Source organism: Centruroides vittatus, unplaced genomic scaffold (genome assembly GCF_030686945.1).
Source record: "Centruroides vittatus isolate TY-2023 unplaced genomic scaffold, ASM3068694v2 contig_152, whole genome shotgun sequence".
Classification (NCBI taxonomy): domain Eukaryota; kingdom Metazoa; phylum Arthropoda; class Arachnida; order Scorpiones; family Buthidae; genus Centruroides; species Centruroides vittatus.
Genome location: NW_027120940.1, coordinates 90,226 through 161,230, shown reverse-complemented (window position 1 = coordinate 161,230; position 71,005 = coordinate 90,226). Strand labels below are relative to the sequence as shown.

General features: G+C 41.6%; 7 protein-coding genes across 7 annotated transcripts; all 7 read right to left on the bottom strand.

Moving 5' to 3' along the window:
* Nucleotides 1-4,195: 4,195 nt before the first annotated feature.
* Nucleotides 4,196-5,143, bottom strand: LOC136968747 (uncharacterized). Its single transcript, XM_067262778.1, has one exon. The coding sequence runs from the start codon at nt 5,141-5,143 to the stop codon at nt 4,196-4,198; it is 948 nt and encodes a 315-aa protein (XP_067118879.1).
* A 22,863-nt stretch (nt 5,144-28,006) lies between these two features.
* Nucleotides 28,007-28,948, bottom strand: LOC136968746 (ribonuclease H1-like). Its single transcript, XM_067262776.1, has one exon. It carries the CDS (start codon nt 28,946-28,948, stop codon nt 28,007-28,009), a length of 942 nt encoding a protein of 313 aa, XP_067118877.1.
* A 15,450-nt stretch (nt 28,949-44,398) lies between these two features.
* LOC136968744 (uncharacterized) lies at nt 44,399-45,628 on the bottom strand. The gene has a single exon (XM_067262774.1). It carries the CDS (start codon nt 45,626-45,628, stop codon nt 44,399-44,401), a length of 1,230 nt encoding a protein of 409 aa, XP_067118875.1.
* A 3,895-nt stretch (nt 45,629-49,523) lies between these two features.
* LOC136968743 (uncharacterized) lies at nt 49,524-50,441 on the bottom strand. The gene has a single exon (XM_067262773.1). It carries the CDS (start codon nt 50,439-50,441, stop codon nt 49,524-49,526), a length of 918 nt encoding a protein of 305 aa, XP_067118874.1.
* Nucleotides 50,442-53,224: 2,783 nt separating this feature from the next.
* LOC136968742 (uncharacterized) lies at nt 53,225-54,772 on the bottom strand. The gene has a single exon (XM_067262772.1). It carries the CDS (start codon nt 54,770-54,772, stop codon nt 53,225-53,227), a length of 1,548 nt encoding a protein of 515 aa, XP_067118873.1.
* Nucleotides 54,773-55,454: 682 nt separating this feature from the next.
* Nucleotides 55,455-57,392, bottom strand: LOC136968741 (uncharacterized). The gene has a single exon (XM_067262771.1). The coding sequence runs from the start codon at nt 57,390-57,392 to the stop codon at nt 55,455-55,457; it is 1,938 nt and encodes a 645-aa protein (XP_067118872.1).
* A 4,618-nt stretch (nt 57,393-62,010) lies between these two features.
* Nucleotides 62,011-63,099, bottom strand: LOC136968740 (uncharacterized). Its single transcript, XM_067262769.1, has one exon. It carries the CDS (start codon nt 63,097-63,099, stop codon nt 62,011-62,013), a length of 1,089 nt encoding a protein of 362 aa, XP_067118870.1.
* Nucleotides 63,100-71,005: the final 7,906 nt, after the last annotated feature.

The following is a 71,005-nucleotide window of genomic DNA, read 5'->3' as shown; positions in this document are numbered from 1 at the left end:
CAGTGCTGGTTAAAGCTTTCCCGGAAGATATCCCAATTCATATACGTACCGTAGTAATTAGTTTGCTGATTAGTGATTGTGACGTCTGATATTTGGGTTAAAATATACCTGTGGTCGCTGGCAGATGGTATGAGCATTGTTTCACAGTCAGCAATGCGGTGGCCCAAGTCTGTCGAGACCAAGCAGACGTCCGTCCAACCCTCCGCATGGGGGGTGTGGAAGGTGGGATGGGTAGTCATATTTGCTGACATAAGGTCATTCGCATCCATGAAGTCAGCCACCAGCCTTCCCCTTTTGTCTTCTTTGTTATGGAACCAGATCGCCGATTTGACGTTCAGGTCCCCAGCGATAATTACACTGCTGGTGTCAATTTCACGAGTAATATTTGGAAGCTCGTTGATGCAGTTATCGGCGTCTTCATCTGGCGTGAAATACACGCTTATTAAATAAATAGGTCGTTCCTGGTGTATAACTGCAGTGCATATTTTAGTGGAGCAGAGATTCGGAATGAGTGCGATGTTTAGATTATCGTTACAAACAATAATTCCACACTTCGGTCTTGAGTCACAGTGGCCAGGAAGCTTTCCTATAGACATTTGACTAAAGATGTTAGAGGGCTGACTGTTTTGGTACAGTCTTATGCCCTGTTAGAAAAGGAAAGAAGAGAAAGCTTGAGTTGAGAAGTGTGAATAAAAAGGGAGATAGGATAGGGTGAATTTAGGCATGAGATCAGAGAGCATCCGCATCGCATTTATTGATAAAATACAAAGAGATAAGATACAAAGATTAAATTTACAAAATTGGTGAAAATACAGTAAGATACAAAAATAGGAAAGTAAAAATATTTACAATACGGTCAGTTCTGATCGCTGTTACATAGTATATGCGTTACATGTTGATTGAATATAAAACAATTAATACAGTATTAACAAGAAATTCAGTGCACAGAATAAGTGCAAGTTTATAATGATGACAAAATATATAAGTAAAGAAATAAATTGACATAAAATAGATAAAGTAAGTAATGTGGATACATTAATATGGAAGCATGGCTATAAAAATTGGTGTTTACATCTATATATTATATACAGCTGTGAGTACTGTAGTACCCACTAGGGGATTACATAGTGATAAGCAGTAGTAGCCACAGGCTGCAGTAATAAGACTTTTACAGCAAATAGTAAACATGAGACAAGACAATTTCTCGTGGTACAGAGATAAATAAGGTGTTAATTTAGCCGTCATCATCTTCCGTGGAGTCTTCTCTGATGGAGTCTTCTTCTTCAGTGATGTCTTTATCAGTGGTGTCTTCATCGGTTTGATCTTGGTGTGGATCGGCTACTTGAAGATGATTATAGTCGGAGTCACTATGCTGTGGTTCATCTGCGATGTGCTCTTTGAGAGCATTGGTTTTTGTGAGAAAGTTCGTAAAAATGTCCCACAGTTCTTTGTTTTGGAAGATGGTTGTCGGGTTGGGTGGCCAGCTGGTGTTATCTATCAAGTATTTTTGCTGGAGCTTAGCTCGTTGATTGTCGTAGGTTGGGCAGGTGAATGCAAAGTGTATTGCATCGCCCGTTGTATTAGGAGCACAGGCACAATTGTCAGTCTTTTATTTTAAACCTGTAAAGGTATGCAGGAAAGTTGCCATGGCCGGTGGGAATCTAGCTGGTATATTTATTAGGCACATAGTGTTTGGCAGTATTTCTGATGTCTGTGGTGGGGATAAAGAGGAAGCAATTTCTTCCTGTATCGGCATTTTCCCAATCCTTCTGCCAGGCAGTGTTAATGATTTTAGCAATTTGCTTTTTCAGCGTGTTCTGGGGGAGACTGGTGAAAGATGGTTGAGTATTCGAATTGGCTCCCAATTTGGCTAACTTATCAGCTGTCTCGTTCCCATCGATGCCAGTATGGGCCGGTACCCATGCGAAGTGAAGGTTTTCTCTTTTTCCCAGTGCCTTGGCCATGTTCTGCACATTGTTCGTCAGTACCGTAGGGTGACTATTATTATTTAAGCAGTGTAATGCCATCCTGCTGTCCGTGAAGATATATATACTACCCTTAAAGATATCAAGATTGTTGTTAATGTGGTGGAGAGCCTTAAGAATTGCCCACATCTCCGCTTGGGCGTTTGAGCAGTGTGATGCAAGCTTAAGGTAGCATTGATAGGTGGTTCTGTTGTTCCTGTTTCGGATGGTGAAACCTGCTCCCGTGCCATTATCGTTATTGGAGCCGTCAGTAAAAATTTTCCATTTTGCATTTTGATTCTTGTTTTTTCCGATGTCCCAGTGGATGGTGAAGTTCGGATCGTCTGCCGGATGTTGTGAGTATTCGTTTTTATTAAGTTTTCGGTTGATGCCGTAGTTATTTTCGTTTATGTTTATCAGGGTGTTGTTTAAGATTATTTCCAGATTAATTTCGTCCTTTTCTAATAATTTTTTGTCTATTTGATGGTTTTTAGAGGTGAGGTACCAGTACCAAATGGTCTGTTTAGCTTGGAGGTAGATGGGTTGAATGTTAGCCATGACCTGAAGGGCGTTAGTAGGGGCCGTGTTGTATGCCCTGTTTATCTTAATCAAGAATTTTCTCTGGATTGAGGTCATTTTCCGCCTCATGTGGATATTGTTTAGGGCCTTGTGCCACACCTGAATGGCATAGAGAAGGGCTGGCTCGATTGCCGCCCTGTATATAAGTTTCATATTGATGTAATTGATGCCCAGGTTTTTGCGGTAATCCAGTTTATGAGGTTCACCTTTTTTTCCATGTGCTGGCAGATGTTTCGAACATGCGTGTGCCAGTTTAATTTGTCGTCGATGTGAATTCCCAAGTATTTAATTTCCTGATGTATTTTGATTTTTGTTCCTCCGATAAAAATTCTAGGTGGTCTTTGGAGTCTGGTTCTTTTATTTTTTCTTGTACACACCATGCCCACAGTCTTGTCGTGGTTAATGGGGAGCTTGTTGTTTTTGCTCCAGTTATATATTTGATTTAAGTAGTCGTTGGCCAGCTCTTCCAACCTATCCACGTTGTGGTGAGACACCATAAGTAGAAGGTCATCAGCGAAGGCCTGTAGGTTCATGTGGTCGTTCGGTGTGATGGTGTTTAGAAGGTCGTCGAACACTAGGTTCCACAGACCAGGGCCGCTCCTCGAGCCCTGCGGGCAACCCCTGTCTGTATCCATATTGATGGTAAAACTGTTGCTGGTGTATGTTATACTCCTTTTATTTAAGTACTCTTTTGTAAGCTGGTAGATGTTGTTGGAACAGCCAGTATCACAGAGACGTTTGAGAACGCTCGGCCACCACAAGTGGTCGAAAGCCCTGTGGTAGTCGATGCTCACAAGAATGGTGTGCTGGTTTTTATTCCAGGCGTTTTGAATAACTTCTTTGGTTTTAAGAGCTGCGTCGATAGTGGAGTTCCCTGGGCGAAAGCCGAATTGGTTTCTATTTTGTTGATTAGTAGAAATTAAATACCAGTTGATGCGGTCTATCAATAGCCCGTCCAGCAGTTTACCCATCGTGGGTAGAAGACTAATTGGACAATAACTCTCTGCGCCCTTTGGATTGGTAGTTTTTGGGATTAATTTAATATCTTTTATTTTCCAGTTATTTGGGAAGAATCCGGTGATTAAGCAGGTGTTTAATAGGTGGACGCAGGCTATAGGTACTTCCTTGAATGCTTCCTTAAGCATTTCCGCAGTGATACCATCAACTGCTGGAGACTTTTTATTAGCCATGCTGTTGAGGGCTCTTCCTATTTCTTTAAATGTAAACAATTTGTCGTTGGCAACATCAGTAGCTTTTTTAATATTATTTTTTATTTGTTTATGGTGATCAGTTTTGTTTTCATGGTTGTCTTTCGGAAAATGGTAAATAAGGATTTTCTTAATATTGTCTTCTATATCAATGTTGTCAGTGTTGCTATTATCGTTATCAGGGTCAATGATATCAGGCAGGAAGGAGTGTTTCTGTTTTTTTAGTACCAGATAGTAAGGTAAATCCCAGGGTCCCTTCTTGTTGGAATCGGAGCAAAACTTTTTCCAAGAGTTTGTTCTCGCTTTGTTTATATTCCTTTTGTAATCTTTCAGAGCTTCTTTGTACTGATTCCTATAATGGTTCTTGTCATTGATATTTTTAGCTCTCGTAAATTTTTTCCTCAGTTTGTTTACCTGTTTTTTCATCTGACTCAAAGAGTTATCTTACCAGTGAGTCTTTTTTGGTGGCAATTTTTTATATCGTAAGGCTTTCTTCCCTGCTTGATTTAATGCGTTCGTAAAGTAGTTGGCATAATTATCCATGTCTTTGTGGTTGCTGATTGGTGGAAAGGTATATTTGCGCCAGATACTTGTGAATTCCTCTCTAAAGGCCGTCCAGTTGGTTTGTTTAATTTGGAAGGAGTCCAGATTGTCATTTCCCGTTGAGTCATTATGCTGGATTTGAGTTAAGATGAATCTATGGTCGCTGGCAGATGGGCAAAGTAGAGTTTCGCAGTTGTCGATTAAGTGGGAGAGGTTATCAGTGACTACACAAATGTCAGTCCAGCCCTTAGAGTAGGGGGTGTAAAAGGTGGGGTGTGTTGTCATGTTAGTAGATATCAAATTGAACTCGCTCATAACATCAGAAATCATCCTCCCCCTTTTATCCTCTTTTTCATGGAACCATATGGGAGACTTACCGTTGAGGTCCCCCATCACCATGAGTTTCTTGTTGCTAATTTTCCTGATAGTGTTAGAGAGTTCTTTTATGCATTCTTCGTCGTTATCTTTGGGAGAAAAGTAGGCACTGATTATAACAATCGGATCGTCGATCTGTAAGATTGCAGTAGTTATTTTATCAGAAGATAGGTGTGGAATTTTAGCTATGTCTAATTTGGGATTGCAGCATATGATACCACTTTTGGGTCTAGTTTTCTCGTTGCTCGTCAAAACGTTCCATCTGCCGAAACGGACAATGCTGCTGTTAATGTGATAAGGCTCCTGAATGCAGATGATATCAATGTTGTTCTCGTTAGCTGTCTGTATGAGTTGGGAGCATGCTGCCTTGCTCCTTTGAGTATTGATTTGCAGAATGTTGATGGTGCTTTTAGTCTGGTTTTGATGAGTAGCAGTTGACGTCTTAGTGTGTTGAGTAGAGGTGTTACAGGCCATAATCGGTTCTTTTTATCGCTGTCTCTTTTAGTTTTCTTGTAATTGGGCAGCTTGGGTGAAGTGCTCCATGGTTTGTTGGCTGTTTCTTTGAGTTTGGCTGTTCTTTGTTGCTGGAGTGACAGTTAATGCAGCATGGTGGCTCATTCAGGCGGTCGCATTCCGAGAACTTGTGATTTTTTCCGCAGTGGGTGCAGTGTTGTTCCTTATCACAACTTTTAGCGATATGTCCCACTCCACAGCAGCGGTAACACCTGGTTAGTGGGACGAAATCGTCCACCCTGATGGTGGCCCAGTTAATGGACAAGTATTTTCACGAATAAGTGTGCTTCGAATGTTCGGCGAAGACAGAAACAACTATGTGCCTACAATTCTCTATGTGTTTTCCCCTTGTGATAACCGTGCTTATTCTACAGTTGTTTTCGAATTCTTCTTTGGTAGTGTTTCCCCATACATCGTTTTGATTGTAAATATATTGTATTATATTTTCATCTGGGACCGACTGCGGTACGTTCAAAAGTATCACTCGAGGTCTTCTCCCCTCAGAGCGTTTACAAGTTATTTTCTCCCGTAGGGATTCTATTTCCTTTATTGCTTTCTCTAGCGTCTCGCTTTGAATTCTGTCTTCTACCCTGATGCAAATACCATTATCCTTTACCTCTCTCACTGCTTTAATTTTAATCTTCAGTTTGTGAGGTTCTATTTTTTTCTGTAGTTCCTCTGTTACTTGTTGCATATTAGTTTCAGGCTCCTCGTTTTCTTGTTTTTTTTGGGTAAACTAAGACAGCGTGAGATCCACCAGTGCCTTCGGAGTTTATTTTTTGGTTCAAAGATTTCTGGATATTTTTGGTAGTAATGCTAGGTTTTATGTTGCGTTTAATAATGTCACTGTAAGTCGGGTGTTGAGCAACTTGTTGAACTTGTTGGACCACTTGTTGGTTACTGTTCGTGTTTCTTATCTCCTTAAGAATGCCGTGCATTTCACTCAGAAACCCAAACATTTTCGTTACACTTTCTCTAATTTTTATTTTTTCTGTTAGCTTAACATTGTTATTCGTGTGCTCTGGGCAGAGCTCCAGAACAACCCCCAGAAGCTTATTAGCTTCTGTTAAAAGATTACTTTCAATAGTTTTTGGTTTCGCTGATTTTTCTTGTCTAGTTTTTTTATTTGCGTTCTCTGACTCTTTGTCAAGAGATGTTAAGATGACCGACGGTTCCATAACACTTGATTAAGATTCACACAAAAATATAACGTGTTCTGGATAGAGTGATAGACCAACCAGGAGAGTGTAGTTTTGATGTACAGAGTAAAAGTGCCAAGTGGCAGCAAAACTCTGGCTAGGGAGACAGAGTCTGACCGAGCCAGAGGGGAAAAGACTGGTTGGGTGTAATACGAGGAGCTGGGTACTCACCACTGTAGATTCTTCGAGAAAGGATGAGCCTTTGTAATCCCAAGGAGCATAAGTTGCCGGGTCTAGGGAATTCAATGAGAAGTGGGTGTGGCACTTTCCTGGGCTAAAAAGTCGTCAAAAGCCGTGGGTGTGGATCAAAAAATGGTCGCAGGGTGAAATCCTTTAGTAGTCCTAAGGGAGTGGTTGAAGAGAGATTTGATCCAGGGTGCGAAGACGATGAGTCCAAGAGAAGCCGAAAGAATCCACAAAATGTGTGAGGACACCAGAAGCAGCGGAGATAGTCACCTATAAGGGTCCTGGCCAGACTGAGCTTACCAAGCAAAGCTTGGCCACAGGAACGCCAACCAGAAGGATGCTAAGTCAGGTAAACCTTACCTGGCTTTTCTGGCGGCAACAAGTGCTGACTCTGATACCAGTCAGCACGGGCAGTCGGGGAGGCGTGGGGGGGACCAGTCTGTTTTTTAGTGGGTCTCCTCCAGTAAACCAAAAGCAGATGAGGGTGTCCACCAGACACAACACAGATGGCACAAGTAAACACAACACCTAACGCAGAACTATGACGTAATCCACTGGGTAACACTTTGAACACACAACTATGACATAAGTGTTACCCAGTAAATTACCGTGGATTAAGCCCTGGTTACACTATGCGATTTCCAGCCGCGCAGGCGACCGCAACTGCAACAAGCGTGAGTCGCGCGGGTCTTCTCGTGGTCACACATTGTTCGTTGACGTTGCAACTCGGAACACCTGACCCTATAATAAACCAATAAAATTACAGCAGCTTGTTTTTATCTACTTTCGTGAGTTTACCGACATTTTTGCGTTCTACTTCAGAGTATTTACGGAATTTTAGCTACTTTTCTTATTAAAATAGCAAGCAGTTCCTTTTCTGGAATGAATAAAAGAAAAAAGGCGCTAATTTTGTTAGAGCTGGCGAGAATATACGAAGAGAAAAATAAGAAAAAAACGTTTATGCTGGGTTAAAACTTGACGAAATGAAAATCAACGGGCTAAACAATCGTGCTTTCACCAGTTGATGAATGAATTAAGGCTTTCGGATGCCGTAGGTTATAGGGGATATATCCGTATGAATACCAATACTTATATATAATTTAGGCGAAACGTTTCGTAGTTTGGCATATCAATTTAGAGTGGCCCATAATTCGATATCAGTCATTATCCCAGAAGTTTTGGATGCTATTTATCAATCTTATAAAAGTGAATATTTGAGGGTAAGTGTTGTTTAGAGGAAAGCTTGAATGATTTAATTCATTTATAATCGATATATTTTTTCTTTTATATAAGCATTTATTTTATTCAATTGTATATTATTAAAAGTAATCAAACTTTTTAAAATAAATCTAACAAATAACTTTTATAAATTCAGATTTGATTTATATCAAATATAGCATTTAAATGTACTGAAACTGAGTTAATACAAACGTTATAATCAAGATATGTTGACAAATATATAACACAAAGTATGACGTGGCACAAAGACGTTTTCTGATTGGATGCGCGTTTGCAACCGTCGCCAGTAGAACAAACTTTTTGTTTCTAGTTGTGGTTGCAGTCGCGCCGGTTTTCGAGGGGGGATTACCAATTAACGGGAACAGCCGTCGCGGTTGCAGTCGCCCGCGCGGCTGGAAGTCGCATAGTGTGACCAGGGCTTTAGACACAACACAAACACAAACACCGTATCCAGTTGGAATCCAAAATGGAGGTTACAGGAAGCACAACAACAACCTCGGACGAGGAGGCCAAGATGGCTGGCACAAAAACCACCTAGCTATCCTATTTAAACTCAGCTAAAAAGTTAGGCTTAGCAAGACTAAGCCTAACACCCTACCTAGGCCTAACTTAGCCCTAACCTACTATACTAAAGTATTGGAGGAGGACCGCTAGCCCTAAAACTAGGCTTAACTAACAAAAACAGCTAAAACTAAAGTACAGAGCAGAGAAACACAGGTTTTGCCTCTATGAAATGAAAAGCTGGCTGCCTACCGAAAAAACCAAGGATTTTAAACAACTGTTTTATGAGACAAGAGGGGTTACAAAAAGATATATATCAATATTTTATTTGGTCTGGGATGGTTGTTTGTTATACCCCGTTCGCACCGAGCATTTCAATCTAGATTGTGACCAAGGTCAGCGACTATGCCTTGGTGCGAACACCCTCAACTGTTTCAATTTCGACTGAAACGACGTTCAATCGCGATTGACTGGAGAGAGTTCTTGAAACTAGATCCAGTCATAAGAGAGATCCCCCACAATCCCACGCGCGTGAGAAAATACAACATGGCTACAGAACATGTGTCGGGCTATCGGCAAAGAAATAAAAAAGATGTTTGGAGAGACGATGACATCTGTCTATTATTAGATATATGGCAAGATAAAGTATTTATTTCTAATCAAAACTTCCATTTTGTGTGTTGGTGTTTGTGACTTACCGAGTAGTTATGCCAGTTTTATCATCGCTTATAATAGCCGGGTTATTCTCAAGCGAATTACCTGTGCGAACGGCACGACGTTTGAATAGCGACAGTCACAATCCAGATTGTAGGTAAATCGAGATCGAAGTTAGTCGAGGATTGTGTGCGAACGTAGTATTTCTGTTGTTATGGCATGATTGTTGAGCTCCTTTTTGTTGTCTACTAGTGGGTTTGGCTGCTTTTTGTTTGCTGCTGCTGGGTGCGCTGTTTGGGTTTTGCTGCTGTGCTGTGCTTTGTGTTTTATATTGCCTTGTTTCATTTTGCTCATCTTGTTTTACTTATCCATTTGTTTACTTATTTTGTTTCTCTTTAATTTAATTTAGTTAATTTCATTTTATTTTACTTTATTAATCTTTTGCTCACTTCTACAAACATTCTGCTTGGCCCTGTTCTGTTAACCTATATTTTAAAACTTATTTTAATTTAAAAACAAAATAAGATAAAATAAATCTTAAATTTAAATCAAAAACTCAGCTTAATGTTTAAGATTAACTTGGAATGTGTTTTGAATTGTGTTTAATCAGGTTGGACCTTGTCTGATGCACTTTATTTTAATTTACTTTTATTTAGTTTACTTCACTTTGTTTGTTCAGGTTCCTGTTTGTTTGTTCGGTTTTGTTTACGGTTTTCATTTTCTCCTTTTGTGTTGCTTGCTTGTTCGTTTTATTTTATTTTATTTTATTTATTTTATTTTGTTTTATTTTGTTTGACCCTATTTTATTCTCCGCACTTACCCACTTTGCTTGTTTGCTTTATCTTATCTTATTGTAACATATCTTACTTTATTTTATTTTATTTTATCTTATTTTATTTGTTCTGTCTTACTTGGTTTGTCTTGTCTTATTTATCTTATTTTGTCTTGTTTTATTTCATCTTATTTATTTTGATTTGCTTTGTTTATTTTATTTTATTCTATTTTATTTTATCTAATTTTATTGTACTTTAGTTCTCTGTTTATTGCATTTTATTTCAAACAAATAATTTAATTATTTGTTTTATACCGACTTATTTGTTTGTTTATCTGTTTATTTCTGTCATGGTTTAACTTTCTTGGCCTGTTTCGGTTTTGTGTGTAATTGTATTAATATGCTCATGTTTGATTGTTTCACCTTTCCTTTTGTTATTTGACCTTAAACTTTTATATATATATATATATTTTTATTGTTCTTTTTGTATATATATTTATATTATCTATTCTGTGTTTACTGAAATTTGCTAGGGAGGTGCCTGCTTCATATTTGTTGTGCTATGCTGTTCCTCTTCTCTGTCTTTCTCCTGGATCGGGTGGCTTTGTCCTTTTTGAGGTTTAGAGATTTGTGGGCATCGTTGGCTTGGTTTTGTTTCAAGCTGTCACTGTTGTCTGTTTTCTGAGGGTTCTTGTGCTTCTGGTTTGGGGCACATTGGGAGAGGTGGATGAGTTGAAATTTTGAACATTTGATCAGGAGCTCAGATTCTGAGCAAAAGTAGCTTTAATTTAAAGCTTATATTTTATTTATTTAAACCTACTTGGGCTAATTGAAACTTAAATTTGAGTTGAACAACTTTCAGGATTCTAACTTTAGTTTAATTTAGAATTAGGTTTACATCTGATTTTAACTCAAATTTTAAATGAAAATGTTGTTTGATTAAACTTAAAATCTGGGTTTTTAAATTGAATAAAATTAAAGAGACTTGACTTTAATGGCCAAGTGATAATTAAAAGGTTAAAAGTTACAGATTTTAAAACTGTATATAAAATTACAACGTTATATTATAACTTTGACTTAAACTACAATAATAATAATACAATAAAACATTATAAAATTTTAAAATTGGGGTATTAGGAGCCACTGTTTAATATAAACACAGGCATTTACTGAATGAGTGTACTCCTATTAATCCACCTCTCCGCCTTCTCCTTCAGCCTGGTTCTCCTCTCCCTCAAGATCTTCTGGCCGAGGCTCGACTGCTTGGGCCCTTTTTTGCATGCCTGGCCCCCGATGTGTCCACGTCCATAAATTTCAACCTGTAGAGCATTGCCTGCGATGCCGGCCGCGTACTCGTACGGGGATTTCTTTGTAAGTAAGAGTTGATGAAGCAGGTGACAGCTTCTAAAGATGTTATTGCCCTCACCGAGATTCGCTATCTCCTCTACCATAAAGAGATCAGTGACAATTCGGAGTGTTTCTTCAACCTCCAACCTCATGTTGATACTATTCTGCCAACTTGCGGATTGTCTAGTCACTGTAGCCTTATAGTTTGTGACGCAAATGCTGCCCAAAACAGGCACCATATCGTCAAATCTCGAGTACGTGCATATGAAAGGGGGCGTGTAAATGTTTGTGACAAGAGTTGTAAATTCGGTGAAATGGCGGATCAACTCGCTCTGGCTCCTACGTACTAATTCGGCTTTTTTTTCCGTTCCAATAGGAGCGAGGCCCAGTTGGTACAAGAATTTGTTCACAACCTTGAAGCCGTTGCGGCTGTTTACTCCAAGCTTTCTAATTCAATAATAGGAATTGAATATTATATCAGCAGCCGCAATTTGCTGCTGAAAGAGGCTTGCTTCTTGGCCCTCTAAACCAGCAATAAGGAGCCTGGCCTCTTCGACTGCAGTCCTGACGATTGGATCCTGTATACCCACGGCTACATCTACAAAAGCCGGGTCCACTTTTTGTGACTGGTAAGCGATGGCTGTCGATAATAGTAAGAATCCTTTATTGTTGAAATTTCGATCTTCTTCACCTGGGTAGCGGATGGCTTGTTGGTGGTGCGTTGCTTGTCTACGATCAAACGGCACTTTAACCCTTGTTTCTCTGGGGAGAAATAAGCACTAATTATGAAAATAGGTTCTTTTTGGTGCAAAACAGCAGTTGTCACTCTTTCGCTGCTTAGGTGTGGGATCAATGCTAGGTCGAGTTCATGGTTGCACTGGATGATTCCACTTTTTGGTGTTTTGTTCTTCACTCCTGTTAAAACTCTCCATGTTCCAAATCTTACTATTGTGTCTTGTATGGTGTAAGGCTCTTGTATGCATATAATATCTATGTTTTTGTCGTTTGCTACTTTAATTAATTGAGAACGAGCAGCTTTACCCCACTGAGTATTTATTTGTAACAGCTGTAACAGATTGTCAGAATGGGTATTTATGCTATAATCTTCTTGACTATTATTATTACTTGAGTTAATACTATTGTTATTATTATAGGCCATAATCTATTTTGTTAATTGTTTGTTCCTTTATTTTTTGCAGTGACGGACAGATGTTACTCATAGCGTTGTGGTTCGTTTCTTTTTTTATGTTCTGGAAGATCCTGATTATATTTATGGCAGTTAATACAAGTTGGGGATGTATGTTTCTTGTCGCATTCTTTAAACTTATGTTGTAGCGTGCAGTGGCTGCAGGTTTGGCTTTCTTTACAGTCCTTAGCTAAGTGTGAGTAACCACAACATTTATAGCATCTTGTAATTGCCAAAAAATCATCCACGTACACATTCGTCCATTGCATTGCTAAGTGCCTTGTAGATATCAGGCTATTTATTATTCTTGGTGTCACCATCAGGACAACGTGTCGACAATTTTCTTTTGCATTGCCCTTCCTAAGAGTCGTGCTAATTTTTGTTGAGTTTTTAATTTCTTCAGTTTCTATGTTTTCCCATATCGGGTTTTGTCTTGTCATTACCTGAACTATTTCCTCATCTTTTATTGCGTTAGGCACATTGATCAATATAACTCGAGGTTTCCTTCCTTCTGATGTTTTACATTGGATTTTGTTCTTTATGTCTGGAAGGGCTTCAATTGCCTCTTTTAATTTCTCGCCGTCACTTTCGCTTCCCACCCTGATACAGACTCCCTCAGCTCTTATTTTCCTGATTGTCTTAACCTTTATTTGCAGCTGTTGCGGTTTTATTTGTTCCTTTATGCTTTTTGTAATTTCCTCCATGTCTGGGAGTTTTCCTTCGGCGTCAGGCTTAGGGTAAAGGAGAACCGCCTGGCTTTCCCCTGTTCCCTCGTTGCTTACTTTCTGTACGATGGAGCGTTGGATCTTTTTCGTTGTAATACTGGGCTTGACATTATTTTTTAAAATTTCACTATATGTTGGTTTTCCTGGGGTGAGATGTGTCGTTTCCTTGTTAGATTCTTGGTTGTTTCTAGTTTCCAATAAGATTCCATGAATCTTGTGGAGGTGCCCAAGTAACTTCGTTGAGCATTGCCTAATTTCGGCCCTCTGGGTAATTTTAATTGTAGAGTTTGTGTGCTCTGGGCATAAATCTAGGATTCTGCCCAAAAGCCAATTTGCTTCGCTTAACAATTTGTTTTCAATATTTGCTTTTTTCCCTTGTTGAGGAGCTTGCTTTTGTGTATTTTCCACAATACCCTCTGGTTCTTCCAGGGGTGTGATCAAAATCCTAGGCTCCAGAACGCTATTTGCCATTAGAGCTAATTCAAGTGTAAATGTGTGTACCTAGCCCAAGAAACAAAACCCGAAGCTGAAGGGATGAATGGTAAAGTTGAACCTTTGTTCCAAAAATTCTGCCCTGTCAAGTAACCTACTTAGCAGAGCAGAAGGAAAAGATAGATAAGTCTAAGAATTAAACCTAATTACTTAAACTAATTACAAGCTATACACTGAAGGTAACAGGCTGGCCAGGTTGCTGATTTGAGTTCAATTCGCACAAAAAGTCAGAAAAATCACTATCCAAGCAAGCAGCTGTGACGTCACGACGAACAAGGTCCGTTAAAGTCCGTTATAACCGTTGTAACTGTTAAGTTCAACGATCGTTGCCAAGGAAACGGCTTGCTTCGTTAAGTGAAGAAAAGTTGAAAAATTTAAAATTGCCAAATCTCAGAAACTAATTGTCCTAGAACCGTGAAATTTGGTAGAATTGAGGGTTCTATGGTTTTTCCTTGACCAAAACCTTCAAATTCGTCGGATGGCAACCGGGCGGCCCGATGGAGCCCGCCGAACCCGAGCGAAAAAAGTCAAATAACTAAAAAACTAGTGGGCCAAATTGCCCAAAATTTTCAGAAAGTACTTACAGTCTAGTTGTCTATAAGGATCTGCATCCAATTTGTCGGTCACGGGCTCTGCTGGCCGACACGGCGGGCCGAAAATTTCCGATATTTAAGTGGTCGCCCAAAATTTTTGGGTGGGCCAAAAATCGAAAACGTGGTGTCGTTCGATTCGTCTTCTCGTTCCGGTCCCGATGATATAATCCGTTTGATTCTAGCCCGAGTAGTTCTCCTAAAAACTCGATTCGATCAGGAGCACAAAAAACCACTGTTCACTGTTTGACTGCTGCAGACAGAATCCATTTTTATAGACATGCCTACCAACAGAGAATGAAAACCCGGGAGCACTCAGAGGTATTGCCCGGGTGTGAAAGGGGATAGAAAAGTTGAAGACTAGTGGTAGAAGGAGAAGGGGAAAGAAAGCGAGAAAAGACAGGGGATGAAAGGGAAGTCTCAAGAGCGCTTGCATCGGAACTTTATTAACAGAAAACAAATACATAAATAGAAATACAACAAAACATTGAAAACACAGACGCGTATACAAAATCGCAACTACTTGTTGCGAGTTACAGAATAAGTAAGGGTAGAATGACCCAATATAAACCTCTTCGAAAATTGGAGAGTTACAACGTGTAACACGAAGAGAAATAATGCCGTACATATTTCAAAACCGACAATTGAGAGTAAAGAAGTTAAGCAATACATAAGTTACATGTTGAATACATCGCCGAGGTTTGTAGATCGTCAGAAAAGAACATATGTCGTAGCAACAGAGGAAGGCCACGACTTAGTGACTGTTACTACTGATGGTTAATACCCCAATGTTCAGTATAAAAGCATAAAGTTCTTTGAAGATCTTCCTGTTACTTACCAGGATATCTGGACGACAGGGCCAATTATGGCCCTCAGTAAGAACCGTAAGGAAAAGCTGCGTTCTTTGTTGGTCAAAAGTCTTACAATGAAATATGAGATGCAGGTTGTCTTGGTGTGAGGTATTATCGCACTCACAAGTAGGGGAGTCTCTATGGTGAAAGCGGTGCAGATACGTTAAAAGTTCCCGTGTCCTGTAAACAATTGGCTGGAAATGTGGTCGATTATAATGTACTTGTATTGTTGTCGTTGAAGAATGTCAGGGAACAGCTGGAAGGTAACCCGTCCCGTAGTGTCCTCTTCCCAGCTGCACTGCCATATTTGTGTAGAAGTGCAGTTGATAAGATGCTTAATCGCCTTCAATGGGAGACCGTGAAAGCATGGTTCCATTGTTCCCGTTGCTGCCTGTTTGGCGCCTACGTCGGCTTCCTTGTTTCCTATGTTTCCCATATGGGCACACACCCAACGGAACATAACAGTGCCTTGATTGTTGTTGATCTGTTGTATAATTTGACTACAAAGCTTACCATCCTTTGCCCCATTTGCAATGCTAAGGAGCGCAGATTTGCTATCAGCGTAAATAAAAACATGAGACCTAGATAAGCTCGCTGAAGTATTGATGTAACACAACGCCTTATAAATAGCAAGAAGCTCCGCTTGCATGATTGTGCAGTACTTCTCAAGCTTAAAGATAGATTTATGAATAATGTTCTGTTTGGTGCCATGCATATGGACAAAAGCAGCACCAACACCCTCGTTCATCTTAGAGCCATCTGTGTATATGGCGTGGCATGGGCCATGACTGTCACTATTCAGATTGAAGTCAATGTCGATCACAATCCCAGGATGACGGACTGGGGGAGTCACATTACATATGTCAGTATTTAAGTCAAGATGAAAGAGGTTGTCGACTTGCAGGTTTGGAAGATAACCTATTTGAGTGTATGTAAGAAGCTTCCTAAAATCCTTCTCAGACATGTCTAGGTTAGCCAGATACCAAAGAGCCCGGGTGGCTCTGACCTTTATGTGGATAGGTGTTATGTTCGACAGCACTTGCATAGCTGAAGTTGGAGTAGTCCGGTATGCCTTGGTGATGTTTAGGAGGTTAATCCTTTGCACTTTGAGTAACGACCTCTTTATATGCACTTTTTCTGCAGCGTGTCCCCATATAGGTGCCCCATAGAGCAATATTGGCTCTACAGCCTGCGTGTAGATCGTCTTCAAATGCGTACTGTTGAGGCCCCAAGTCTTGCGAGCGATGAAACCAAGAAGATTAGATAGCTTAGAAGCTCTACTACAAATATAGTCAATATGTTCGTTCCACTTTAGGCCCTGGTCTAAAACAATGCCCAAATACTTTAATTTGTGTGTATACGGAATGCGAACATTAGCTATCTTGACAGACGGTGGCTTTTTTAGTTGAGCGCCTTTGCTCATCATCATGCATGCAGATTTCCCTATATTAATCTCTAGTTTGTTAAACTTGCTCCATTTATACACTTCTTGAAGGACCTTGTTAGCTTCAGCCTGAAGTTTTTCGTTGTTTTTATCTGCAAGCATGACGAGCGTATCGTCAGCATATGCTTGGATACTGCATTTTGATTTGATATTGGGCATATTACGCTTAAGGAGACCATCATGCATTATAGCCCAAAGCCCCGGGCCAGAGCATGAACCCTGGGGACAGCCCCTATTCATTGGCTGAAGTAACGGTGTGTTAAGGTCGTAGATGCCCACTGTCCTGTCCCTCAGATAGTCTCTAAGCAGAAGGTAAAGATTCCTCAGACACGCAAATGTCTTCAATTGCTGAAAAAGCGCCGGCCACCATAGCGTGTTAAAGGCGTTCCGATAATCTATAGATATTAGCAGAACATGCTGGTTCTTCTTACATGCATTGCTAACGAACTGCATGGCACTGTGGAGTTCATGATTTGTGGATTTTTTGCGAATGAAACCAAATTGCTTACTATGAAGTAAGTTCTTACTATATAAATGAAAATTGATCCTGTTAATTAACATACGGTCTAAGACTTTGTTGAGGGAAGACAATAAGCTGATGGGACGAAAATCCGAAGCCATGACATATTTTTCCTTGCCCACTTTGGGGATGAATTTGACCGAAGCTTCCTTCCAAATTTTTGGAAAGTGAGATTGTAGTAAACACTTATTATAAGTAAAGTTGAAAGCAATTGGTATCACCCTATATGCCTCCTTTATCATGCGAGCTGTAATCATGTCTGTGCCAGGAGCTTTTTCGTTCTTTTGTGCGAATATCGCAGCTTCAACCTCTCTGAAGGTAAAAGGCTTGTCATCGTTAGTGTTAGGAGGAAGGGTGATGGACTGCCGTACCTCCCTTTGCTCCTCACTGTCATCATCCTGCTTGTCCGCTGGAAAATGTGTGTCTAATAAGTGTTGATAGGTCTCCTGTAGACTAGACGTGCTGACACCATCTGCTTTTTTTAGAGTTGCTGGGATGATCACTTGTTTCCTTGGTCTAATCACTATTCTGTAAGGATCGCTCCATGTAGTTTTATTTCCGATATCCGTACAATAGGTACGCCAGGCCATAGTTCTGGCTTTGTTTATGTTAGTTTTATAATCATTAAAGTACTTAAGGTACTTTCGTTTTTTTATCTCTTTAGTAGCATCATCTGTTGCTCGTCGGTAGCTCCTCAGATGCCTACGGACCTTCGATCTCTGAGCCTCCAACTCTGCGTTCCACCAAGGAGTATTGTTATGTCTGTACTGTTTAATGGTGGTAGACTCATTAAAAGCAGAAATAATTGAGTTTGTAAGATGCTCAGCTAAGAGTTCTGCATCTACATTCTCCGAGAAGGTGAAACGAGTGGGTCTAGCCCAATTTAAGCTGAAGTATTCGTGAAACTGCTTCCAGTTGGTACTCTTGTAGAAACCAATACCTCTATTCAAAGTATTGTCATTATGCTTGATAGATATTTTAATAAAACGATGATTACTTCCACCGTTCTCATCAATAGTATAACACTCATGTATAAGATGCTGAGCACTATCACTGGCTAAAACAAGATCGACCCAGCTTTCACCCCTTGTACAACTATATGTAGCAAGGGGGCTAGTGTTACAGGAAACCATTTGCTTAGCAAAGATAAAGTCGCAGACCTTATGTCCTCTATCATCGTTGATCGGACTGTGCCATATGGAAGACTTTGAATTAAAGTCCCCACAAATGACCCAGTGCTTACTACCTATTTTGACATCAATATCTTGCAGGTCGTCAAGGAGTTCCTCAATCTCCTGAAATGGGGAGCAATATACCGATGAAAGATAAATATCCTTATCTTGAAGAGAAAGAAGTACTGTTGTAACTAGTACCGTACTTAAGTCTGTGCAGAAATTAGCTTTTATATTGGAATTTCTAATTAGGATACCCGTTTTAATAGTTGTACAGAAATTCCTATGTGAAAAAACCTTCCACCCACCAAAACGCACAATTTGATCATCGATTAAGTAAGGCTCCTGTATGCACACCAGATCCGCTGCATGCTCGTCCACTATCTTTATAATCATGGTGGAGGCAGCCTTAGACCTCTGGGCATTGAAACTTAGCATAACTAAAGTATGACCTGAGCCAGATCTCTGTGAGTGAGAGCCTCCTTGTAAAGTGCCATGTTGATAATTGTAGAGCTGAGTGCGATTTCCGTTGAAATTAGATGCCATAATCAGTTTTTTGTACCGTTTGTGCTTTAATCCTCTGTAGGGTAGTGCATCGACCACTAAACGCATTGTGATTTGTTGGTGTCTTCCTGCTAGGTGGTTGGTTCCTGTTAAATTTATCACAGTTTATGTAGAAAGGTGGGTCATCCTTATGAGTACAGTCGACGTGTTTATGATTTTTTGTACAGTGACTACAGTGCACATCGTCCGTGCAATCCTTCGCTTGATGCCCAAAACCACAGCAGCGGTAACATCTAAGAACCGGGATGTAATCATCCACAGTGATGTTAGCCCAGGAGAGGGCCACGTGACGGTGCTTGATGATGAGTGCTCTTAGTTCTGGCGTAACAGCCAAAACTATATCACGGCAGTTTGGTTTTGCCTTACCCCTATTGATGATAGTACTGATGTGGCAGGATTTTTGAAATTCCTCCCATTTGATCCTGTTAAACATGTCGTTTTGTCTATACAGAGTATTAACAAGGATGCTTTCCTCAACAGAATTTGGCATGTGAAGCAGAATTAGCCTGGGCCTTCTTCCCTCAAAAGCAAAACACTTAATCTTATGTTTTATTTCAGGAATTTCCTGAATAGCTTCTTGTAACCTTGCACTTGCTTTGGTGTCCTGTACCCTAATACACAATCCATCTCCCTTCACTTTGCAAAAACCTTTCACACTGATGCCCAGTTCCTGAGGGCTAATCTCTCTCTTAATAGTATTAGCTATATCGTCTATATTGTAGTTCACTTTCGTAATAGGGTCCTCATCAGCCTTAGGATAAACCATTACTGCACAACTGCTGCCATTGCCCTCGTTGGCCAACTTATTCGAGAGGGATTTGGCTATGACTTTCGTGGTCTTACTAGCAGCTGGTGCTGCAGCTGCTATTTCCGCGTAAGACTTTGGTCTATTCACAAGTGGGGGTGGGGGCGATAAAACCACCCCCGCTCCTGAAGACTGTGTAAGCGTGGCCTGTACTGTGGCCGACCCACCCTCGGAATGCAATGCATTTCTACGCACTTTACACAGTATACCATATAGTTGGTGGAAGGCTGAAAAAATTAACCCTACCCTCTCTTTTAACTCCTTGCGTTCCTCAGATTTTAATCCAGACCTATAGGAGTCCGGCAAAAGATCCATCACGCGCCTCATCTGAATACTGGCCTTGCCAAGAATTCTCTGCTCTTCTGGAAGAGCATCAGGGTCAAGTGACAGACATTTCGAGATGTCGTCCTCCGTGGCAATTTCTAATGTAATATTTGTAGGGGTTTCTGTGACTCTTATAAGATCCGTGTTACTCATTGTTGAACGTTGTGCAAAGAATAAATAATGAAATTAACAATCAAATGAAACTAATGCTAAATAAATTAAGTAAAATAACTTAAATTAATAAAATTAAAATAAATATAAATAACGATTAAATAAACAGTCAAAAGCTGTGACGTAATAGGCACACGACCAACGACAGTTGAAAAACCGTTAAAAAGTCGTTGTAAACGAAGGGTCGATGACCGTTACCTAGCAACCAGCAAGGCTGGTGAAGTGGTGAACTAAGCTAAAAACTTAAAGCGCTGTAAATTTAAAACTATTACAGATATATTACCCTAAACATTAAATTTATTGTTAAATTAATAAAAAAACGGTTATAACAATGAATTTGCAACAATAGAACTGCAACAATGAAAAAAAGAAAAATCCAGATGTTACTATATTGACACCTGCGACCGATAACCGATTTAAATGACGGTTAAAAAATCCGTTGAGACTGTTAAAAACCGTTAGAAAAGGCGGGAACGACCGTTAGAAAAACCGTTATAATTTAAAATTTATCCCATTGGAATAGCATTAAGAAATTAAACCCGCTGTAACTCCCAAAATAATTGGTCCAGAGTAACCAAAATCACACCCTCTACTAACTAGGACAACCTTAATAAGACCCCCTGATTCCTGCCCCCCTAACCTGCTTTTCCCACCCGCTAGTACGGTCCGAAATCCCTACTAATTAAGTCCCTCTAACTCCCCCCTAATTAAGTTACAATAAAAAGTAATATGTCAAACGAACCCTCTGGACTTGGCCTTTCCAACGATGTATGGCAATAGGGTGTAATCCAAAAATTTCAGCACTAAAGATATGAAAATACAGGAGCACAAAACTGCACAACCTTCCACTACAAGCAGTTTCCATTCCTATAGACATAATAGCGTGAAAGGGGGTGAAATCCCAGGACTACTCATAGGTATTGCCTGGGTGTGAAATTGAAGAGAAAGATATCAAGAGAAAAGAAGGGAAGGAGAAACGTAAAAGTGTTAGGACAGGGGATGAAGGAGGGAGTCTATGAGCGCCTTGCCTTTATTAAAACAATAAATTAAAACATACAGTGGCACCTGGCCAGAGAGAACAAACTATATACAATAATTACATTGCAGGAACATTGCAGAAACCTGTTGCTGCATACACAACTTGTGTCTGAGTAACATATCTAAGTAAAGGCAGTCTCTAGAGCTTTAGTCTTAGACAATAGGGACTTATTTCAAGAACTAGAGACATTCATAGCTATCAGTTCTTGAGGTGCGCATGGCCAGCGAAGGCCATGTTGGATCGCCTTTTGGACGAGGGTGTGCCTTTCCCAATCGAAAGACTTGCAATTAAAGATAAAGTGATAAGTGTCTTGAACTGATGTCTCGTCACAGGTGCACTTGTCATTGTCTCTCATGCCAAACCTGTGTAGATATTGTTTGAAATTGCCATGACCGGTCAAAGCCTGCGTTGTGTAGTAATTCGTGTTGACGTGCTTCATCTGTAGTCGCTTCTGGATGTTGGGAAAAAATGAATGTGTGATTCTTCCTGTGTCTCCACAGTTCCACTATTCCTGCCATAGGCGGACAACTGTCCTTTGTAGTATTTTCTTGATATTATCCTCTGTGAGCTCTGTGTAAGTAATTCTGTGATCACTGTTGGCACTGCTCTTTGCTAACTTATCTGCCTCCTCGTTCCCCTGAATTCCACTGTGTCCCCTTATCCAGGCAAAGGAGACCGTGAAGTTACGAAGGTTTACTAGCTGGTTGTGAATAGAATTGACTACTTGATGATCCGATTTATAATTGGTAATTTTGCGCAGTGCAGTCTGACTGTCACTGCAAATCCTAACCTGACCTCTAAAGTTTTTAAGGGTGCTTAGGTATTTGACAGCTTCTTGGATTGCAAAAATTTCTGCCTCTGGCACGGTAGAATAGTTGGCCAGTTTGAAACCGGCTACATGCTTGAAGTTCGGGTTGTTATGTATGTAATGAATAAATACAGCCCCCACCCTTTTGGTGTTCTTAGAGCCGTCAGTAAATATATAGTGGGTGGCATCGGGTCAGCAGTTATCTCTGTAATTTCCGTCTTCCTGTTTGTAGCTGGGTGATTATAACAGATCTTCTTTGAAAAGTTGTTGTTGTTGTTCACCAATGTTTGTAGAAAGGTGTAATCTAGGTTATGAAGATACCCTCTTTCCGCGGCTTCCTTGAGCTTGTTATCGGTTTCGTCCTTATACTGTATGTTCTTTAGTATCCACCTCCAGGTCAGATTTTTAACTTTCAAATGAAGTGGGGCCCATCCAGCTAATACCTGAAGAGCTGCATTTGATGTTGTTCGATAAGCCCGGCAATACCTCAGAAGAAGGGGTCTTTGTATAGAGAGTAACTTTCGTTTAATATTTATCTTGTTTATGTTTTCTCCCCAGAATGGGGCACCGTACAAGATCGCCGGTTCAATGCATGCTTTATTGAGGATGTTCATTGCTTTCTGATTAAAACCCCACTGTTTGTGCGCTATACTAAGAATAGCATTCAATGTTTTTTGAGTTTTTCCTGCCATGTATTCCATATGTTTTGTCCAATTAAGACCTCTGTCAACTATCACTCCAAGGTATTTTAATTCCGTGACGTTTTTGATTCTATTTCCGTTTATCTGAATTTTGAAGGCTTTCTGTAGCTGTTTTTTATTAGTCAGAACCATATTCTCAGTTTTCTCATAGATAAAATCTATAAATGGAGCGAAACAAATAATCTTGAAATTAACTAAGATCTTATTGGCCTCCTCTTGAAGCCTCTCTCCATTCCTGTGGGAGATCATCAGCAGCGTGTCATCTGCATAGCTTTGCAGTTTCCAATTTTCTGTGTTGTTGTCATTTATTTTGAGTAACTCATTACACACAATATTCCACAGTCCTGGTTTTGATCTAGACCCTTGCGGGCAGCCCCTGTTGATGTTGCGGATGATATTGCCTCTGTGATGATAGACTCCTGCTGTCCTGTCAGATAGATAGCTCCTCAAGATAGTAAAAAGGTTCTTTGGGCATCCTGCCTGTCTAAGTTGGTTGAAAAGTGCAGGCCACCACAAGGTATTAAAAGCGTTTCTGTAATCTATTGCAACAATAAGAGCATGTTCTTTGCTGGCCCAGGCACTTTTAATGAATTGTAGAAGCGAGTGGATGGCGTGGTACGTTGATCTTCCTCTAGTGAATCCAAATTGGTTCTCATTCATCCATTTGTTTTGGTATAGGTGAAAGTTTATTCTGTCTATAATTAGGCCGTCCAGCACCTTCCCAGGTACTGAGAGTAGGCTAATTGGTCTGAAATGGTTAGCCTTTGTTTCTCCTTATTTACCAGGCTTTGGAATAAATTTGATATCTGCCTGTTTCCAAATTTTTGGAAATTTCCCTGTTTCCAGACATTTGTTATACGTATATGAAAAAGCTATAGGAACTGCCATAAACGCTTGCTTCACCGTTTCTGGTGTAATCCCATCCGGTCCTGGGGCCTTTTTATTTTTGATTGACATAATAGCTCTTTTTATTTCTGTAAAAGTGAATGGCCTATCGTTATCCGTGTCCTGCAGGCTAAAGGCATTCAATCTGATGTTGTTTTGCGTCTCGTTATCTTCTTCTTCATTGCCCCTTGGGAAGTGTGTATCAAGCAAATATTTTACGGTTTCCTCGTACCCAGAAGTAAAAGTACCATCCTCCTCCTTTATGTTAGCAGGAATATTACATTTAGTTTTCCTTTTGCAGACCACATAGTATGGCTCGCTCCATACGTTCTGTTTGCTGGTTTTAGTGCAGAATTGTTGCCAGGCCTGGGTCCGTGCTTTGTTAATGTTCGTTTTATAATTATTGAAGCAACTGAGGTATTCTATTCTCTTTTCCTGTCTTATATCTGGGTCCCGTTCCGAACGAAATCGCTTTTGAAGTTTGCGTGTTTTAGTTCTTAAGGCAGAGAGTTCACTATTCCACCAGTGTGCGCTCTTCTTTTTGGTTTGGCTGTAGATTGTAGCTTCTCTGAAGGCTTGTATCATACAATCATTTAAATGTTCTGCAATTATCTCGCTCTCTGTGATGTTACTTAATTGTCTGCTGGCCCACAAGAAGCTGAAGATCGCTTGAAACTTGGTCCAATCCGTACTCCCTTTTGTACAGTTTTCAGAGAGTTGAGCAGGTGTGTTTGTGAGTTCCCAGGCGATATACCTATGGTCGCTCGCAGTAACATCATCCACTGTTTCGCATTTTGTGATGTAGTTGATCGCATGTTGATTTGCAACGCAAACATCAACCCAACTCTCTCCCCTATCGGAGAAGAAAGTTGGGAGATCACTAGTGTTACAAGAGACCATGTTATTACTAGCAAGAAAGTCCACCAGGTTCCTTCCTCTGATGTCTTCCGTCGGGCCAAACCACATTTGGGACTTTGCATTACAGTTTCCAGCAAAGATCCATGGAGTATTGTTAATTTGATTACTTAAATTGTCGAGCTTTAGGAGAAATTCCTGTATGCCGTCATCTGGTGCGCAATAGACTGAAGTAATAAAGATTGAGGAATTGCCGTTGGAGATTTGTACTGTGGTAATACAGTCACAACTAAGGGCTGGACAGAAGTCCATGTTCCAGTCTCTATGAGGGGTAAGAATGCCAGTTTTTGGTTTATCGTACAGTCCTTTTGGTGGGTAAACTATCCAATTGCCGAATCTTGCAATTCCCCATCAATTGTATAAGGTTCCTCGAGGACCACTAAATCGATGTTTTTCTCAGCCACTGTCTTTATCAAGAGGATGATGCCGCTTTGCATTTCTCTGCATTAAATTGCAGCACAGAGATGTTTGTCCCTTGTGTAACTATTCCGGTGTTGATATTCGTACTTAATGTGTTTACTTGATTATTGGTGTGCCTAGTACCCATAGTCAGTTTGTCTTATTTTTTACGCTTTCAGCCTTTGTAGCGTTGGATAGATTTTATCGTATGCATTATGATTCGTTGGGATCTTTTTTGTGGCTGGTTGGTCTCTGTTATATTTAATACAATTAACACAACATGGCGGTTTTTGTTTGTCCGTACACTCCGAGAATTTGTGATTTTTAGTACACTGACTACAATGCACGTCCTCCTTACAGTCCTTTGCCATGTGATTATAACCGGTGCAGCGGAAGCACCTAACCAGTGGCACAAAATCATCTAGTCTTACGTTTGCCCAAGATAATGATAAATGGCGTTTTTGTATTAAAGTATTTCTAATCTGCGGTGTGACCGAAAGCACCACATGCCGGCAGTTAACTTTTGCTTTTCCCTTAGTAATAATTGTGCTAATCTTGCAGTTCTTTAGGTAGTCTTCCTTATTAATCTGTCTTTCCATTTCGTTCTGGTTTTACATGACTTCCAATAGGTATTCATCTTCCACTGAATTGGGCACATTAACAAGAATAACTCTTGGTTTGCGTCCTTCTGTCGTGTGACACTTTATTTTGTTCTTTGTTGATTCTATGTTTTCAATTGCTCTCTGTAGCTTATCTCCATCCTTGTTGTCTCCTACTTTGAAGCATGCCCCATCGTTTCTAACCCTTCTCACTCCTTTGACTTAGACACCTATGTCTGCTGGGTTCACTTCTTTCATGATTGTTGTCACTATTTCCTTAATATCCAACTGTTCTCCTTGTTGATCCCGTGCTGGATAAACTAGGACAGCATTGCTGCCCACCATTCCCTCATTTGCAACTCTTTGTTCGAGTGAGCGCTGGATCTTTTTGGTAGTTACACTTGTAGTTGCGTTACGTTGTAGAATTTCACTGTATGAAGGTTTCGTTGGCTGTGGTTGAGTGGACTGTGTTTGGTATGTGCTCTGATTATTCCTTACTTCTTTTATGATTCCGTGAATCTCTTGTAGGTACCCGAACAATTTAGTTGAACAATCTCTAATCTCTTCCCTCTGGTTAACCTTTATCGTTGTGTTTGAGTGTTCCGGACAAAGATCCATAATCCTCCCAAGTAGCCATCTTGCGTCCGAGAGAATCCCGTCTTCAACAGTCCCTTGCATTGTCGTAGCCGTGGAATGTCGTAGCGTGTTGATTCGCTCCTGTTCTTTGAGCGGTGTGACCAAAACTCTTGGTTCTAAACTTTCCATCAACAATAGTCCCCGTATGTATTTTGTGTGTGTGCCTGACCCCAAACTAAAGAATTGTACTGAAAAGTTGAACCAACGGTTCCACAGACTCTGCTCTGTCGAGCCTCACTCAACAGAACAGATAGTTTAAGTTCTATCTTTTCACCTACTTATTCTAAACTTAACTAATGTACACAGTGATACAGATGGGAAACCCAGTACAAGTTACACAAACAATAGCAAGTTTCCTTCTTCAATCGATGACGTCACTACCAACGGCTTCAAAACAGACGAGCGACCGTTAGAATCTGTTAAAAACCGTTGCTGTAGTCGAGGACGTTGACCGTTTCCATAGTAACTGTCTAGTCTGTGAAGTGGGATTTTTAGTTGAAATTTAAATTTGTCGTTACACCAAAACTGTTGATAGTAGAAGAACGAAACTTTGACAGTAAGTAGCTTTTGTCCTTGTCTCAATAATGACAGAAAGAAAAATTGCGATTGCCCCCTCTGAAGCCCGATGCGGGCCCTCGACCGCCAAACTAAAAACAGTTATAAAATCCGAAAAAATGGTCCTAGCCCGACCAAAATTTGGGACAATGCTCACCTTGAGGTTTCCGACACGATGACAGTTGCCCCTTCCGGAAAAACGGTCCGAGTGTCCGGATAATCGAGGCCGAAAAATGCACTTTTTAAACGTTGATATTTCCCGAAAAAATGGTCCTAAATTCACAAAACCAACACCATCGTAATCCACTGGTCTTCCGGTTTCAGAAAATGTATAACACAACACCAACAAAACGAAAATTCCGACTAAAACTGAAGTTTAACACGAGCTCCAAAATGCACGACTTGTCACTTTGACTACTCGACGCTCTCCCATTCCTATAGACATGTTTATAAAAAAGTAGAAAGCTGTCCGTCTTGTTAGCAACGGACTTAGCTTTGTAGAAGTAGGAAAGGAGAGAAAGCTTGAGATGCGAAGTGTGAAAAGAAAGGAGGATAGGAAAGTGTGAAAGAAGGCATGGGATCAGAGGGCGCCTTGTCTCGGCATTCATTAAACAAAACAAACAATATGTACACTGGTGTCTTTCCAGAATTATTGTCCCGACAATAAGTGTTTTAGTAACAATGTAACATGATACAAGGTTTTACAAAAAAAAGAACAATGAGAGCTGAGATAACAATAAATTCAAAGAACCAATACCACGTCTCATGGTTGGCAAAGATGATCAAGCCCCCAGCAGCGATTCCCCGCAGACAATCCCGCCCCATGTTGGTACCGCAGTCCAGGTGCAATATTGTGGCACCGACGGTACCGGGGCTCAACACCATTTAAGTGGAGGAATGTAAGCCGGGATCGCCCACAGGCTCTCGCGTAGGGGCAAACACCGTTGGACTAGGGTTCCTTACCCTCTTCATCTATTTCGTCACCTGAAGTAGCTGTGCTTTTTCCGTTTTCTTCTTCGTCTTCGGTTCCTATTAAACTGTCCTCTTTTGTCTCCTCTGTTAAGTGTTCTTCGTCGTCATTGAATTGTCTCCTGTCGTTATAATGTTTGTCTGTTTTAGGTGTTACCAACACTTTGGTTTCCTGTATATACTTTTCCATAGCCGTGAATAGATTTCTGTTTGTTACTAATTCGGTTTCCTTGGGAGGCCAGTTGTATCTGGCACGAAGGCAGCTGTCTATAAGGATTTTCCGTTGTTGGTCGTATTTGGTGCATTCCATCAGAAAGTGTTGTGCGTTGTCTTCTTTTGTGTTATCTATGTCGCAGTAAGGATTATCTATTTTTCTGAATCTGTTCAGGTAAGCCTTAAAGTTTCCGTGGTCTGTGACGCATTGTGTGATGCCAAAAGAGGGTTTGAAGACTTAGTTCTGAAGCCTGTTTTCAATGCTCGGAAAAAATTTGTAGCAGCTACGTCCTGTAGTTGACGCTGTCCACTCCTGTTGCCATTGTTTTGTAGTTATTTTCATAATGTGCTTTTTAATTTCAACTATTGGGATCCTTGTGTAGATTTTTTATTGTTGGTTTTTGCCGCCATTTTAGCCAATTGATCTGCTTTTTCGTTTCCTTCATGGCCTTGGTGGCCCGGAATCCAGTTATAAGTGATGTTTTGTTTTCTTTGTAAGTTTTCAGAATTCTCTATCAATTCGTTTGTGAGCTTTGTTTTTCTGTTTTTGGTTTTCAGTATTGAAAGAGCCGTCTGACTATCTGAATAGAAACTAAGCTCTCCTTTGTATTGGCTTCTGTTGTTGGAGATGTGCTCAATTGCCTTGTATATAGCGAATGTCTCAGCCTGAGTAATGGTACAATACTCCGCCATTTTAAGAGATGCTTGGTACATCGTGTTTCCATCATTTCCTTTTATAACAATTCCGCTTCCTACTCCTGTGTCTGTTTTAGACCCGTCCGTGTAGATTTTTATCGTCTTTCCCTTGTTGGAGGCTTCGTCGTGGGTCAAGTTAGTTTTAAAGGTTTCCTTGTCTGCAGGGTTGGCAACAATGGTTGTTTTATCTATATCTTCTGTATCGTTTTCTATAATCATTTTTATTAGTTGTTCGTCATTTGGGAGTTGGCCTTGCTTTATTTCCGCCCTTATTTGCTCTTCTGATTTATTCTGATTGTTTTCTTTAATTAAGTTTCTTTCCCAGATTATGTCCTTGGCAACTAGATGTATCGGTTTAAGTTTGGCCATTACCAAAAGTGCGTCGGTTGGGGAGGTTCTATATGCCTTGCATATCCTAATCGCTGCTTTTTTTTGAACGGTAATCAATTTTCTTTTGTTGTGAACTTTTTCCAGGGCTTCTCCCCAGACTTGTATACCATACAGCACCCCCGATTCTATTGCTCCTTTGTAGATTAGCCGAGTGTTCGTTGGGTTGAGACCCCAAGTGTTCCTGCTGATGTGTTCGATAAGGTTACATCTTTCAATCATTTTGTTGTAGATTTCGTTGACGTGTGTCTTCCAGTTAAGGCTTCTGTCAAAGAAGATACCTAAGTATTTTAGACTTTGTACGTTCTTTATGTTTTTGCCTCCAATTTTTACTCCTATGGGTTTTTTTAATTGGTTGCCTTTGTCCTTTCTTGTACATACCAGAGCTTCACATTTTGATTGATTGATTGGTTGTTTGTAGTTTATACTCCATTGATTAACTCTAATACTTTATTTGATTCGTCTCTAAGTTTATCGCAGTTCTTGTTTGCGATCATTAGTAGAGCATCGTCTGCAAATGCTTGTAAACGTATTTCTTCTGTGTCTGGTATCGGTTGGTTGGTTGGTTGGTTGGTTGGTTAAAGTTTATTGGCACAAGGGCCACATAGGCCAAGCAGCGCCACAACTTATGGTATATATATGTACATAAATAACAATAAAAATAAACAAAACGAAAAACAAAAAACCAAAAACAAAAATATACAACAGTTAAACTGTGTATAACAACAAGATGTATATGGATATAAATAAATGAATAATTAAATTTTTTTATAAATATTTGTAACTTTTAGAAAGTTCAATAATTTATCAACATTTGGCCTCTGGCCCAAAATCTCGTTAAAACTTGCATTTCCAAAATGTTGCCTACGAATCCGTTCAGAGGCAGTGCAATTGCTCAGTATGTGCTTAACACTTACGTTACAGTTGCAATACTGACATACAGGCTGGTCATTACCTTTCAAAAGGTATTGATGAGTCAGTCGAGTATGTCCAATTCTCAAACGAGTAAGAATGACCTCAGATCTCCTGTCATAAGGTTTCTTCTGTGTCCAATTTTCTATCACAGGTTTGATCTCGTGTAGTTTATTGTGGACTTGTGCGTTCCACACATTTTGCCATCTCTCCTCTAGTCGTTTTTTAACAACTAGCTTCAAGTCACCTCCTTCAATATGCATTGTATGCTGAGAAGGACTTGCTGACTTTGCAGCTGCGTCAGCTTCTTCATTCCCTCTTATACCTACATGGCATGGGACCCAACAAAATTTTATAGAGAAATTCCTCGCAAAAAGATTGCAAATCAGCTTACGAATTTTAATCACTATGGAGTGAAAACTAGGTTCATACGAGATCAAAGCCTGAAGTGCACTAACTGAGTCAGTGTAAATCACGCAGCAACGATGACCTTTCCTATTTATATACTTTAGGGCTAAATAAATAGCCTGCAACTTTGCAGTAAAAATGGAAGAATTTGGTGCTATTTGTTCTGCCACGATTTCATCCTGGCATACAAAGGCTAAGCCAACATAGTTATCCGATTTAGATCCATCGGTGTATATATGAATTAAATTCCTGTCACGATGTTGAAGTGCTGTCTATAAACGTAGTCCGGGGTGGTTTCTTTTAGAAACTGCTTTAAGCTTAAATCAACATTTATCACAGGAATTGACCAAGGTGATATATTATCGACCTCGACCTGCGAAATGTTGCTTGTGTCCAGGTCAATCGTGCTGCTTACATTCTTCATTCTTATGTCATATGTAGGGACACTACTTGGGCGAGCTGCAAATAATCTTCTCAGCTGACTATCTGAACAATCAGCTAAAAGTTTATTTTGAGATCTCTGTTTAATGTAAGAAAAAAGAGACAACTGTTCTCTCCTAAGAAATAGTGGAGGCTCATGAGCATCCACATACAAACTTTGTACAGGAGAAGTTCGAAATGCACCAGTGCACAAACGTAATGCTTGATGGTGGATTGGATCCAGCATCCGAAGAGTAGATTCACGTGTAGAGCCATACACAACGCATCCATAGTCCAGCTTAGAGCAAACAAGGGCCCTATAAATTTTGAGCATAGAACATTTGTCTGCTCCCCAGGATGAGCAGCACAATACCTTTAACAGGTTTAAAGCTTTTAAACATCTACTCTTCAAATTGCGCAAGTGTGGTAAGAACGTCAATTTATGGTCAAACACGACACCCAAAAATTTTGCTTCGTTGATTATTGGGATTTTAACCCCATTTAGGTGAATTTCAGGATCCAGGTGCAAACCACGCCTTCGGCAAAAGTGGATGCACGAGGTCTTCTCTACGTTAAAACTGAAACCATTGGTCTTGGACCAATTGTCTATTCGATTTAAGGAGGTTTGCAGTTTTTTCTCAATAAAACCCATGTTACTAGACTGACAGGAAATCTGAAAGTCATCCACATACAGAGAGTGTTTCACACTGGGAGGGAGACAGTTTGTTCCTAATAAAAATTAACAGTATAACTGAGTTACACTCAAAATAGATCCTTGAGGGACACTCTCTTCTTGTGTGAAAGGCCTAGACAAAGTGTTGCCCATCCTGACTTGAAATCTTCGATTCTGTAGGAAGTTTTTTATAAAAATTGGCAAATTACCACGCAATCCGAATTTGTGCAGATTACGGAGTATCCATTATCACCAGCAGCGATCATAGGCCTTTTCTATATCAAAAAACACAGACACTAAGTGCTGTCGTCTAACAAACGCTTCGCGAATGGATGTTTCAAGATTTAGTAAATTATCTGTTGTACTTTTGTTCCTACGAAATCCACTCTGATGTAGTGAAAAGTAGTTCTTTTCCTCTAAGAGGAACATCAGGCGTCTGTTTACCATTCTCTCGAAAAGTTTGCACAGACAACTAGTCAAAGAAATTGGTCTATAATTAGAGGGATTCTTGCGGTCTTTACCTGGCTTGGGTATGGGAATGATGATAGATAGCCTCCAAGAGTCTGGAAAAGTATGTTCTGTCCATATTCTGTTAAACCGATTCAGAAGATTACTGAGGGAATTGTCTGACAGATTTTTAATCATGCTGTAGTGGATTTTATCCGGGCCTACAGCAGTATTCCCCGAGCGAGAGATTGCTGTACATAGTTCTATTCTGCTGAATGGCACATTATATTCTTCATTAGATGGGGAGTGGAAGTTTAGATATTGTTTTTCAGTTTGGACTTTATAAGCCTGAAAATCTCTTGTATACATAATATTGCTGGATGAAGACGAAAATGTTTCACCCAACAAATCAGTAATACCTTTTATGTCACTGATTATTGTGCCATTACTTTCCAGCATGGACAGAGACTGAGAAGCATATTTTCCATTGATTTTATGGATTTTATTCCAGACTGCTTTTGAGCTGGTGGAAGATGTTATGCTAGAAACATACTTCCTCCAAGAATCCCTTTGGCTTTGCCTTCTTATTTTTCTGGCATTAGCCTTTGCTTTCTTAAAAGCAACCAAATTGTTAGCAGTGGGGTATCTTCTGAAAATCCCCCATGCTTTCTTTTGCTTTTTAAATGCTGCCTCGCAATTTTGATCCCACCATGGTTTCGAATGTTTTGGATATCTGGTTGACGTTTTCCCCATTGTTTTTCGGCTGCCTGAATAATACTGGAAGTGACAACTTCGACTGCATCATTGATATCAGCAGTATTGACCATTTCCTCAGTGACGTTAGCCAAAGAGGAAAAGGCAGGCCAATCTGCCGTTTCAAGTTTCCAGCGTGGTGGACGGGCTGTTTCACAGCTTTCTCTGCCTCGATATTTTAAAAATATTGGGAAGTGGTCACTAGAGAGTGGATTAGATCCAACCTCCTATATAAACGCTGAAAACAGATTTGGGGTTGCTAATGATAGATTAATGGCAGTGAATGTTCTTGTTGGGGCGTGGAAGTATGTCACTTCTCCAGTATTAAATAAATATAGTTGGTGATTACCTATGAATCTTTCAATGGCTTTGCCTTGACGGATGATATCGTGACTGCCCCACATTGGATTGTGACCATTGAAATCACCAAGTAAAAAAAAAGGAGTTGGCAGCTGTTCAACCAATGCATCCAATTCATCCTCATTGACTCTGACATCTGGTGGCAAGTATATGGAACAAACTGTGACAGTGACGCCTATAGATATTCTGACTGCCACAGCTTGCAGCTCTGTTGTTATTTGTACCGGAAAAGACGGGATGCGGTTTGAAACCAGTACAGCCACACCTCCACTGGCGCGGGTGTGGCTGTCGTCATCTTTACGGTAAAGATCGAATCCTTTTAAAGAAATTCTTTCTCCAGGTTTTAGATGTGTTTCCTCTAGTTCTACGCAGAGAGACGAGGTAGAGTATTTCAGGTGTTTAACGTCAGAGAAGTTGTTGCGGAAACCACGACGGTTCCATTGGATTATTTTATAATTTATTATGTGTTTGAGGTAGCATTCTTTGCGAGGGTATCCCTCTTTAATTTAACAGGGGGTCTCTCTTTTGGAGGTGACTTTGGTTTTGTAACCTCCGAATTAGTCTCTTCGTCAGAAAAGTCGGAGAACTCACTTATAGACTGAGTCTCCGACTTTATAGCTGATTTAGAGAGGGCAACTTTTACTTTTTGCTTGTTAAGTGGGTTTTTATTGGCGTTTTTTGAACCCACATTTCTTGTTATTACCCCTGTTTTAGGTAGAGGTGTCTTGGTCTTCTTGCTCTCTTTTTCTGGTGTTTGGGTAGATGGCAGTATTAAACATTTTGCATGGCGAGTAAAGGATTCACTTGGAGAGACAGAGATATTTGTTTGAACTGCACAAGTGTTTGTGGATTTCAAGACAGCAGCATAGGTCTTTTGCTTCAGTGGTGCACTTGAAGTGACCATGCGGCAAGCCTCTGGGTAAGGTATGTTGTTGACTGTTTTCACTCGCTGGATCTCTTTCTCTCTCTGCCATGCAGGGCATTTTCGGGAGTAGGCAGGATGGGCATCCTTGCAGTTTACACAGCATGAGGTAGTTTTACATTCGGTACTCTCGCGACCTTCCGTCCCTCACTGTGCGCATACGCTTTTCCCTCGGCAAGATGTTTGTGAATGTCCAAATCGCTGGCATTTAAAGCAACGCGGCGGATTTGGAACATATGGGCGAACTGGGCAGCGTAGATAACCGGCTGTAATAACAGATGGCAAAGTCGGTTTATTAAATGTCAGAATAAGATGTTTTGTAGGAATCAACTTGCCATCTCGACGAATGGAGATGCGTCGGACAGCAGTGACGCCTTGGTCTGAAAGACCGATCTGGATATCTGATTCATCTTCAGACATCAGATCGACCTTAGATATCACACCACGTTACGAGTTCAAACTTGTGTGTGGTGTGATAATGACATTTATGTCTTTTAGAGATTTAGTTTTTAAAAACTTTGCTGACTGTTGAGGAGAGGCTGCCTCAACGAGTAAATCTCCTGATTTCAATTTTTGGATTTTTTTAAGATGCCCAATGGTTGATTCAAATAATTTTTGGATCAAAAAGGGAGAACATTTGGACAGAGATGTTTCTCCCGTAGCATGAAAAATAAGGTAGGCTGGTTGGTTGGTAGAAGTAAAATCCCTTGGTGGTGATGCATTGGTGCATGGTGTTTTAGATTTTATTGGATCCATATTGAAAAATTATTATTCAGCTCCCGGTGACCCCACCCACCATGGGGCCCAACAAGGGGATGCCGTCACATGGGAGATTCCCATAGATCGTCACACCAGGGTTTCCCAGGAGCTATACCCTCACAATGCAGTCGAGAAGAGCACACCTTGTCTGACGTGTCCGCTCGGTCTGCATCGATCGGTTGACTCCAGGCCGAGGTCAACAATGACTCAATGACCAGCCGATTGACTCAAACGGAGCCTGATTTGAGCCTCCCGTTTATCTGAAGCAGGGGCCAAAGCAGTGTGTTGGGGACGTTATGTTGCCCCTCAACTACCAGGATCCCCGTTTCCGGCATACGGGTCACCACACACGGCAAACACGTGGGTGGGCGTGCAGATCCCAGGGATGGTAAAGAAGAGTTACTAGACCATCTCTGGGAGGTCCCCTCACCACAGACAGGAACCCACAACGAGGGGGTGTCTGGTATTTTGTCGAGCAGTCCAGCGAAGGCTAGGTTCCACAGGCCTGGTCCACTTCTAGACCCATCATTTTTATAGACAGCGTTAGGAAAGGAATGGCTGAACTCAGAGGTATAGCCATTAAGGTAGGAAGAAGGAAAGAAGAGCATAGCTAGAAGTTAGAGATGAAGGTTAAATATAGGAGAATAGGAAAGCGGGAAGGAGAGCAACCATGGGAGGCCCATGAGCGAGAGCATCGCATTTATTAAAAATAAACACAGAATACAGATACAAAACAAATACAATCATTGCAGTACAGAATAACAAAATACATATAGATTAATGAGAATAACACGGTGATGAGTGTACAAACTAGTAACAATTAACACAAATGAAAGTAAGTAATACAGTAAGATTACACTAAAAGCAATTTACAAGACTAGCTATTTGCCAGATTTTCGCGACAATGTATTTACATTAGATTACATAGAAGATACAGTCAGCTGAGGATGAACACTGTGTGGAACATAGAAGAACAGTTAATTAAGCTTTTTAATGTCTGTGGCGAAGTGCTTGAGAGCGTTAGAGATATAACTGTCGCTGAAGAAGTTTCGATGATCACATGGCCAGGGATAACCTTTGTTGAGAACTGCGTCGTGGAGAGTTTTTTGTTGGGTTGTGTATAACGGGCAGCGGAAGATGAGATGGTCTGAGTCCTCTTCTTCGTTCAGGTCACAGGAGCACATGCCATCGGTTTTATTGTGAAACCTTAGCAAATAAGAGTTTAAGTTCCCGTGATTGGTTAACAATTGAGTTAACTGGTAGTTTGTGTAGAAAGTCTTAGTCGGGCAGTCCGTTGGAGAAGGAAGGAACCTATGAGTGGTCCTGCCTGTGTCACCATTGTCCCACCTGATCTTCCAGGTGTCAAGGATGATGCTGTGAAGCAACCTGTTGAGGTATGTAGTGCTAATCTTCTTGTAGGAAATTGTGGTAGCGAGAGTAGGAGCTTTGGAAGCCAGAAGGTCGGCTCTCTCATTACCTGCAACTCCTGAGTGGCCTTTCACCCAGTGTATGTCAATATTAACACCCTAGCTATTGAGATCTTGAATGTGGTTGATACTATTTCTTACAATCGGGAGATTAGTGTTGACTTTTAAGATTTGATGAATAGCAACACGACTGTCGCAGAAGATGTGGTAGTGTCGGTGGTTCACACTGTTGTGATTGTTTGATATCCAGGTGAGGGCTTCAAGGATTGCCAGAGACTTGGCTTGGTTATTTGTGCAATGGGGTACCAACTTCTTGCACCTCTGGAAAAGGCACTGGGTTTCCTTGTAGACAGTGAAGGCACAGCCAACGCCGGTCTCAGATTTCGATCCGTCTGTGAAAATAGAGATTGAGTTCTTCTCCTTTGGATCGTAGGTAGAGTTTTTGACAATTGAGAGGCTAGGATGAATATGCTGTATGTCGGTGTGCTTATCTAAACCGTTTGTTGTCACGAAAGTAGCAAGATCGTTGAGCTCATTGATGAAAATTTCCTTACTAATATTGGAGCTGAATGTGGTGAGGTTTATGGTACCTTTGGCTAACTTTTGCAGGTTGTAGCTAATAAATGCTTCCCTGATTTTTAGATCGATGGGAAGTGTGTTGTTTATGACAAGAAGAGCTTTGGTTGGAGCAGTTTTGTAGGCTTTTGCAGTGTTAATGGCTGCAAGCCTTTGAATAGAAAGTAATTTACGCTTAATATGGACCCTCGTGACCGAGGATCCCCAAATTTCGGCCCCATACATAATAATAGGCTCAACTGCCATGGTGTAAAGAATCCTACTAGCCGATGGACCATAGCCCCATTTATTCCTACTAATCGTCTTTAATGCGTGAGCTACTTTTGTAGCTTTTTTATAAACGTAATGGACGTGGTCGGTCCAGTTTAGCCGGTGGTCCAGAATTATACCTAGATATTTGAGAGCGGTGTAGTTTTTGATCTTTTTGTCATCGATCTTAATACTTGGCCCTTTCTTCAGCGGGTTCGCCTTCGGAAAAACAATAACGGAGCATTTGTCGTAATTAATATGGAGCTTAACTTCCGTGCACCAGTCCCGGATTCTAGACAGAATGTCATTGGTTCTTGCCTGTAATATTTCTAAGTTTACATGGCTTAGAATGAGAGCAGTGTCATCTGCATAACCTTGCAGATGGACATTGTAGTCGGCAGGAAAATTTGGTTGAAGGGCTAGAAGGCTGTTGTATAAAACGTTCCATAAGTAGGGCCTTGAGTTGGAGCCCTGCGGACAGCCCCTGTTGATATTTCTTTGAAGAATGATGTTACTTCCTGTGTCGACAACTATGCTTCGATCGTGTAGATAACTGCTTACAAGATGATAAATGTTCGTGGGGCAGTTGCTGGACCTCAAGTTATTTAGAATATACGGCCACCAGACGTGATCGAAAGCACCCCTGAAGTCTATGGTGACCATCAGGGAGTGCCTTCTTTCCTGACGAGCGTTAAGAACGTAGTTTCTGATGTTGTCGATGGCGTCGATTGTACGTTTACCCTTTCTGAAGCCGAATTGGCTTTCACTCATGAGGTGGTGCTTTTCAAAATGGTAGGTTATTCTGTTTGTTATTTAGGCATCCAGAACCTTTCCAATAAATGGAAGTAGCGATATGGGTCTGAAGTTGGAAGCTTTTGGAGGGGAGTCGTCTGAGGATTTTGGTATGAGCTTTATGGAGGCCTTTTTCCAAATAGTTTGAAAGTACCCCAAGTCCAAGCATTTGTTCATTATGAGGCTAAAAGTAGTAGGGATAGCCCTAAAAGCGAGCTTTGCCATTTTGGCCATAATTTTATTCGGCCCAGGAGCTTTTTTGATCTTGAGTTTGTCGAATTCCTTGGCTATTTCAGTGTATGAGAATGGGGAGTCATTGTGAGTGTTGTAGGCCTCAAGGACACGAGACCTGATATCCCTGTGAGTCTGTTGGTCAGAAGAATCGTTATCATCAGGGAAGAGCACATCCAGGATATGGTGGTAAGTTTCGGAGATAGACTGCGTGTACTCGTTATCGTTGATCTGAATGGTGGGTGGTATCGAAAGTTTTCTTTTCTTCTTAGCTGCTAAGTAGTAAGGAGCTGACCACGGAGTCTTCTCGCCTACTTTCGAGCAAAAATCCCTCCATGAATTTGTCCTTGCCTTGTTGATATCTGTTTTGTATTTGCGAAAGTGATTGATATAACTAATTCTTAGCTCCTGCTTCCGATCCGAATCAGTTTCCCTTCGCATCTTTTTCTTTTCTTTTCTAAGTGCCTTCCACTGTTTTTGTAGGTCTGCATTCCACCATGGAGCTGAGGACTTGACCACCTTAATGGTTGTTGCTTGGTAGTAAGCATTATGAATTGTGTTGTGCAGTCTATAAACTACAGTATCAAGATCAGTGGTGTTGTTTATGCCGTGAATGTTCTACGGGATCCAGTTGAGAAGTATGAGCTGGGAGTAAAGGTCCCAGTTTGTTCTCTGGGATATGGAGTAACGTGGAAGAGGAGTTGACTGTTCAATTGTCAGTTCAATGAAATTGTGGTCACTGACCGCATGGTAGTCTAGTGTGTTACAGGTGATGTTATTATGTTAGAGATTATCAGAGCCCATGCAGATATCTATCCAACTCTCCCCGTTAGTGGAGGAGAAAGTCGGGAGAGGGCTGGTATTTAAAGAGGCAAGCTGGAGGTGATTCATCATTTCTTCAACCTGGAAACCCCTGGGGTCTTCAATCGGACTGTGCCACGTGTGTGATTTGGCATTGAAGTCTCCAAGGATTAAGGTCGGAAAGTCACGTAAGTTGGTCACAGATGTTGTCAGCATATCGAGAGCATGAGTGAGGTCCTCAGAGGGGGAACAGTAAAAGGAGACAAATATGTAGTTCGTTTTGTTTAGACTGAGGTTGATTGTGGTGAAATGTTCATTACAATGCTGTGTGATGAGTTGCACATCAAGCTTATCGTTAAGGATGACGAAGCCGGTCCTAGGAGTGTCACTGTTGTCAGAATGGTTGAGGATGCGGTTGGAGCCAAACATAGCAATTTTGTTGTTGTAAGTGTATGGCTCCTGTATGGCCAAAATGTCTGTCTGCCTTGTAGTCGCAAGTTGGATTGCGTCCGATGCGGCTGCCTTGCATTTCTGGAGGTTAATTTGTAAGATCCTCAAAGTATTTGATGTTTTACTACACTCCATAATTAGTTTGCTTGATAGTAAGTTTCTTCATGTGGATGGTTACAGGACATTGAGGATTGAAGGCATTGTGCTGTGTGTCATATTTTTCATGTTCTGGTAAGTCTTTATTAACTGCTTTACAATTAGTACAACTGGGGGGTTCTTCTAGCCGTCGACACTCTCCAAATCTGTGCCCTTTGGAGCAGTGGCTACATTTCTGCCTGGGACAATTCTTGGAGATGTGGTTGAACCCACAGCATTGATAACATCGAACGAGCGGGATGTAATCATTAACCTGAATCTTTGCCCATCCAATGGCAACGTGCTTTATACTAATTAATATATTTCTTATTTTAGGGGTGGTGGATAAAACAATATGTCGGCAATTTTCCTTAGCACTGTTCCTATAGAGAATAGTACTTATTCGGGTAGATTGTAGGAACTCCTCTTTTGATATATGAAGATTATCATTTTGATCATATACAATAGATGTTATGTCTGTTTCATTTACTGTTATAGGAACGTTAGTGAGAATTATTCTGGGCCTTCGCCCTTCTGAGATCTTGCTCTTAATTTTGCTTGAGATTTCAGGTATGTTGTTGATTGCCTCTGATAAGACTTCAGCTTCTTCGTGTGTATCAGTACGGAAGCAGATCCCGTCGCCCTTAACCTGTTTGACTGATTTTACTCTTATTTTTAGTTCATGTGGCTTTATTTTAGTCTTTATGTCGTTCTCCAATTTAGTCATGTTGACTCTGTTTCCTTCTTCACCATCTTTTGGGTATAGTAGAAGGGCATAGCTGCCTCCTGTGCCTTCGTTGTTAATCTTATTTTTTAAAGATTGATTGATTGATCTTGTAGTGAAACTGGGTTTGGTGTTTATTTTGACAGCGTCAGCGTAAAAGGTGGGTGGAGCAGGCAAATGACTGAGGGCTGTCTGTGGGCCTTGAGAAAGCTTAGATCGGGTTTCTTTCAGGATACCCTGAAATTGCCCGAGGCAAGAAAATAGCTTAGTGACTTTGTCGCAAACCTCTTTTCGCTCTTCTATCCTTAAATTTGTACTATACATTCCTATAGACACTTAATACAGATCAGAAGGCTGTCTTTCGACTTAGCCTGTTGGGAGAGGAAAGAAGGCGGGGAGAGAATTGGGTGGGATTAAAGATTAAGAGAGTGTAAAGTGTGAAAGAAGAGTGGAAGGAAGGAGAACTCATAATTGTCTTGCATCGGACCGTTTATTAGAAAACAAAATACAAGGAGTACAGGGAGTGGTTTGAACAAACCAGTGCATGGTGCACAAATACAAAATGGTTACATAAAGTGGTTACAATTGGTAATACTATAATATAATAAAAGGAGTAATTCTAGATGATTAACAAATAAAATACCGTAGTACAAAGGTAACAATAAAATAAAAAGGGGTACATAATAATTGATGGAACAATGGGAGATTAACAGTTAGGAGGTACTTAAATAACTAAGGTAACAGATAAATAAAGTAAGACTATACATATGAATGTTATACAATAGATAGGGATAATTACAATATATACATGGCGAACTTGGAGTTGGAGCGAAGAATTACAGTCAGTTGTCAATTTCCGGGTCGTTTGGATGCGGAGAAAAGTTATTCTTGATTGCATCGCAGAGATTTATAAATTTAATAAGCTGGTTGTAGCTGTCTTTGTGGGCACACAGGTAGGTGAGATCCGGTGGCCACTGTTGACCGTGGGAGGTGCAGTAGAGTTTTAGTTCTTGCCTGCTGGTGTCATAGAATGGGCAGTCCAAGAGAATGTGATGGATGTCTCCAATAGCACTGTTGTCACATGTACACTTATCGCTTCTCCTTTTCCCTATCCTATGTAGATAAGACGGGATGTTGCCATGCCCAGTTAGGCATTGCGACAGATAGAAGGACGGGGTAATGTAGGAGTAGTGCTGACACTTGCGGATAGACGGAAAAAATCCATGCGTCGTACGACCTGTAGTGGAAGAATTCCAGTCCATTTCCCAAATGTCTATACTCTTCTCGTGGATGTGGTTGTTGATATAGCTGGGTGGAATTAGTTCGAAAGATGGATTCGTTATGATTTCAGCTGCTTTTTTGGCCAGACAGTCTGCTCTGTCATTGCCTTGTATGCCTGAGTGGCCCGGTATCCAACTAAAGGTGATGTTTCTATACCGGTTTAAGTTGATGGCAAGGTGGTACAGCTTTATACCCGTGGCAGTAAGTTTCTTCGCACCCCTAATGACACTAAGCACATATTTGCTATCAGTGAAGAAACTTATGCTGCCAGGAAAACGACGAAGATTCCTGGTGATGTGGGAGAGGGCCTTGTACATTGCCCACAGCTCTGCTTGATTATTCGTGCAGTGGGCGCTGAGTTTGTGGTACTGTTCGTGAATTATCCTGTTTGTGGACATGTCATAGATGACAAAAGCGGATCCTGTACCTAAATCGTTACTAGCACCATCCGTGTAGGTGTGCCAGTTGGCGTTGTCTTCTGTCGGGTTGATGACTTCACAAATTAGGTTGGAGGAAGAAGTTGCTGGATGGCTCCAACTTAGGTAGTCCCTGTAGTAATGATCAATGCCGTGTCGACTTATAGTGTTAACAATTATGCTGTTAGGAATTTGATTGTTATTAATTAGATCCTGGATTTTGTCTTTAGTGAGGTCTTGTAGCCTACCATTCATGAGGTGCCATTTCCACATCCTCAATTTAATCTTGATGTTTATAGGGACGAGGTTAGCAATAGTAAGAAGAGCGTCCGTGGGCGCTGTTCTATAGGCTTTGCAAATGCGGATGGCGAAGCCTCTTTGATTGGAGGTCAGTTTCCTGTGGTTGTGGACAATTGAGGCTCTGTTGCCCCATAGCTCAGCGGCATAGAGCAGCGCTGGCTCGATAGCACCGGTGTAAATGAGTTTGCAATGTTTAGAGGAGAGACCCCAACTATTCCTGGCAACATGGTTTATCATGTTTACTTTTTGTTTGATCCTGTGGCAGATGACTTCAATGTGGTGTTTCCAACTAAGCGTCGGATCTAGATACACTCCCAGATATTTAATAGTTTGTTTGATTTTTATTTTATTGTTATTAATATAAATGCAGAGTGGCCTTTGGAGTTGCTTCCGGCGCGATCTCCTCGTGCAGACAAGGCCTTCGCATTTGCTATAGTTTATAGGAAGCTTGTTGTCAATACTCCACTTATTTATCTTGTCCAGTATGTCATTAGCAGATTCTTGTAGCCTGTCGCAGTTGTCATGCCGAACCATCAGTATGGTGTCGTCGGCAAACCCTTGAATTTTAAAATCCTCCGTCATTTGGAAGTTGTTCAGTAAATCATCGTAAACGATGTTCCAGAGCCCTGGCCCGCACCGGGAGCCCTGAGGGCAGCCACGATTAATATTCCTTGATATGCTCATGCCATTGGTGTAGAAACCTACTTTCCTATCAGTTAGGTAGTTCTTTAGAAGCCCGTAGATGTTGTCAGGGCAGTGTGACTCTCTCAGTCTCTTCAAAATGGCGGGCCACCAGAGGTGGTCAAACGCTATCTTGAAGTCCACGCTAACTAGCAGGGCATGTTTGTCAAGAGCCCAAGCGTTCTTAACAAACTGTAGAACGTTGTCTATTGCTATAGTAGTAGAAGAACCGGGCCTGAACCCGTGTTGGCTTTTATTAAAGGCATTGGTACTTGCCAGGTGCCAATTTATCCGGCCGATTATTAGGCCATCCAGAACCTTGCTTAAAGATGTGAGTAAACTGATAGGTCTATAGTCGCTTACAGATTGCGGCGTGTTGACTTTTGGAATGAACATAATGTTGGCAATTTTCCAACTTTGCGGGAAATAACTGTTATTGAGGCAAGCGTTGAATAGTATTACGAACGCTATCGGGATTTCTTGGTAGGCATTTTTTATGGTTTCAGCAGTAAGGTAGTCGATACCTGGTGCTTTTTTGTTGGCTAGTGTGCATATGGCATTAGAGACTTCTTGGAAGGAAAACCACTTGTCCGTGTAGCTCTGGTAAGACTCCTCGTTAGCTTTCCTAATGGCCTGGTGACTTTCCGAGTCATCATCGGTGTTGTCGTTCGGAAAGTGGAAGTTTAAAAGATTAGTGATATTTTTCTCAATGTCACTTGAGTCGGTTGTGGTGGTTTTGCAAAGAATATGAGGAATTTTAGTTTTTATCTTGTTTTTAAAAATGATTTTGTATTGCTTTCCCCAGGGATCTTTATTATCTTTACTACAAAAATCCCTCCATGCCTGTGTTCTGGCTTTGTTTATATTCTTTTTGTAGAGGTTAAGGTTATTGTAGTGTTCCCTTCGCAGTTCTTCCTTTGTATCTGGGTTACTCGTTTTAACCCAGTGCTTCCTAAGCCTACGGATTTTGCGTTTTTCTCTCTCCAAATCACTGTTCCACCATTGTGTACGTTGCTTGTTAACATTATTGGTGGTTGAGGACAGATTTATAGCCGAGTTTAGAGAAGTGGTGAGGTGGTTGACGTAGTGGTCGATTTTGCTGGCCGTGTTCAGGAAACGAAACGTGTACGACCTCCAGGAAGCGGCGAAAGTGGATTTAAATAGCTCCCAGTTAGTTTTTCTGTTATAGATGTTGTTATTCGTGCAATTTGTTTGGCTGGTTCTTTCGATCTCTGTTAAGATGTATCTATGATCGCTAGCCGAGGTGGTAGTTAAGGTTTCACACATCTCGATTAACCTGCCTAACCTCGTGGGCGCCAGACAAACATCTGTCCATCCTCTAGCCCTGCTTGTCTCGAACGTGGGGATATCCGAGGTGTTTAGCGAGATGCCATCGATTTCGTCTAGTATGTCTTGGACCAGTCTTCCGCGGTTATCTTCCTCCTCATTGTACCACAGGGCCGACTTTGCGTTGATGTCGCCCGCAATTATGTATTTCGTGTCACCAAGTTTGATCAGGACATTTTGTAGCTCTCCGATGCAGTCGTCGTCGTCGTCGTCTTGTGGCGAGAAGTAGACATTGATTATGTAATCGGTGGGCTCGTTATGGACAGCAGCTGTAGTAATACGATATGAGCTAAGTTCTGGAATTAGTGCTATGTTTAAGTTGGTATTTCTTACTATAATGCCGCATTTTGGCCTTTTGTTTTTTCCACACTTGTAAAGGATAGGCCAGCCGCCGTATCTCACAATTTGATCATGCACAGTGTAGGGCTCCTGGATTAATAGTAGGTCTGCGTTCAAATCGTTGGCTGTCTTGATGGAAAGTGAACTTGCTGCTTTCCCTTTCTGGGTATTTATCTGAAAGATGCGAAGGCATGGAGGGTTGTTGCCGTTGCTATTAGCGTTTAGCTGGGTTGAGTTGCTGTTGGTTTCAAGTTTCATAATTAGTTTGACTAATAATTTGTTGACATTATTTGGGCACTCGGACATTGCAAACTGTATGCATTGTGATCTGTTCTTAACTTCCTTCCATTTGGTAGGTTCTTGTTCTCATTTATGCAGTTTATGCACTTTGGCTTGTGGTCCTTGCTACATTCTTGGAACGTGTGTTCCTCAGTGCAGTGGCTACATGTTTGGTTTTTGGTGCAGCTCTTAGCTAAGTGCTGGAAGCCGCAACACTTGTAACATCGGACGAGCGGTAGAAAATCGTCCACTTTTATCTGTGCCCAGGATAAAGCTACGAATTTCAGATTTAAAAGAACAGAATGCAAACTGGGAGAAACACTAATTACGAGATGCTGACAGTTCTCATTAGTTTTCCCCCTTATATTTATTTTCGTTAGCTTACAGTTGGCCTTGTAGTCATCTTTCTTGTATCTCTCCAATGCTTGGTTCTGCTCATACATAATGTCAAGGACGTGGTCAGTCTCGATTGAGTTAGGGACATTGATCAGTATGAGTTTCGGGTTTCTACCTTCCGACACTTTACATGTTATGTTTTGTTCGATTTCTTTTATTTCTTTTATTGCTTGTTGTAGCGTCTCTCCCTCCTGCCTGTTTCCAACCCGAAAACAGACTCCGTCACCTTTCACTTGTCGAACAGCTTTAACATTTACCTTTAGTTTTTGCGGTTTTACCTTTTCCATTATTTCCTTGGTTATAGATTTCATGTCTACCCGTTCACCCTCCATTGGGTTCGGGTATACAATTAGAGCATGGCTACTTCCACCTCTATCGCTGTTAGCGATTGTCTTGTTAATAGTTCGGGTTGTTTCACTGGGTTTCCTTGTTGATCTTGCCATGTCTGCGTATGTTGGATGTGGGTTATCTTGGATGAAAGTGGGGCCCTGGATTGGAGAAGTTGACTGCGATTTTAATTGCTCTCGCATTTCTGAGAGGATACCGTACATCTGGTGCACAGCTCCAAACATCTGGGCAACCCTATCTTTAATTTCTTTTCTATCTTCTGTGCGAATATTTGATTTGTACGGTTCAGGTAACAAATCATGAATGCGCTTTAAATGAGCACCTACGCTTTGTAGTAAGTCTTTTTCTCTAGTGCTACCCCCAGAGTAAACAATAGCGTTGGTGGCAATTCCACACGAAGTGGACGGAGAAGAGTCCTCCAACTCAACATTGTTGGCAACCACAGTGACCTGCGGAACCTTAAGGGACGATTCCATACTAGCAGGCACTTTAAGAGTAGTAGATAAATCCAATGAGCCTAGCTGAGAAAACTAGAAAAAAAGCGGAAGGCCCGCGAGTCGGCCCGCGGGCTTGGAGTCAGCGGATGAAAGAAGAATTAATGACGATTCGAAAGAGGTACGACTCGTAATAATGAGCGAAGCGAGGCCCGAGAAAACGGACAAAAAAGGAACCGAATTAGGGTCAGGTGGAGTAAAGAGGATCGGCCACATGCTAAGGTCAATGACCTATACGTTCTTTGTTCTGCTTAAATCTAAGAATGTCAATAGCAGCCAAAATAATAAACGTGACTGAACCAGAACGTGAGAAAAGGGGAAAAGCAGAGGCAAAAGAAACACCCAAAAATGAAAAGGATCGGTGGCCCGACAAGCCCGAAATGTAAGAAAGAAAAGTCGTTAAAAAACGAAAACGGCCGAACGGAACTTAAAAAGTAATACGTCGTTCGAAAAAGCGTGGAAGCCCGAATAAAACACACTGGAAAGATTCCACGTTGAGACGAAAGCGGCCCGGAAAAAAGCGGCGGAAAACCGGAAAGTTCCGGAGCCCGTAACTTCCGAACGGGTTGGCCGAATTAAATGAAATAAACGTTAAAAGAAAGCTTACTATTAGCTGAATCCAACGATGTAACACACTTGGACGATTAATCCTTAGATCCGCCGATGCGACGATCGAAATCCGGAGCCGACTCACCACACAACCAAACAGTATCGCGACTCGTCGCATTCCTATAGACACTTCTAGATAGGATAAGGACCGAACTCGGCGGTATAGTCCTAAGTACGAAGAGGAAAGAAGGGTGGTTTAGAGTTGAGAGGAGGTAGGGGAAGATGAGTAAAGTTAGATAGAATAGTGGAAAGAAGGCAACCTTGGGCCGTGGGACCCATGGGCGTCTGCATCGCATTTATTTATAAACAAAACATTACATACAATAGCTGAACAGATGTACAAAATTGAAACATAGAAGATATATATATACAATAATTCACGTGGTGAGAGAATTACAGCAGGAGAGTTGTAATTCACACAATAGTAGAGGGCAGTGCCAGTAGAGGGAAACAGCTTTCAAGTACATACTGATGGAGATGTGCGTAGACATGTAGAATACAAGAATTACCGTAACATGAGTCAAGTCAGTAATATAAGGTAATGCGTTGGCATTACAGTTAATTGACAGATGATTAGTGTTGTAGAACTCGATGAGGTGCTAGGAGAAAGAGGGAAGAACACTTTTGAAAAACAGTTCAAGTCACTTCAGGAATCGCAGGCACAGATTAGTCCAAGCAACCTATGCTTTTAGCAAAGTTTTTAAGAGCGAAAAAGTTATTCTTGTTTTTGGTGAAGATGTTAAGGGTGCATGGCCAGTGGTCTCCGTTGTCATAGACAGTCTGCGCCAGTACCTTCCTCTGACCGCTATATAGCGGACAGTGAAAAATAATGTGCTCTGTGTCTTCATCACTGGTGCCACACATGCATAGACCATCACTTTTATTTAGGAATCTCCTGAGGTATGTATTCAAATTGCCGTGTCCAGTGACAAGTTGCGTCAACTGGAAAGACGTAGTGTGATGAGACTTGCTTATTGTGTCCAGGCATGGGAAGAACCGATGCGTGAGCCTGCCGGTATCACAGTTATTCCACCTATGTTGCCAGGAGTTTAGGGTGATATCGTGAAGTTTCTTACGAATACAAGTAGTGCTAATCTTACTGTAACTAATAGCTGAGTTTACCGTGGGAGCCGATCTCGCGAGGAGATCCGCTCTGTCGTTGCCTATATTGCCCGAGTGGCCCTTGATCCAATTGAGAGCTACATTAATGCCATTTTGCTTTAAATCTAAGATAGTCCGTAGGGAGTTGTTGACAATAGGGAGGCTTGTGTTGAGCTTGCAAATTTGTTGAATTGCAGTTTTGCTGTCACTGTAGATGCTAAAGTTTAGGTTGTTGTTGTGCTGTTGTTTTTGATCCAAAGCAGTGCAAAACAAATTGCCAAAGATTCGGCTTGGTTATTCGTGCAGTGCGCAGCCAAGCTCCTACGCATCTGATGAAGGCATCGGTGAGACTTGTATGCTGCGAAGGCACAGCCCACCCCAGCCGCCGCCTTCAAACCGTCCGTGTAGATTTTAGTAGTGTACTTATCGTCGTTAGAGCTGTCCGACTGGTAAGGGATTGAGAAGCTTAGGTGCACAAAGTGAGAGTAGGCAGTTTTGTCGATACCGTGGTTTATCACCAACTCTGCAAGGGATTTGATATCCTCATTGTGGGAGTCTGAATGATTGTGGGCACAGAATTGATCAAAAGTTACTTCTGCCGGTTGCCAACTTGCAAAGGGTGAACTTGGTGTATATTTCTCGTATTTTGAGATCTATTGGAAGGATATTGCCAAGGACCAGTAGGGCTTCAGTGGGAGCTGTTTTGTATGCTTTTGCCACTGAGATGGCCGAAAGCCTCTGGATAGACAGAAGTTTTCTCTTAATATGGACTCTGGTGACCGCAGAACCCCATATTTCAGAGCCGTAAAGGATTATTGGCTCAATTGCCATGTTATATAATATCCTACTGGTGGAGGTGCTGTATCCCCAGCGGTTCCTACAAATAGATTTAAGTGCATGCGCTGTTTTAGTTGCCTTCTCGTACGTGTAGTATACATGCTCTGTCCAATTGAGCCTCTGATCCATGATAATGCCTAGATATTTTACAGATGTCGAGTTTTTGATTTTGATATTATTAATCTTTATACTAGGCCCTTTTTTAAGTGGGTTTCCCTTGGAGAAAACTATTATGCTGCACTTGGTGTAGTTAATTGGAAGCTTCATCTTCACGCTCCAGTTGTACAGTTCAGCCAGAGTTCTATTTATCCTTTTTTGCAGTATCTCGTTGTTATGGTGGCTTATAATTAACACGGTATCGTCAGCATAACCTTGAAGTAGTGCGTCATGTTCCCTGGGGAGAGAGTCCTGAAGTTTGAGGAGGCTGTTATAGAGGATGTTCCACAGGTAAGGACCAGACTTGGAACCCTGCGGACAGCCTCTGTTAACCTTCTTAGTAATACGGTTGTTATTGCCAGTGTTGATTTGGATACTTCGGTCATTTAAATAGCTTTCCACGAGGTGATAAATGTTCTTTGGACATTTATCAGTCCTGAGATTTTTCAGGATGGCCGGCCACCAAGCGTGGTCAAAGGCCCCTTTGAAGTCAATGGAGACCATTAAACTGTGCTTTTTGTTTTTCTTTGCCTGAAGGATCCAGCTGTTGATATTATCTATAGCGTCGGTAGTACCTCTCCCCTTCCTGAACCCGTATTGCCTATCAGACATTATGTTATTCTGCTTGTAATGGTACACAATCCTGTTGATGAATAAAGAGTCGAATACCTTACCTATGATCGGGAGTAAGGAGATCGGCCGAAAATCTGAGGCCTTCGTTGGGGTAATGTCCTTATTTTTGGAATGAGTTTAATTGACGCCTGCTTCCATACAGTAGGGAAGTACCCCAGGTCAAGGCACTTATTCATAATAACGCAGAAGGTTGTTGGAATAGCCTGAAACGCTAGCTTGGCCATTTTAGCGGTGATGTTATCCAGGCCTGGGGCCTTATTCAATTTTAATTTTTTAATCTCGCTAGCGATTTCCTGCGGAGTAAACGGGCTGTCATTGCTACCGTGATAGATGTCTTCGAGGCTTGTCCTGCTATTGGTATGATAAGGGTTATCCTTGTTGGTTGTGTCATCTGGGAATAGTTCGGTAATTAGATGCTGGTAGGTCTCCTCAATCGAGTTTGTGTATTCACTGTCGTTAATTTGGATAGCCGGTGGGATTTCTAGTTTTTTCTGCTTCTTTGCCGCTATATAATGGGGTGCGGACCATGGGTTGTTCTTACCTACCTTGGTACAAAATTCCCTCCATGCCGCGACCTAGCCTTGTTAATAGATGTCTTATAGGCCCTGAAGAGGGAGCAGTAAGTTGATCTAATCTCCAGTTTCCTGGTGGTATCTAATTCCCTTCGCATTCGCCCTTTTAGCTTCCTTAGTTTGGTCCTCTGGTAATCCAGATCCGTGTTCCACCAAGGAGCAGAGCACTTCACTGTCTTAACAGTGGTTGCCTGCAGATAGGCTTTGTGTATGACACAGTTTAGTTTGTTAATCTCGTTGTCAAGGGTACCAGGTTGGTGGATGTTAATTAAGTCCACTGGCTTCCAAAGTTGTTGGATGGTAAGGTAGTAGAGATCCCAATTAGTATGCTGGACTATGCAGAACTTTGGTAATGGAGTAGCTTGCTCGATCACAATCTCGATGTAATTGTGATCGCTGGCAGAATGGAGATCGATGGTATAACACTGAATCTTGTTTGTGTCTATCTTGCTGGAGCCGAGGCAGATGTCGATCCAGCTGTCTCCGTTTGTGGACGAAAAGGTGGGAAGAGGACTGGTGTTGAGAGATGTCAGATGAAGTTGCGTCATGAACTCCTCCACCATGTACCCCCTGGGATCCTTGATGGGGCTGTGCCAGGTGTAGGATTTAGCGTTGAAGTCCCCTGAGATTAGGATTGGGTGATCCTGAAGTTGTTGTACTGTGTCAGCAAGCATATCAAGGGAATCCTTGAGGTTCTCTGAAGGGGGACAGTAAAACGAGATGAGTATGTAGGTCGAGTTGTAAATACTTAGGCTGATAGTGGTGAAACTGCTGTTGCTGTATTGTGGGAGAAGCTGCACATCTATCTTATCGTTGACAATTACAAACCCGGATTTGGGTGGACCGTGAGGTTCCTGATGGTAGATAGTGCGGAATTTACCAAACATGGCCACAGAGTTGTGATAGGTATAGGGCTCCTGGATGAAAAGGATATCCGTGTTCCTCAGTTGAATTTGGTGACAAGCATCAGACGTAGCCGCTTTACATCTTTGCAGGTTGATTTGCAGCAGCTTTAGGCTACTCGTGTTCTGGTTATGCCCCATAATTTGTTTGTTTAATTGTCTGTTTCCTTATTCGGGTGGTTATCGGGCAGTTAGGATTAAAGGAATTATGATCAGTTGGGTATCTGTCATATTCTGGTAAGTCCTCATTAGCCAGCTTACAGTTTGTGCAGGTAGGAGGATCCTCCAGTTTCTTGCATTGATAAAATCTGTGGCTTTTGCCGCAGTGGCTACACTTTTGTTTTTCCGAGCAATTAGAGGAGATGTGGTTGTAGCCACAACACTGGTAGCACCGGGTCAAAGGGATATAGTCATTTAATATTATTTTCGCCCATTGAATGGCAACGTGTTTGGTTTGGACAAGTATGCTTCTGATTTTGGGTGAAGTCGAGAGGATGATATGTCTGCAATTTTGTTTGGCATTATTTCTAAAAAGGACAGTGCTGACTCTTGTATTTCCTATGAATTCCTCTCTATTAATTGATTGTAGGTTATCATTCTGGTCATATATTATTGGTATAACGTCATTTTCGTCCACAGAGATTGGGACGTTAGCCAAGATGACCCTGGGCCGTCTCCCTTCCGAAATTTTTGTCTTGACCTTCGCCGATATTTCTGGGAGGTTCTTTATAGCCTCCTCTAGCACCTCAGCCTCTTTACGTCTGTCTGTCCGAAAACAGATGCCGTCCCCGTTCACCTGCCTGATGTTCTTGATTCTGATTTTCAATTCATTGGGTTTAATTTTCTCCTTGATTTTGGTCTCTACCTTGGACATGTTAGGCTTATGACCCTCTTTGTCAGCGTTAGGGTATAGAATGAGAGCATAACTGCTTCCAGAGCCTTCCTGATTTATTTTATTTTTCAAAGACCTATTTATAGCTAGGGTAGTAGAGCTTGGTTTAATATTAGACTTGGTTGCCTCAGCATAGGATACTGGTGGAACCGCAGGGATAGTTTGAGCCTTACCAGTCTCTGGAGTGTGTCTGGAACGAAGTTCCCTAAGAATACCTTGATACTGCCCCAGACAGGAGAAGAGGTGGGTAACTCTATCCCTTACTTCCTTCCGTTCCTCCGTTTTGAGGTTTGAAGAATATTTTTCCGGTAAGAGGTCCAAAATCCTCATGAAATGTTGATTAGCCTCATTGATGATGACGTCCTCTAAAGTGCGCACCACAACAACAGGAGCAGATGCCTCAGGCACAGCAGAGACTGCAGAGCCACCTGCAGCACCCACAGCACAAGCACCAGGAAGCGAAACACTATCTAGATGATCCATGATGAATAGCAGTGAACTAAGTACAGGACACAGGATGGCACTCTGGTGCAGCACACTGTGACTGCGGGCCGGGAAAAGTTGTTCGAAGGCCGAAAACTTCCAGGAGCCGTATCACAAAAACTACTCGAAAGATCCTAATAAAATATACATCAATCGAAAGATCTCGACGAGAGGAATCCAACGATGTATAGATTATCCACGATTGAACAAAACAGACACCGATGGGACGATCGAAAACGGGAGCCCAAGTGCACACAGCCTAACGGTATCGCGACTCGTCGCCCTCTCCATTCCTATAGACAGTGCTAGACTAGTTAAGGGCCGCACTCAGCGGTATAGCCCTGAAAAATGAAAAGGAAGGAAGAGTAAAAGTTGTCCGAAGGGTCTAGGGTGAAGGTGAAAATTAGGTAGATAGGAAAGGTAAAGTAAGATAGCCCCCCCATGGGTCCCATGGGCGCCGCATCGCATTTATTCCAAAATAAACAAGTTACAAAACAAAATATATACAATATATACTTTGAAGTTCAGAATTGTAGACACATACCGGTGACTTGCCGATGATTGAAGATTATTGGTATCAACATATATATTTATATTTACAATATACAGATAATGGTTTTTAGCACAGTAACAGGAGTTGATAACTACATATATTTTTAACAGATGCCGGTGACTTTCCGGTGCAAAAAATCAGCAGGAAACAGTATATTTACAGAAACACAAACTTAATACATAAAGAGGTTTGAAAACACAGTAAAGTTTAGCATAACAATAACAAGAATTTAACAGATGCCGGTGGCTTTCCGGTACTTGTAGAGCGATGGAATTTAACGTATTTACAGAAGAACTGTTAAAGAAAAAGTCAGTGGTTTTCTGACACAATAAGCTAATGTTTAAATTACACTAGAAATGGGTAGATGCCTGTGGCTGCCGGTGCCTAGAATCTAGCAGATGCCGGTGGCTTTCGATGCTTGAAGTTCTTTGGGAGTCACTGTATTAACAGAAGAACTGGTCAAAGACAGTCAGCAGTTTTCTGACACAGTGAACTAAAGTTCGATGTACACAAAATATTAGTAGACGTCGGTGGCTCTCTGGTGCTTGAAGAAGGTCGATGACTTGGTTGAAGGAGTTGCAGTAGCACAAACACAAATAGTAGCACAAACAGTTGCCGGCGGTAGCCCCCAGCAGCGGTCCCCCGTGAGCGATCCCGCCCCATGCTGACACCGCAGACCAGGTGCGGAATGGTGGCACCGATGGTGTCGGGGCTCAACTCCACTGTGGAGGAGGACTCAAACCCGGGATCGAACACGGGCTTCCGCGAGGGAGCAAAGCTAGAGGATAAGAGTGAAACAGCGTTGGATGGTTCCAACAGAGAAGGGGTCCGTAGTCGGACTCAATCCAGAATCCCTATTGCACTTGCAAATGCCTCAAAGGCGCTGAAGATCCGTTTGTTGTTGATAAAGGTCTGTAGTTGGCATGGCCACAGTTCATTTTCTTTTCTTACTGCCTCTACAAGAGATTTTCTCTGATTGCAGTATGTTGGGCAGAGGTATATTATATGTTCTATTGTCTCGGCCTCGTGTAATTGGCATGGACAGATCCCGTCGGACTTCTGTAAGAACCTGTAAAGGTAGGTCCGTAGGTTTCCGTGGCCTGTTAACAGTTGGGTAACGTGAAAAGTTGGTGTAAGATACCTGTTCGTAATTCTTTGAAGCACATTCGGGATAAACTGATAGGTAGTCCTCCCTGTAGTACTTATTTCCCACCTCTTCTGCCAGCAATCCAAGGTGACATTATGTATGTTACTTTTAAGCCACGAGATAGGGGTGTTTGTGAAGGAAATGTTATTTAACCATTTTGGCGCAGAGCGAGCCAGAGTGTCTGCTCTCTCATTACCTCTGATGTTATCATGCCCCTTTACCCAAGCGAAGGCCATTGTCACTTCCTCCCGAAGAGTTTTTAGAATGTTGATACTATATTTGATGATAGTGAGCTTGACGTTTAGCCCTCTAAGCTGTAGCAGGGCTACCCTGCTATCACTTAGTATTGTTGCCTTGGTAATGTTTTGTTGGGTCCTATTATCCTTGATCCAGCTAAGGGCCCTGAAGATGGCATATGACTCCGCCTGATTTATGGTGCAATGATTGGCGAGTCTGTATCTTGCTTGGTATACATAGTGGTTGTTTTCCATAACCACAAACGCGCTGCCTACTCCTACTTCTGATTTCGACCCGTCTGTGTATATAAGGTGGCCACCTGGAGTGTTGGCTCCATCCATAAAGAAAAGCTCATCAATGGCGAAAGTTGGGTGATAGTTGTGTTGTTGGATCGAGTAATCCAGTTTATTGTGTTTAATATGATCAGCTATTTTCGTTGCCATCGTTTGAACTCCTAGTTGTTTGATGATCCTATTGAACTCCTCATTGTTGTTGATACCCTTTACTAATTTAAATTGCTGATACTTCCACACTCTTTCTTTAATGATTAGATCTATAGGGGTAAGGTTTGCTATGGCTATGATAGCGTCGGTCGGCGCCGTTTTATAAGATTTGGTAATGGTAATTGCCATGAGTCTCTGTGCTGATTGTAATTTTCTCCTAATGTGAACTTTGACCGCTGATGTACCCCATATTTCAGCACTGTACGTAATAATTGGTTCGATCACTGCTGTGTACAAAAGCCTGCATGTTTTGCTATTATATCCCCACTTGTTCCGGGCGATAGATGACAGGGAGTGTATAGTGGTGATAGCCTTCTCGTAGGCGTAGTGCACGTGATCTTTCAAAGTCAATTTATTATCCATCAATATACCCAGGTACTTTACATTGTTACTATTCTTAATTCTGTGCCCATCGATCCTAATAATTGGTCCTTTGTTCAGGGGAGCCGCCTTCGGGAAATCTGTGCAAAGGCACTTCTCGTAATTAATACGAAGTTTCATTCCGACACTCCACTGTGAAATTGATTTAAGGATCTCATTCGCCCTTGCTTGAAGTACCTCTTGGTTGGTATGCGAAATAGCTAGAATGGTATCATTCCTATAGACACGAAGACAAAGGTTAAGGGCCTGACCCGGAGGTATAGCCCTGTTAGACCAGAAAAGGAGGAAGATGTAAAGAGGGTTCACAAGAAGATGGAGGGAAGGTGAAATAAAGGAAGATAGGAGAGAAGAAAAGTAGCAAACCTAGCCCATGAGGCTCATGAGCGCCCTGCATCGCCTTTAATAAAGAATACAAACAATAGATACATACAAATACAAACAGTAAAGTGAACATAACAACAATCACAATACAAGATGGTACATGAAAAAACGCGGTAAGTACAACACAGTAAGATACATGAAAAACCGACAGATAATGTAAAACCACAACTGAATGAAAACACAAGACAAGCTACCGCGACAATATTAAGATTACAGACGCGATGAAAAAGACAGATATGTTAAAGTACAAAAGAAAGTATAACATTGGGAACTATATGTACACACAAAACCGAAAGGGAAGCGTACAAGTTTGTCGGAGCAGTGACAATAATGTAAAAAAAAAACGTACAAATAAATGCTAAATCACAAATATAAGAGGACATAAGCACAGTGAAGGCTACACTTTAGGTTGTTTGAAGAGTTAGTCTAGCAGCTTAATATCCTTGGCAAAGTCTCTTAGAGCAAAAAAGGCTTTACTGTACTTGATGAAAGTCTGCATAGTACATGGCCAGTGTTCGTTGCAGTTGTAGACAGCTTCGATTAGAGTCCTGCGCTGCGTGCTGTACAACGGGCAATGATATATGATGTGCTTCGTATCTTCCTCCTCGTTTAGAGTACACTCGCAAAGGCCGTCGGTCTTTCCTAGGAATCTACGTAGATACGTTTTCAGATTCCCATGCCCGGTAAGGAGCTGGGTTAGCTGAAATGTAGTACTGTGGTGGGGGTTTTTGATCCATGCATTAATGTCTGGGATGAAGTCGTGGGTCAGCCTCCCGGTGTCTGCGGAGTCCCATCTTGCTTGCCATTCTTTCAGGAAAATAGAATTTATTCTGCTTTTTAAGTAGGTAGTGCTAATTTTGCTATAATAAGTCTGACCAGAAGAGTTCGGTGCGGATCGGGCAAGCAGGTCTGCCCTCTCGTTACCTAAGTCGCCGGAGTGTCCCTTGATCCAGTTTATAGAGATGTTAATATTGTTTTTGTTGAGGGTATTAAAGTGAGAGAGACTGTCTTTAACTATTGGTAGGCTGGTATTAATTTTGATTAGCTGCTGGATGGCGACTTTACTATCACTGTGAATGCAATAAGAATGCTTGGGAAAGTCTTGAAAGTTCTCAGTAATCCATTCAAGAGCGTAGCAGATGGCTAGTGACTCCGCCTGGTTATTGGTGCAGTGAGTTGCTAGGCGCCGACGCATCTGATATAGACAGTGTTGGGCTTTGTAGACGACGAAGGCACAACCCACAGCTACCTCGGTTTTGGAGCCGTCCGTGTAAATGTTGACAGTTGAGTTGTTGCAAGTGTAGTCGACTCCGTGTGTTATGGCGAAGCTAGGATAAATCGATTCCGGGTCCGTCTCTTTGTCTATACTATTGGCTAAGATAAATTCACCGAGAGTTTTAATTTTGTCCTTATAGTTGTCCTTGGAGGTGATCTGCAAAAGGTGGTTCAGTGTGATTTTGATATCTGCCAACTTAGTAAGATTATACTTGATGTAAGCTTGCCTTATTTTTAGGTCTACGGGCTGGAGGTTACAAAGTACTAGAAGAGCCTCTGTGGGCGCCGTCTTGTAAGCCTTGGCAATTGAGATAGCCGACAGCCTCTGAATAGAAATGAGCTTTCTCTTGATGTGAACCCTTGTAGCGGAGGAGCCCCAAATTTCAGCAGCATAGGTAACAATTGGCTCAATAGCTGCAGTGTATAAAGTTCGGCTTGCCGCTGGGCCGTACCCCCACCTGTTACAGCAGATAGACTTTAGGGCATGAGAAATCTTTGTAGCTTTTTCGTAAACATGATGTACGTGCTCTGTCCAATTCAGCCTATTGTCCACAATAACCCCAAGGTACTTAACAGAAGTGGTGTTCTTGATCTTCCTGCTGTTGATTTTTATGCTAGGGCCTTTCTTTAAGGGGTTGCCCTTGGAAAAAACTACTACACTGCATTTATCATAGTTGATCTTTAGTTTTGTGTTGATGCTCCAGTCAAGAATGTCTTTCAGTGCCCTGTTGATTCTATCTTGCAGAATTTCATGATTGAAGTGACTCATCAACAGAACGGTATCGTCTGCATACCCCTGGATAAGCACATTGTAGTCGTTCGGAAATTTGGAATGAAGCATGAGGAGGTTATTATACAGAATATTCCACAAAAAGGGTCCAGACCTTGAGCCCTGAGGGCAGCCCCTGTGGATCTCTTTGCGCAAGTAGATGATGTTTCCTGTGTCAACTAAAATATACCTATTCTGCAAATAACTCTCCATGAGATGGTAGATGTTTTTGAGGCAGTTGTCATTCCTTAAGTTATATAAAATAGCCGGCCACCAAGCGTGGTCGAACGCGCCTTTAAAGTCAATGGTGACCATCAGGCTATGGTGTTTCTTCTCCCTGGCTTCTATGACATAATTGTGGATGTTGTCAATAGCCCTTATTGTGTTCCTGCCTCGTCTAAAACCAAATTGGTTTCCGCTGAGGAGGTTATTGTTCTCATAATGGTGGATGATCCTATTTATAAGAAGGGAGTCCAGCACTTTACCTATGATTGGTAGAAGGGATATTGGCCGAAAGTCCGAAGCCGTTACTGGAGTCTTGTCTTTGTTTTTCGGAATAAGCTTGATAGGTGCTTGCTTCCAGGCCGACGGGAAGAAGCCAAACTCAAGGCACTTGTTCATTAAAATACTGAAAGTAGTTGAAAATGGCTTCAAATGCCAGTTTAGCCATTTTGGTAGTTATGTGGTCAGGGCCAGGGGCTTTGTGCATCTTCAGTTTATGGAATTCACCAGCAATCTCCTTAAAGGTGAAGTTAACGTCGTTGAGGCCTGTATAGTCTTGCTGAACGCTAGTGCGGATAGTTGAGTGGTGCTGATTGTCAGAAGTGATATTATCGTCAGGAAATAGCTCTTCAATCAGGTACTGATACGTGTCGGAAATCGACTTGTTATAATCATTGTCGTTGGTTTTGATGGTGGGTGGGATTTCAATTTTCTTGTTTTTCTTTGCCACAACATAAAAAGGAGTAGACCAGGGGTTTTTATGACCAATTTTTGTGCAAAAGTCTTTCCAAGCCTGGCTTCTGGCATTATTGATATTGTGCTTGTAGTTCGCCAAGAGAGTCCTGTAGGTAGATTTAAGGTCAAGCTTACGCTGGGTATCGGCTTCCCTCCTCATCTGCCTCTTGGCCTTTCGAAGTGCAGTCCTTTGTCTGGCAAGCTCAGAATTCCACCATGGGGCATGTTGTCTTACAGTTTTTGGAGTCGTAGCTTGTAGGTAACAGGAATGAATGATCCTATTCAGGTTGCTTATCGTGTTGTCAATATCTTCGGGGGTGTTCAAGTTATAAATGCTAGTGGGATTCCAGTGTTCCTGGATTAGATTACGGTATAGGTCCCAGTTAGTATGTTGAGTTATACAGTATTTAGGCTGGGGAGTGTCTTGGTTGATCTCCATTTTGATATAACTGTGATCGCTCACAGAGTGAATATCTAAAGTATTGCATTGAATTCGGGTAATATCCAGCTTCTGAGACCCCAGACAAATGTCTATCCAGCTTTCACCATTAGATGACGAGAAGGTTGGAAGAGAACTGGTATTTAGTGAAGTGAGGTGGTGCTGAGTCATAAATTCTTCTACCTCGATGTGGGTTCCTGTCCGTGGTGAGGGGACCTCCCAGAGATGGTCTATGCAAGTATTCGACTTAGCATTGAAGTCTTCTGATATAAGAATTGGGAAATCCTGTAAGAGCTGTAACGTTCCGGCAAGAAGGCTGAGAGAGGCGTCGAGATCCCCCGACGGGGGGAGTAAAACGAGATTAAGATGTAGGAGAGGTTCTGCAAATTAACTTTGACTGTCGTGAAACTGCTGTTAGAATGGTTCTGAAGGAGCTGGATGTCTATGCTGTTGTTTAATAAAACAAAACCAGTCTTGGGCGGTTGGTTAGGATCCTGGTGAGAGACTGTACGATGATTGCCGAACATAGCTATCTTGTTGGAGTATGTATACGGTTCTTGAATAAAGAGAATGTCTATTGCTTTGGTGTAGGCAAGTTGAAGGGCATCAGAAGTAGCAGCTTTGCATCTTTGTAAGTTTATTTGTAAAATCTTCAGACTGTTATTAGTAAGATTATACCCCATAGTTGGTTTGACGAATGGTTATGGCTTTCATTTTGATGGTGATGGGACAGTTCGGGTTAAATGCATTATGATCAGTCGGGTATTTCTCGTGGTCTTGTAGGTCTTTGTTGGCCATCTTACAGTTAGCACAGTTGGGAGCGTGATCCAATCTTCTGCATTCCCCGAACCTGTGCCCCTTGCCACAGTGGCTACATTTTTGCTTTGCCGGACAGTTAACAGAGAGATGGTTATAACCACAACATTGATAACAACGAATTAGGGGAATATAGTCGTTGATGTAGATTTTGGCCCATTGAACAGCTATGTGTTTGATACGAACTAGAGCATTTCTTATATTTGGACTGGTAGAGAGGACAATGTGTCTACAATTTTCTTTATTGTTGCCTCTGAATAGTTCTGTGCTGACCCTGGTGTTCTCAATAAAGTCATCTCTATTGATTACCTGTAGTTCTTCATTTTGATCGTAGATGTAAGGAATAATTTCTTTTTCATCCACTGAAATTGGCACATTAGTAAGGATGACCCTTGGTCTTCTACCCTCAGAAATCCTACAGTTAACTTGATTCGGTATGTCTGGAAGTTTTTTGATAGCATCCTCAAGTATTTGGGCCTCCTTGTGAGTATCTGTTCTAAAACATAACCCGTCTCCTTTCACCTGACGAACACATTTGACTCTTATTTTAAGTTTGCTCGGGTTAATCTTTTTCTTTATATTGTTTTCTACTTGGTTCATGTTAGTAGTATTCCCCTCATCATCTGTTTTAGGATACAGTAACACGGCAAAGCTTCTTCCAGAGCCTTCATTGTTGATTTTGTTCTTGAGAGACCTATTGATGGCTTGAGTCGTAGTACTCGGCCTGGTGTTGATTTTTGTAACACTAGCGTAAGAGACAGGAGGTTGAGTAGTATTGATGTCTTGAGGTTCAGATTGAGTAGTTGAACAATTAGATCTTAATTTTCGCAGAATCCCATGAAACTGCCCTAAGCAGGAAAACATACGAGTGAGTCTCTCTCTTACTTCTTTTCGCTCATCCGTGCGGATGTTTGTACTGTACTTTTCAGGTAAGAGGTCTAGTATTTTCAAGAAATGGTGATTAGCTTCATCAAGAATTCTGTCTTCTAACGGTTTAACCACAACACTTAAGGCAGGAGCCCCCACCACAGGTTCTTCTGAAGTTTGGTTCTGAGTAGACATAGTGTAATCTGGATAGTGTAATGTACCAAACAGTAGAGTGTAGTTTAATGTTCAGAGAAAAGATGCCAAGTGGCAGCAAAACTCTGGCCAGGGAGACAGAGTCTGACCGAGCCAGAGGGGAAAATACTGTTTGGGTGCGAGACAAATTGCAGCTTACTCATTACTGTTGGCTCTTCAGGGAAGGTTGGGCCTTTGTAATCCTGAAGTACTAGCGTATTCAGTTCTGGAGACACCAAGAAAAGGTGGATGCAGCACTGTCCAGAGTTGTAAGGTTGTCACAAGACGAGGGTGTGGTTCAGGAAACGGTCCTAGGTTAAAGTCCCTAAATAGTCCTGAAGGGGTAACCACAGGAAGGCTGAACCCAAAGTTAGAAGACAAGAAGCCCCTAACAAGACGAAGAAATCCACAAAAGGTGTGATGACACCAGAAGCACTTGTGACAGGTACCTATAAGGGTCCCAGCCACCTCAAGCTGGCCAAGCGAAGCTTGGCTATGGGAAAACCACCCGAAAGGTTGGAGAGTACTGTAGCAAAGTCAGGTAAGCCTTACCTGGTCTTCCTGACGGCAACAAGTGCTGAAACTGACACCAGTCAGCACGGGCGGTCGGGAAGGCGTGGGGGGGACTGGTCTGCTCCTTAGCGGGTCTCCTCCAGTAATCCAAAAGTAGACGATGGTGTCCACCAGACACAACACAGACGGCACAGGAAAACACAACACTGATGACACAACGGTGACATAACACACGGTAATCCAGAGACAGGCACCAAAACACAAACACAAACACAAACACTGGCACTGTATCCACTAGGAAACCAAGATGGAGGCCACTGGCTGTAGAAACACAACCTTGGACGAGGAAGCCAAGATGGCTGGCACCAAAAACACCAAGCTAACTAAATAAACTAAGCAAAAAAGTTAGGCTTAGCAAAACTAAGCCTAACACCTACCCTAGGCCTAACTTAACCCTAACCTCTTATACTAAAGTATTGGAGGAGGACAGCTAGCCCTAAAACTAGGCTTAACTAAGAAACAGAAGCTAAACTTAGCTAAAACTAAGACACAGAGCAAACTGACGTAGGTCTTCACTGTATGAAATCCAAACTCGAACTCCATTCCTATAGACAGTCTATTATAAAGGTGATAGAAGGCATTACTCATAGGTATATCCTCAAAGGGGATGAAAAGAAGTGAGAAGGGGTTAGTTGGAGAGAAAGTTGTTTTGGCAGAGGCCGAAAGGGGGGGGGAAGGGTTTGGAAAGAAGTGATAAGAGGAAGGGGAGGTCATGAGCCGCATCGGGACTTTATTAAAGAACAAAAGACAATACATATAAGCATACAGGGTATGAACATTTTACAAAATTACATGACTGCGGCTGACATTTGCCGGGTTGGGAATATGACAAACAGTTGTGAATGAAGTGATAATGAAAGTAAACAAGAAATGCGTAAAACGCAGAATGTAATCTGCACTAGGCCGAAATCGCGGGTTGAATTGAGTAAAAATATAAAATACAAAAGAGAATGGAAGTACCGGGTATAATAAAGATACAAAAATACAAACAATGAACAGTACATAAAAGACCACGCGAACATTAGGGCACGCGTTGAAGATTTGCTAATTATATGGCTGTTTAAACATTAGAAATACGCGAGAAGAGGGCTAAGTATTGAGACGTAAGTCGAGTGCTCCAGTGGCTTCTATAAAAGTCCTTAAAGCACTAAAAGTGTTCTTGTTGTTTACTAAAGCACTAAGCTCACATGGCCACTTGTGGCTTTCCTGAATTACAGTTTTGAAAAGGTGAGACCTTAGATGATCAAAGTTGTTGCACTCAAAAATAAGATGAGTATTATTTTGAGCAGAAGTGTTGTCACACTGGCAGTGGGGGGTGTCGCAGTGGCCGAACCGGTGTAGGTAGCTATTGAAGTTACCATGGTTTGTAAAAAGCTGACTGGTGATGAAGTTTATAGTAATATGATTAAGATTCAGTCTGTTTTGAATGTTAGGAAAGAAGCAGTAGGTAGTTCTACCAGTATCCCCTTCTTCCCACAGCCGTTGCCAGATACTGGTGACTGTGTTCTGAATTAAATGTTTCGTGGCAACAGCAGGGATGTTGTCGTATTCAGGAATCGTTGAGCTGGAGGCCCCTTCTTTTGCGAGTCGGTCTGCTTCTTCGTTCCCAATCTCGCCAACGTGAGATCGGGTCCATTGGAAAGCAACTCGGTTATTAGTCTTGGTCAGTTCATTGAGAATGAGCCTTTGGAGATTACCTCCATTTTTGCTGTTAACAAGGCTGAGAAGGGCAGCCCGGCTATCTGAACGGATAGCGGTACAGCTGTTACTGAGGTTAATGGCGTTATTTACGTAATTTAAGGCTTTATAAATAGCGTACAGCTCGGCCTGCATAATTGTGCAGTGGCCGGCCAGATGAAAGTTGTTGCGATGGATGAAGGTGTTGCTGTCTGTAGAATAGTGGGCCATTCCGGCTCCCACACCGTCCTTGGAACTAGAGCCATCAGTGTAGATAATTTGCTTAAATAGAGAGTTATCGAGATAGTTGTCTATGGAGATGTCGGGCTGCTTGGCTGGGTGAAAAGGTGGTGAATAAGTAGTGTTAACAGTTGAATTCCAATTAAGGTTAAACAGAGAGTCTGTGTCAAGATTTGGCAGAAGGCCAATGTGAAGATAGTTGATAAATTCTTTTTTCTTTTGAACGGACATATTGAGATGCTTAAGTTTCCACAGGGCCATGATAGCCTGGGCCCTGAGGAAGAGTGGTGGGAGGCGGTAGGAGTAGTCCTGTATGCGCCAGATATTCTTAGTAGACAGATCCGCTGAACTTTGTCGAGTGCCCTTTTGATGTGGGCTTTGGTGGCAGCTTTGCCCCAGATCGATGCGCCATACAGTAAGATAGGCTCTATGGCCTGCTTGTATATGTGAATTAAGTTAGTAGTATTGATTCCCCAGTTTTTACCTGCCAGGTAGCACAAGAGGTTGGCTAATTTCGCTGCTTTGCTGTAGACATAGTCTATGTGGGGGTTCCATTTTAGGCCTTAGTCTATTATTAGGCCAAGATATTTAAGTTCATTTGTATGTTTAATTCTTTTGCCATTGATTTTTAAAGAAGGGGGTTTTTGTAGCTGGCGCCCCCGTGACATAAGCATGCAGATAGATTTTTCTGTATTAATTTTTAGTTTATTGTTGTTGCTCCAATTGTGGATAGTCGTCAAAAGGTTGTTTGCCTCCTCCTGTAGCCTTTCACTGTTTCTTCCTGAGAGCATTAGGAGGGTATCATCCGCGTAGCCCTGTAGAACCCAGGGTACGCTAATGTGCTCAGGATTAATACGAAGCAACTCATCATACATTATGTTCCAGAGCCCTGGGCCTGAACGAGAGCCCTGCGGGCAGCCACGTGTCATTTTTTGAATTGACGGAGAATCTAAGTCGTAGATGCCTACAGTTCTGTTGTTAAGGTAGTCCTTTGTGATGTTAAATAGATTACTGGGATACTGGTATTGTTTTAGACGGCTAAGGAGTGATGGCCACCAGAGCGAGTTGAATGCGTTACTATAGTCTATAGACACCATGAGTACATGATGGTCAATATCCCATGCCTTTGTAATAAACTGCATGGCGTGGTGAAGGGCATGACAAGTCGATTTTTTCGGGACAAAACCAAACTGATTGCTATGGAGAAGGTTGTTGCTATAAAGGTGGTAGTTTATCCGGTTTATTATGAGTCCATCCAGGGCCTTGCCCAGTACTGGCAACAGACTTATAGGCCTGAAATCAGTTGCATTTTCTGGTGTTGTTTTGCCAAGTTTTGGGATAAATTTAATGGCTGCCTTTTTCCATGAGGTTGGAAACTGTTGTTGTTCAAGGCACTTGTTATAGGTATATACGAAGGCGATAGGTACTGCCTCATATGCTTTTTTGACCATGATGGGGGTGATCCCGTCCACGCCTGGGGCCTTCTTGTTTCGCATGGAAAAAATTGCCGTCCGGACTTCAGAGAATGTGAAGGGAACATCGTTGGAAGAATCTGCAGGAGTCAATATGCTATTTCTGACTTCAGTTTGTATGTTGTTATCTTCACTTGGGTCGTCCAGGGGAAAGTGTGTATCTAGAAGATATTTAAATGCTTCAGTCAGCTCGGTAGTAATTGTCCCATTATCCCTTTTGATATTGATTGGGATGCTAGTGGCTTTTCTTGGTTTGAGCACCATATGATATGGGTCACTCCAAGCACACTTATTGCCTATTTCACTGCAGTATTTCTTCCAGGCCTGTGTCCTTGCTATGTTTATTTCAGTTTTGTATGCGTGGAACTCCTCCAGATATTTAGTCTTTTTAGTCTCTTTTATAGTTGGGTTGTTCTCTTTTTTAAAAAGTTTGTATAGGCGTCGAACGGTACATCTGCGACTGCTTAGGTTGTTGTTCCACCATAAAGCATTGTTGCGATTTGTATTTTTTATGATGGTAGAATGGTGATAAGAGTTTAGAATCGAGGCGGCTAAATGATCTGCAAGTTCATTAACGTTGATGATGTCAGAAAGAATCCCCTGGTTTGGGGTGGCCCAAAACTGCTTAAAAAGCTCCTGGAAAGCAGTCCAGTTGGTTTTCTTGGTTATGATGTCGTTATTACTATTTAATTGACAGCTGATTTTGATGTTAGTTTTGATGTATCTGTGGTCGCTTAAACTATTCTCTTCCTGAGTGTTACAGTAAGTAACTAGCCGTTGGGCTTTGTCGTTCGCAAGGCACAGGTCCACCCAACTTTCCCCACGTGTGCAGAAGTAAGTTGGGAGAGGGCTGGTATTACAGGAGATCATTTGATTTCTAGACATGAATTCGCAGACAGAATATCCACGGGGGTCCTCCTCCGGGCTGTGCCAGACTGGGGACTTTGCGTTAGTTAAAATCCCCAGAGGCAACCCAGGGGAAGGCACTTATTTTAACATGTATGCACTCCAGCTCGTCGATTAAATGGTGTATTTCCTCGTATGGCGAACAGTAAACTGAGGAGATGTAGAAGCGGTTATTGCCGTGGGTAAGTAAGACGGTTGTGATGTGCCCAGTGCTAAGGTCTGGGCAAAAGTTTGCCTTGAGGTTACTGTTGACAATTAGAATCCCCGCTTTGATGGTGTTGCAGAAGTTTTGGGGTGGATGTATCCTCCATTTTCCGAAGCGGACAATCAAATTATTAACCAGATAAGGCTCTTGTAGAAGGACAATGTCTGCCTTGTGTTCGTCCACCATTTTTTGTACAAACAAAGAGGCGGCTTTGGATTTCTGGGTGTTTATTGTGAGTATAGTGAGGCAGGAATTGTTCCTAGCAGTAGTGTTAGTGCCAGGCCCACTGGTATTAAGCTGGGTGATATTGGAGAACAGAGTATTGCTATTGATTTGTCTACACCCCATAGTCTGTTTGTTGAATCCTTTGTGTCTTGATCTTTTGCAAGATAGTGCAATCTTGGCTAAATGCGTTGTGGTTAGTTGGAATTCTTTTATTTGCTGTAACTTCTTTATTGTGACTGTTGCAGTTGGTGCAACAAAAAGTGCTATGTCGTTTCGTACATTCTTCATATTTATGCGACTTGGCGCAATGGCTGCAGCGAGTTATTGCCTCACAGTCTTTGGCAAGGTGGTCAAATCCGCAACATCTGTAGCATCTTGTGACTGGGATGAAGTCGTCGGCACGCACCGTGGCCCACGATAGCGATAGAGAGCGGTTGCTAATGATAGTGCTTCGTATTGATGGTGTAACTGATAGAACAATGTGTCGACAGTTTTCTTTGATGCGTCCTTTGCTAAACACTGTACTGATGCGGCATTCCTTAGTAAAGTTTTCCAGAGTTAAGTTCTTCCATATATTATTTTGCTTATACAAGGTTTGTATTAGGTGTTTTTCTTCGACTGTTTTTGGTACATTTAGAAGGATGATACAAGGTCTACGGCCCTCTGTTACGTGACACTTAACTCTTTCCTTGATTGATGGAATAGCTTCAATCGCCTCCTTAAGTGTTTCACCGTCTTTGCTGTTATGTACTCTGATGCAGATCCCTTGATTTTTCACTTTGTGGACTCGCTTCACCCTGATTCCTAACTCCTGTGGTCTAATAGCATCTTTCAGGGTATCAATTAGATTGTCCGGGTTGTCATTCGAACCTTTATTTTCTGTGTTGGGATCATTCCTATAGACAGCGTTAATAAAGGGGAAGGCCGCACTCATAGGTATAGCCTTGTATAGCAGAGAAGTAGGAAGAAGAGGTGATAAAGGAAGAAGGGCGGTTAGGAGCAAGAAAGAAATTAGTTTGATAGGAACGTAAGAAAAGAAGTGATGGGAGTCATGGCGCCTGCATCGCATTTATTAAAAAAGTAACCAGTACAGAATACAAATTAAAAAATACAATACAAATATAGAAAGTACAAAATAAGAATAAAATAACAAAATTACAAAATAAGGCGCGACAATGAGAAAACTAAAAGGTAAGTGATTACAAAAAGAAAATGCGCGACAATATACATGGGTAAACAGTTTAGAGGGCTAAATATGCCCACACACAAGGCAAAACAAAGCAATGTATTGCCTTAACAGGGAGAAGAAAAACCGTATATATACAATAGGTTACATTGACGAGAACTGCTACTTCGACTGGCCAACCTGTAAACTTAGCCTCTTTATATTGGTGGCGAAGTTTTTGAAAGTCTTAGTTATGTCTTTGTCATAGAAGAAAGTCTTTAGGCTACATGGCCAGTGGTGTCCTTTGGCAGTGATCGCATTTTTAAGCATTTTACGCTGGTCCACAAGAAGCGGGCAATGAAAGATGACATGGTGGCTGTCGTCTTCCTCTTGGAGATTACACGAGCAGTTTCCATCTGTTTTGTTTAAAAACCTGAGCAGGTAAGAATTAAAGTTTCCATGCCCAGTGATTAACTGGGTGAGTTCGAAGGTTGGGCTTAGATGACGGAGAGATGAGTCAGTAAGAGAGGGAACAAAGCTGTGCGTGAGCCTACCAGTAGTACAAGAGTCCCATCTGGACTGCCAGGTCTTGAGAAAGATGTCGTGGAGACTCTTCTTAATGCATGTAGCACTGATCTTGGTGTAGCACATGATGTTAGTCACTGTAGGGGCTTTGCAGGCCAGAAGATCTGCCCTATCATTCCATTTATGGCCAGAATGGCCCTTTATCCAGTGAAAACTAATGTGAGTAGAGTAGTTTTTTAAAGAACAAAGGTCCTGAATGCTGTCGTTGATAATAGGTAGGGAGGTATTAACTTTACACAGTTGCTGGATGGCAACACGACTGTCACTATAGATGTGAAAACTGTGGCTTGTAAGAGAAAAATTGTTATTTATCCAGGAAATGGCATTCAAAATGGCTAACGATTCCGCTTGATTGTTTGTACAATGCGGAGCCAACCGCCTGCTTTGCTGGTAGAGGCAATGATTTCCCTTGACGACAACGTAGGCACACCCAACTCCTTGCTCGGATTTTGAACCATCTGTGTAAATGTGGACAGAATGCGAGTCATCTTGTTCCGGGACTGGGCTTTGAGAAATAGTGAAGCTTGGGTGAGTAGGTAGGTTGGTTTTATTTTTGTCAATTCCATTTGTGATTATAGTATTGGCAAGAGAGTTAATATCTTCAGCATATTCTTCTTTAACTGTGTGTTGGCAAAAATTCTCGTAGTTAATATCACTATTTGCTAGCCTGCTAAGGTGGTACTTTATGTAGGCTTCTCTGATTTTGAGATCAATTGGCATTATTTTATTGATGACAAGAAGGGCCTCTGTGGGTGCTGTCTTGTAAGCCTTAGCCATTGTAATGGCAGAGAGTCTTTGAATTGAGAGAAGTTTTCGTTTAATGTGAACCCTTGTGACTGCAGAACCCCAAACCTCAGCCCCATATGTTATAATAGGCTCAATGGCAGCAGTATACACAGTTTTGCAGGCAGTGTGTCCATAACCCCATCTGTTTCTGCTTATGGATTTCAGAGCTTGTGTTACTTTAGTAGCTTTCTCGTAGATGTAATGAACGTGTTCTGTCCAATTGAGGCGCTGGTCCAGAATAATACCTAAGTACTTTACGCTGGTTAGGTTTTTAAGCTTAAGATTGTTCATTTTAATACTGGGGCCCTTCTTGAGGGGAGTACCCTTGGGAAAGACCACAACGTTGCATTTACTATAGTTTACGGGGAGTTTTACGTCATTACACCAGGTATGAATTTTAGAAAGGATGTTATTAGTCCTGCCTTGAAGGACTTCCTGGTTTTGATGACTGAGAAGGAGGGCTGTATCATCAGCGTATCCTTGCAGGTGAACATCAAATTCCTGCGATAAATTAGGAGCAAGGTTTAGTAAGCTGTTGTAGAGAATGTTCCATAAATAAGGCCCGGATTTGGAACCTTGGGGACAGCCCCTGTAGATAAGTTTTCTGAGAAAGATGTTATTATGAGTAGCCACCTCAATACTACGATTTTGAAGATAGCTGTTGGTCAAATAATAAATATTTCTTGGACAGTTGTTGGTCCTAAGGCCTTTTAAGATGGCAGGCCACCAAGCGTGATCGAAGGCACCTTTAAAGTCTATGGTGAGAAGTAGACTATGATGTCCTCTCTCACGTGCCTTGAGAATATAATTTTTAATATTATCAACAGCGTCAATAGCCGATTTGCCTTTTCTGAATCCATATTGCCTGTTACTCATTAACTGGTTTTTCTCATAATAGTAGGTTATCCGGTTGACCATGAGGCCGTCCAGTACCTTGCCAACAATCGGGAGAAGAGAGATTGGTCTAAAGTCAGAGGCTTTCTGAGGGGTCTCATCACCACACTTGGGAATAAGTTTGATTGTGGCATTCTTCCATAAGATGGGGAAATGACCCAACATTAGACATTTATTCAGTATTATGCTGAAGGACGTAGGGATGGCATCAAAGGCCATCTTGGCCATCTTAGCAGTTATTTTATCTGGCCCGGGGGCTTTCTTAGGCTTAAGTTTGTGAAATTCGTTAGCAATTTCTATAGGTGTGAAGGGGACATCCTCATGCGTAAGATAATTTTCTAGGACTTGAGTCCTTGTTTCACTATGAATTGGCTGGTCAGTCGAGCTGTCATCGTCGGGAAACAGTTCACTAATGATATGGTTGAAGGTGTCGGTAATGGATTCAGTATATTGGTTATTGCCTATATGAATGGTAGGTGGGATAGTTAATTTCTTTTTCTTTTTAATGGCTATATAAAAAGGAGCAGACCAAGGGTTGTTATTGCCTGCATTCGAGCAGAAAGTCCTCCAAGACTGAGTCCTTGCTTTATTAATAGCAGTTTTATAGTTATGGAAGAGAGTTATATAGCTGGACTTGAGTTCGTGCTTACGGTCCGGATTGGATTCTTTCCTTAGAGCTCTCCTAGTCTTCCTTAAATTTTTTCTTTGGTTATTCAGGTCGGAGTTCCACCAGGGGCTGAGCGCTTAACAGTCCTGATTGTAGTAGCCTGGTAGTAGGCCTTGTGAATAACATTATGTAAGTCTGCCACAAGTAGATCTATATCCTTCGGGTCATTAATGTCAGCAATGTTTTCTGGGTTCCAATACAGTTGGACCAACTGGCGATAAAATTCCCAGTTAGTACGCTGAGAGAGACTGAGTTGGGGTTGGTTGGCTAATGATTGTCTCTATGTAATTGTGATCGCTGGCACTGTGGATGTCAAAAGTATTGCAAGACACGGACTGACGTTGGAGTTTGACTGAACCTAAGCAGATATCAATCCAACTCTCACCATTTGTTGAGGAAAAGGTTGGCAGAACACTTGTGTTTAAGGATGTCAGTTGCAACTGTGTGATAAGCTCTTCCACGAGGTAGCCTCTGGGATCTTCCACAGGACTGTGCCAAGAGTGGGACTTGGCATTGAAGTCCCCTGCTACGAGAATAGGGTGGTCCTGGAGATGATGAACAGTGTTTGCGAGTAAATCCAAAGGGGGTGAAAGGTCTTCAGAAGGAGGACAATAAAAGGAGACGAGAATGTAAATAGAGCTGTCAATGTTGAGACTAATGGTGGTAAAATATTCGTTACTATGCTGAGAAAGAAGTTGTGCATCGAGGTTGTCATTTAAGAGAATGAAGCCAGTTTTTGGGTGGCTGAGGTTATCTTGATGACAGATGGTGCGAGAACGACCAAACATAGCAATCTTGTTCTGGTAAGTATAAGGTTCTTGTATTATCAGAATGTCAGAGTTTCTTAAGGAGGCTTGCTGGATGGCATCTGAAGCTGCAGCTTTGCACTTTTGTAAATTGATTTGAAGTAGCTTTAAGGTATTTTTTCCTGGATTAGACGCCATAGTTAGTTTGTCGTATGGTTTGTGACTTCATTCTAATGGTAATAGGACATTGAGGGCCTAAAGCATTGTGATCTGTGGAGTACTTGTCATAATCAGGAAGTTCGCGGTTAGCAGCTTTACATTTGGTGCAGCATGGGGGTTTATCTAATTTTTTACATTCATTGAATCTATGTCCCTTAGCACAGTGACTGCACTTTTGATTATTTGGACACTTAGTAGAAATATGGTTATAACCACAACAATGAAAGCACCTGACAAGAGGTATATAGTCGTTGACAAAAATATTGTCCCATTGCACTGCCACGTGCTTAAGTCTGA

Excerpts from the sequence above, each read along its gene's own strand:
- LOC136968747 (XM_067262778.1), bottom strand. The coding sequence starts at position 5,143 with ATGGCCTGTAACACCTCTACTCAACACACTAAGACGTCAACTGCTACT.
- LOC136968746 (XM_067262776.1), bottom strand. The coding sequence starts at position 28,948 with ATGATTGAAAGATGTAACCTTATCGAACACATCAGCAGGAACACTTGG.
- LOC136968744 (XM_067262774.1), bottom strand. The coding sequence starts at position 45,628 with ATGGAATCGTCCCTTAAGGTTCCGCAGGTCACTGTGGTTGCCAACAAT.
- LOC136968743 (XM_067262773.1), bottom strand. The coding sequence starts at position 50,441 with ATGTTTGGTAAATTCCGCACTATCTACCATCAGGAACCTCACGGTCCA.
- LOC136968742 (XM_067262772.1), bottom strand. The coding sequence starts at position 54,772 with ATGAAACTTCGTATTAATTACGAGAAGTGCCTTTGCACAGATTTCCCG.
- LOC136968741 (XM_067262771.1), bottom strand. The coding sequence starts at position 57,392 with ATGGTCACCATTGACTTTAAAGGCGCGTTCGACCACGCTTGGTGGCCG.
- LOC136968740 (XM_067262769.1), bottom strand. The coding sequence starts at position 63,099 with ATGGCCCTGTGGAAACTTAAGCATCTCAATATGTCCGTTCAAAAGAAA.